The sequence below is a fragment of the Aethalodelphis obliquidens genome, unplaced genomic scaffold (assembly GCF_003676395.1).
Source record: "Aethalodelphis obliquidens isolate GAN/ISIS:26980383/991018 unplaced genomic scaffold, ASM367639v1 scaffold53, whole genome shotgun sequence".
Taxonomy (NCBI): Eukaryota; Metazoa; Chordata; class Mammalia; order Artiodactyla; family Delphinidae; genus Aethalodelphis; species Aethalodelphis obliquidens.
The window spans coordinates 8,638,085-8,707,552 of NW_020837997.1; the positions used below are offsets into that span (position 1 = coordinate 8,638,085).

Sequence of the window (69,468 nt, forward strand, 5' to 3'; positions counted from 1 at the left end):
CCCTCCGCAGCCATCGCTGGCCACCCGCGTCTCTGCCTACAGCCGATCCCTCCTCAGGCGGCGCCAGACGGAAGTCCCGCCCCCTCCATGCGCCCCGGTTCGCCGCGACAGCAACGCGGACCAATGAGGAGCGCGCCGTGGCGGACGCCGGCCAATGGGCGCGCGCGCCGGGGGGGCGTGTCCGGGCCGTGGGCCGGAGCGGGTCGTGCGCGCTGAGGAGGAGCCGCCGCTGCCGTCGCCGTCGCCGCCGCCGCCGCCGCCGCCACCGCTACCGAGGCCGAGCGGAGCCGTTAGCGCCGCGTCGCCGCCGCCCGCCCGCCCCGGAGCAGACCCGGGCCCGCCCGCCCACTTCCAGGTGAGGCGGGGGCCTTTGGCGGTGCCCGACGGGGTAGGCCGCGGCAGGCCTGATCTCGCCTGGCCGGGCCGCGGGCGCTCGCGGGCCTGCACCGGTGGAGGCCCAGGCCGCGCCGGGCCAGGAGGGGACGCGCGCGGGCCTCGGCGAGCGGGCTGGGGCCGGCCGGTGTGGGCGCCGGCGACAGACCCCGGGCCGGATTCCTCGGCCGCCGGGAGGGCCGGGATAGGGGGGCACGGCGTGGGCACGCGCCTGGCGGCCGGGTTCCGAGGCCGGGCCCGAGTAGCCTTGCAGGCCTGGTATCCGGGGGCGGGAGAGCGAAGCCAGAGGCGAGGGAGTGGGGTGGGCGTCTTCCGCGCGCAGAGGTCACGGCCCACGGGCTCGCTCCCCCGGGAAATCCTACACATTCTTTTGTGGTCGTTGTCAGAGGACCGCGGCCGATCTGAGGTCCTCCTAGAAGTGTGCAAACCCTTCAGTATGTATGAGAGTCCTAGAAAAAAATAATTTTTTTTGAACGCCATCTCTAACAAACAATTTTTGGGGCGTGGGACGTTTGGATTTGTAAAGTGTGTGTGTGTGTGTGTTGAAAACACAAACTGCACGCAATTGAACAATGGGGTATGGATGCTCTTCCTTTTCCGGCGTCCTTTGCTGCTAGGCTTATTAAAATGGGTTCTAATACCTGCCGTGTGTAGGGCAGGTGGGTAAGGACTTCTGCAGGTGCTGCCCCTGGAGGAATAGAGCACACATCCCCCCTTACTGAAAGTATTCATGGGGGATCCGGATAGCCAATGCTCCAGAAGTGGGACGATGGGGAGGAGGATTCACTAGAGAAGGGTTTCTCAGCCTTGGCACTACTGACATTTTGGGTCTGATCATTCTTGGTTTGGGGTGGGGGGAGCTGTTCTGTGTGTTGTAGGATGTTGGGTATCATCCCTGGCCTCTACTCACTAGACGCCAGCAGTGTCCTCATTCCCCAGTTGTGAAGATCAAAAATATCTGCAGACATTGCCCAGAGTATCACACACATACACACTCACACGTGTGAGAACCACCACTGGACTAAATTATCTTCCACTAAAAGGTCCCCTAGCCCCATCTCTGATGCCTTGGAATCCAGTGCTCCCGAGACGTTGAACAAACTCAACTGTGGGAGCCTTAGTTTTCTTATCTGTAAAATGGGATGGATTAGAATATTGCCCTGCAGATTTAAGGGTGTGGGAAGCGCCTTGCATCGTGCGTGACCTGTGCCTGGTAGACACTGAATTTATAATGTTATAAGTAGTCGACAGTAATATTTAGTGGGGATTTACTGTGTGCTTTCTACTCACAGATATTTATCTCTAGCCCTTGAGGTAGGTGCTGTGTGTTGTAATTTCCATTTTAGGAACAAAGAAACTGAGGTTTCGATGGGTCACTTAATGAGACCAGTCTCACACAGGAAAGTGGCTGATGGCAGGATTTGAACTCAGGCCCTCTGACTCAGAGTCCTTACTCTTAACTACTGGGGTTTACTGTTCTTATAATCCCAGGGTCTGGGGGACCCCGAGAGACATTCCATTCAATTGTCATTGAGCATTTTCAGTGTGCAAAGCTCTGTGGTGGGATCTGTTATAAAATTCTGCGACTTCATGGCCTATGGAGAAGCCAATATATAAGAACATCTCAAAATGTGGAAATAAATCACGTTTATGTTGAAGCACTTGGTTTTGAGGAGGCGGAGTTTCAGGTTGGATGTGTTCAATCTGAGGTCATGGGGCAGCAAGTGGAAAATGAGAGGAGAATTATGAAAATACCATCTTCCTAATGCCTTGCTTTTGCCTCTCTCACTCCTGCCTCCCATCTCTATAATCTTTCCACACTCCAGCAAGAGCTATCTTTTTTAAATGCAGATCTGGTTATGTTACTCGCAATTAAGAGTCTTTGGGTGGAAAAAAAATTAATTTTTTAACCTCTTTAGGTGGCTTAAAAGCTAAAGTTTGGGGTCCCAGGTCTTGCACTTTCTAACGCTCCCCTCCTTTCTGAGTTCACCTGCACATAGGCCCTAAACTCTGACACCCTCTGCCTTTTGCCCCCATTGCCTGGAATGCCGTTTTCCTCCACCTAGAGATCTCTTTCTCATGCTGTGTGGCCCAGGTCAGAGCTCACTCACCATTTGAAGCCTCCCCTGACTGCCACTCTTTCTCTACCCACGCTGGAGTCAACTGTTACCTCGCCTGTGTTCCCATCTCATTCAATGGAATCAAATTAAATGCTGAATGGTGAAAGAGGTGCAGTTACCTCCTTTCACCCCTAGGTGGCAGTAGTGAAGCAGCGAGGCCGACCTGAGATTTTGGGTCAGGGGAAGACCAGAGGAAACCAGCCTAGGGAAGGGAAGTTAGTCTTGCTTCCCGCCTTTAACCAACTCTCTCCGCTCAGCTACTGTGTCCCAGGTCCTGTGCTAGGCTCTGGGGAGGCACTGGTGATTGCGATGTGTGCATAGATCGTTTTAGCCCACTCTGTTGAGTGTGGTGATTGTTATGCGCTGGCTGATGGAAGCACAAAAACTGTTAACCTAGCCTTGGTGGGCAAAGGAGACCACAGAATGCTTCCCAGAGGAGGTGAAGCGTGAGGGGAGGGGTTAGCCAGGCCAAGACTGTGGGGGAAGGGCTTGGCAGGAGATTGGGACAGCATCCGCAAAGGCACGGAGGTGGGAACATCTAGGTTTGTTCAGGGAACCACATGGGGTCTGGTATCTCAGAGGTAAGAAAGGTGAAGTGAGGGGCGGCAAGAGGACTCGCACAGCTGGTGTGCAGAGGGCTTGGCTGTTGGCCTGTAGGCCAGGCCAAGGGTGTCTGTTGGGCAGTTTCAGTCCACAGTGAAGGGGTCAGTTCTGCACGCTGGAGGGGGATATTGCTGAAGGCTGGCAAACCATTGAGGAGGTGATTACTTTCCCATAAAGCAGAAAAGTTGCTAGTATGACCCAGGGCTGTAGTCGGGAGAGAGAGGGGGTGGGTTTGAGACACGGTTAGCGGGTAAAGGACACAGGGCTCAGTGGGTGTTTCGCTGTGGGACGTGAGCTAGAGAAAAACATGGGTGGATGATTCTGGGTCCCTGCCTGAGTGCCTGGCAGATGGATACGGTCACTAAGAGAAACAGAAGGCTGGAGAAGGAGCAGTTTAGAATGTAGACGTGGACAAAACAGCGCATCACTCGAGTAGGGTGCGCGTACGTGGATATACAGACAGGAAGTGGGAAGGTGGCAGAAGGTACTGTCTGTGTCCATATGTGTTGACAGGACTCGCTCATATGATCACTGTCCATCCTCACGTGACCCAGGGCCTCGCGTGTACTGGCCAAGTCAGTGAGCACAGTTTTATAGACTGAGCCCATGTAACCTTACCGCTTGCTCGTTGTTGTGGGGAACGGGGAGAAGTGGAAGAAATTGCCTCCTTGAGGAATTTACACCCTGAATTGGTGAGAAAAGACATAGATGTGTGAGATTAAAGTAATGAAAAGAGGAAGCCGTGAGTGGTGACAGCATCGAGACTATTGAAAGAAATGATTGTCCGTTGCTTGGGTTTTGTTCTTGATGAAAGAGCTGGTGTCCAAACTGGTCGCTGTGACCAGAGAGGCGTAGGCAACAGTTTCCAGGTGCGGCCAGCAGCCCGAGTGAGTAAGAAACGAGGCGAGTGCAAACAGGTCCGGAAGCCTGAGGGGACCAGTTTGGGCAGGCAGAGGGTCAAGAAGGTGGACTTGGAGATAAATCTAGAAAAGTATTCCATGGTCAGGTGGTAGAGGGTTTCTGGGCACAGTCAAGAGGTGAGCTCAGAAGATCGCTTTTCTGAGTGAGAGGTTAGGATGGACAGACCAGTCAAAGGCTTTTGCGGTACTGAGCTGGTCTGGTACTGGCCTGAATTTGAGGGTTGGGACTGGGATTGCTTCTTTATCTTATACCCACACTGCCTTGCTCGTGCTGGCACGTGGTCGCACTCCATGTGTGCTGGGCGAAGGAAGAGTTAGAAAGGAGCTCAGAAGTGACTGGATCCAGCTACCCATCAGACAGGCATTCATGCCAGAGGAAAGATTTACAGGAGAGGGAACAGTCCAGAGCAACCCAGTGGCAAGACTAATGTCACCACGAACAGAAATGGGGAGACAGAAGGAACAGGAGTGATCTGGAGGGAGAGGACCAAATGACTCTCGGTTCGAAATAATCGTGTGGCGGGGAGACCAGTTAGGAGTCAGTCTAGGCAAGAGGTGACAGTGACCTGAACAAGGATGATGGCAGTGAGATGGAGGGAGAGTGAGACATCTCAGATGTAAAACTGGCAGAACTTGGTGCTTACTTAGGTTTGGGGGATGGACAGAGGTGGCCTGGGGGACAAGTGCGTGCGTGTGCCACCAAATGAAGTAATTCGGGGGAGGGGGAGGTTTGAAGAGGGGGGCGAGGACAGGCGGAGAGGAGATGAAGGTGTTTGCAGCTGGAGGTGGGGAGGGCAGGGAGACACGCGCTCACCTTGATTTTGTTGATAAAGTAAGAGTAGGGGGACAAGACTTGAATAAGGTTCATATCTTTGGTGAACAGATAAGGAGGCCCGCTGATTCGTCCAAGGTTGCGTGTGCGACTGGTGAGTGATTGAGCAGGACTACCCGCGAGATCTTACACGTTCCATGGGGCACTGCGCTCGTGGGCCCAGGCTGGTAGAACCGCATGTGGCTTCCGTGGAACCCAGGCCCATTAGAAATGGCCTCAAAGGTGTGGATCGGTTCCAGGGTCCCAAGGGGAAAGGGTCAAAGTGTTCCTTAGTAAACCTGAGGTGAGTGGTGAAGTGGGCGCTCACCAAGTGTCGGGAAGTGTGTTGAGAGCTGCAGAGCAGTGGGTAACACCCCAGTTTGCAGGCAAGGAAACGGAAGCTCAGGGAAAGGAAGTGACGTCCCCACAGTGGTTCGGATGATTAGCCGTAGGGTTAGTGTTGGAACTCAGGTCTGTCAAAACCCGTGAGTTTTTCCCGCTGTGCCATGTTGCTTTGCAGTTCCCTGTGAGAGCCCTGGAGGGCCCTTGACCAGCCAGAAAGAAGCCAGGACTCCTAGCAGCGCTCTGGGTCTGATCAGGTCCCCTTGGGACCCATGGGGGCACTTTGACTGGGCCAGACACTGGGCTGCACCGATGGGCACCTGCTCTGCCCCTCCCCTGGGCTTCTCAGGCTGGCAGGCGTGGAGTTGCTGTGACTTAGATGAGCTGCCCACTGGGCATCTTTCCCCTCTGTGGGCGGTGGGAAGGGACGAGTAAGGAAACGTGGATCAAGTCGACCTAAAAGAGCCCTCACCTTGCGTAGCACTTATAATTGGGTCAGGTGGTGCCTTCAGTTTCTTTCTGGCACCACAGCGTTTCTTGGGTGACCTTGCATTCCTAAGACTTTAACCTTGAAGAACTCAGGACTACACATCTGGAAAGGACTGCAGAAACAATTGAGTCCAAGCCCTGTCGTAGGATGTGTGAAGTGTCAGGGTTGAGCCTGAGGTTATATTTGACTGTTCTAGTTTTGTTCTGGCCCAAGTAGTTTAGAAAGCCTGCTCTGTGACTATAAAATGAGACAGATTCTCAGGGGTGCCTGATGGAATCCGGTCTTGCTCCTTTACATAGGTACCATCTACGCATGTTTTTACGTCGTTTATATTTATATATATACATACACATGTACACGTACATAGATATTGTATCTGTTCCTTATATACATAGTAGGTATACTACTGATGTGAACAACATCTCTGAAGTCACACAGACAACCAGGATCGCTTAAAATAGTGCAGTAGGGCTGAAAACCCTCAGAGATCATCCTAAAAGGACTTCTGCATGGTATATCTGTTACCAGAAACATTTCCGAATCAGCAGGAATTGCTTTGCTAAACTAAGTTTCCCTTTTGCTCCCTGCAATTGACTTTGATTCTGTGGGTTGGGATGGGATGGGATGATTCTAAAAAAGTAAGATACTAAGTGTATTAATAGACTGTCAGTACAATTTCCAACCACCCTTCTTTAATGTAAAAGAATGCACCAAATACACATGATTCCCAGGTGAGTCTGAGACCCTGTATCTGTTCCCCCCTCCTGTGTGTGCCTGCATGATGCACCTACATTTTGCCAGGTACCTTGGGTTTACCTGGGGACCCTTGGCCTTGAAGCCTTGGGCCTCAAGGCTTTCACCAGTGCTGTGGGTGAAAAGCAACTAATTACGAGTTGGAGTGATTCATGCAATAATAAAGGTTCACGCCAGTGGTATACGAGCACTGAGAACTAGAGCAACCAAGCGTCCTGGGAGACTCTTTAAAGACAAGTGAGGAGGTGGTGGAGACGGCGGGCAGTCCCTGCCAAGGGAGCAGCCGTAACAAAGGCACAGGAAGATGAAGGTCTGCGGCGTGCTGGGGGAGCTCAAGTGAGGGGAGAAGGGGGACAAGCAGGGGCCATCGCAAAGGGCCTGGTGTTTCATCCTTGAAAGACTGCTCTGTAGCCATAGCTCAAGGCCTGGCCCTGCCACTGATTAACAGTGTGATGACTGCCCCTGAGCAAAGTCATGTAACCTCTGAGCCACAGCAGGTGGTGACCCCACTGACAGGGAGAGCCGGGGGAGGGGCTAGCTTGATGGGGCTGAGTGCGACAACCTGGAGGAGTCTACAGGACAGCCACGTGGAGAGAGACACGCTGAGTGAGAGGTGGCCAGAGGTGGCCATGACTGGGAGTCATTGATTGTCAGGCAGATGCCAAGGCCAGGTTGTAGTTGGTACTTGTGGGAACAGAGCTTGTTTGGCCCTGTATCAGATATGCAGGTTTGGAAAGGTCAGGGGAAGGGGCCTGGATGGCAGGGTGGCACTGAAGCACCGAGAAACTGTGCTCTTGGTGTTTGGGTTCTTCATTGTTGCCAGTTGACCAAGAATGGGGCCCGCAGGGGGCTGCTCAGCCTTGGCTGGGCCCGTCAGTCATGAGGAGTCAGCATGCCGAGGAGCAGGGCAGTCGTGCAGAAGCTTCACTTTTTAAATCTTTTAAAATTTATTTTTTAATCCAGTTTTTGGTGTAGAGTTGAGTTTTGATAAATGAGTGACCACCACCATGATCGTGATATTGGAAAATTTTATTGCCCGGGAAACAAAACTATTTCCTCATGCTCCCCGTGTCAGCCCTTCCCCTGCTCCCTGCGCCCAGCAACCACTGATCTATCCCTGTGATTTTGCCTTTTCCAGAATGGAATCATGCAGTAGCCTTGAGTCTGGTTTGTTTCATTGAGCAAAATGTATTTGAGATTCATACAAATTGCGTGAATAGTAGTACCTTTGTATTGCTGAGTAGTATTCCATTGTATGGTGTACTATAGTTTATCCACTGAAGGTTTGAGGGACATTTGGGTTGTTGCAGTTTTTGGTGATTATGAAGAAAGCTGCTCTGCGTGTAAATCAAAGAAGTTAAGACACCACCTCACACCATACACAAAAATAAATAAAGACTTAAATATTAGACATGGCACCATAAAACTCCTAGAAGAGAACATAGGCAAAACATTCTCTGACATAAATTGTACCAATGTTTTCTTAGGTCAGTCTCCCAAGGCAATAGAAATAAAAGCAAAAATAAACAAGTGGGACCTAGTCAAACTTATAAGCTTTTGCACAGCAAAGGAAACCATAAACAAAATGAAAAAGACAACCTACAGACTGGGAGAGAATGTTTATAAACAATGCTACCGACAAGGGCTTACTTTCCAAAATATACAAACAGCTCATACAACTCAATAACAAAGAAACAACTCAATCGAAACATGGGCAGAAGACCTAAGTAGACATTTCTCCAGAGAAGACATACAAGTGGGCAATAGGCATATGAAAAGGTGCTCAACATCGCTAATTATTAGAGAAATGCAAATCAAAACTACAATGAGGTACCACCTCACACTACTCAGAATGGCCATCATCAAAAACTCTATACATAGGACTTCCCTGGTGGTGCAGTGGTTAAGAATCCACCTGCCAATGCTGGGGACACAGGTTCGAGCCCTGGTCCGGGAAGATCCCACATGCCGCGGAGCAACTAAGCCCGTGCGCCACAACTACTGAGCCTGCGTGCTAGAGCCTGTGAGCCACAACTACTGAAGCCCGCGTGCCTAGAGCTGTGCTCCACAACAAGAGAAGCCACCGCAATGAGAAGCCCATGCACCGCAGCGAAGAGTAGCCTCCGCTCACTGCAACTAGAGAAAGCCTGCGTGCAGCAACAAAGACCCAATGCAGCCATAAATTAATTAACTTAAATATATATATATATATTTTAAAAACTCTACACATAATAAATGCTGGAGAGGGTGTGGTGAAAAAAGGAACCCTCCTACACTATTGGTGGGAATGTAAATGGGTACAGCCACCTTGGAGAACAGTATGGAGGTTCCTCAGAAAACCTAAAAACAGAGTTACCATATGATCCAGCAATCCCACTCCTGGTCATATATCCAGACAAAACTCTAATTCAAAAAGGGACATGCACCCCTATGTTCATAGCAGCACTATTTACAATAGACAAGACATGGAAACAACCTAAACGTCCATTGACAGATGAATGGATAAAGAAGATGTGGTACATATATACAATGGAATACTACTAAGCCATAAAAAAGAATGAAATAATGTCTTTGCAGCTACATGGATGGACCTAGAGATTATCATACTAAATGAAGTAAGTCAGAAAGAGCAAGACAAATATCATATGATATCACTTATGTGTGGAATCTAAAGTACGGCATGGGGACTTCCCTGGTGGCACAGTGGTTAAGAATCCGCCTGCCAATGCAGAGGACATGGGTTCGAGCCCTGGTACGGGAAGATCCCACATGTGGCTAAGCCTGTGCGCCACAACTACTGAGCCTGCACTGTAGAGCCCTCGAGCCACAACTATGAAGCCCACGTGCCAAACTACTGAAACCTAGAGCCCGTGCTCCGCAACAAGAGAAGCCACCGCAATGAGAAGACCGCGCGCTGTGATGAAGAGTAGCCCCCGCTTGCCACAACTAGAGAAAGACCGTGCGCAGCAGTGAAGACCCAGTGCAGCCAAAAACAAATAAGTAAATAAAAATTTTAAAATGATAAAATATGGCACAAATGAACCTATCTACAAAACAGAAACAGACGTACAGACATAGAGAACAGACTGTGGTTGCCAAGCAGGAGGGGAGGGATGGAGTGGGAGTTTGGAACTAGCAGATGCAAACTATTATTAGAGAATGGATAAACAAGGTCCTACTGTATAGCACAGGGAACTATATTCAATATCCCGTAATAAACCATAATGGAAAAGACTATGAAAAAGAATAAATAAATAATAAAAACCGAGTGTTAAAAAAATGCATAGTGCTTCCCTGGTGGCGCAGTGGTTGAGAGTCCGCCTGCCGATGCAGGGGACACCGGTTCGTGCCCCGGTCCGGGAGGATCCCGCATGCCGCGGAGCGGCTGGGCCCGTGAGCCATGGCCGCTGAGCCTGCGCGTACAGAACCTGTGCTCCGCAACGGGAGAGGCCACAACAGTGAGAGGCCGGCGTACCGCAAAAAACAAAAAACGAAACGTTACAGCCACTGTGGGAAACAGACTGGCACTTTCTTATGCCTAAATATACTCTTACCATGTGACCCAGCAACCTTTGCCTAGTCCTCACGTGCAAGAAATAGTTTTGTTCATATAAAAACCTATGCGATACCGTTTATAGCAGCTTTATGCATTTTTTTTCCTTTTTTTTTTTCTTTTTTTTGCGGTACGCGGGCCTCTCACTGTTGTGGCCACTCCCGTTGCGGAGCACAGGCTCCGGACGCGCAGGCTCAGCGGCCATGGCTCACGGGCCCAGCCACTCCGCGGCATGTGGGATCCTCCTGGCCCGGGGCACAAACCTGTGTCCCCTGCATCGGCAGGCGGACTCTCAACCACCGCGCCACCAGGGAAGCCCTGCTGTAACGTTTTTACAATTTCCACCAGCAGTACATGAAAGTTCTAGTTTCTCCACATCCTCACCAGAACTTGATATTGTCTGTTTTGTCGTCATTGTTTGGTTGCTTGCTTGTTTTGTTTGGTTTTAGGCCTCCTAGACGGGTAGTGGTATTTCGATGTGGTTCGTTTGTTTGTTTGTTGGCAACACTGCACGGCTTGCAGAATCTTAGTTCGCTGACCAGGGATTGAACCCGTCCCTCGGCAATGAAAGTGTGGAGTCCTAACCACTAGAGCACCAGGGAATTCCCTTGATGTGGTTTTACTTTGCTTTTTGCTAATAACTGATAATGTTGAGAAACTTTTCATGTGTTTATTTGCCATCCGTATATCTTCTTTGGCTCAGTATCTGTTTACATCTTTTGCCATTTTAAAATCGGGTTGTTTTTTTCTTATTGTTAAGTTTCAAAGGTTTTTTAAAAAAATATGTTCTGGATACAAGTCCTTTTTCAGATATGTGATTTGAATATTTTCTTCCAGTCTGTGGGTTATAGTTTTCCTAGCAGTGTCATTTGCAAGAGCAGAAGTTTTAAATTTTGATGGTATCCAGTTTGTCAATTTATTTTAAATGAATTTGGCTTCTGGCATGGTATCTAAGAACTCTTTGCCTCACCTGGTGTCGCAAAGATTTTCTCCAAGAAATTTTTCTGTTGTTTACATTTTAGAACAAAGGTCGGCACACTTTTTCTGTAAAGAGCCAGATGGTAAGTATTTTCAGCTTTGTGAACCATATGGTCTCTGTCACAACTACTCAGCTCTGTCACTGGAGTGCAAAAGCTGCCATAGACAATTCATAAACAAATGGGAGTAGCTGTGTGCTAATAAAACTTTATTTATGAAAACAGGAGGTGGACTGAACAAATTTGGCCTGCAGGCCATGGTTTGCCAACCACTGTTTTAGGAAGCTAACTTTTTACCAGGCATAGAGGACACCCCACTCTGGATAACGAGAATGGGGTAATTACTGCCCAGTTTATCTTCCATGAAAGCAGGGTGAGGGAAAAGGCAGAAGAGTGGATGCCTAACTCAGAACAAGAGTGAAGAGAGAGGGGGATAAAGGAAAAAAAGAGGAAGGAGGAAGAAAAACATTTGAGTCACATTTTGAGCAAACTTCAGTGTGCATTAGAATTCTTCAGAGTTAACCCTTGTACTTTGGTTCAGGCTTCAACAGATGTTTTTGTTTGTTTGTTTTTGAGCTAATGATCTATCTTAGTCTCATGGCCACAGAAGGTTTAATAGATTTGTGGAGTTTTTCCTTATTAAACCCGTTAATGCCATGCTTTCTACTGAAAATTGTTATTTATTGAACCATCCCCCACTAATAACATACTTAGATTGTGTCCAGCACTTTACCAGCCATGGGGTCGGTGTGTTCCTCGCACATGTTTTCCTGCATATGTATGATTATTTCTGTAGAGCAGTTTCCTACAGCTCTGAGTCAGAGGGTAGCATTCACATTAAACATTTTGATAGGACCGGCCATGTTATCCTTCCAAAAGGTTGTACCATTGTCACACTCATATCGATGGTGTATAAGGGTGTTTTTTCCTCCTTATCCTTACTTACACTGGGTTTTATCCATCCTGGATTGTATTCCATCTGACTGACGCAAAGTAGCATCTCTTTTTATTTTGCATTTTCCTCATTGTTTGTGAACTTGAGCTTCTTTTCATGGCTTATTAGCTCTATGAATTGCCAGCATCTATTAGTTGCAGCTCATGTATTTTGTCCACTTCTCTGCTAGTGATACGTGGGTTTTTTCTTTTTAATTTGCAGATGCCCCAAATCAACTTTTCTCAACCTCAGCAGTACTGACACTTTGGATTAGATCATTCTTGGTTGGGGCTGTCCTGTCCTGTCCTGTGCTTTATGGAGTATTTAACAGCATCTCTGGCCTCTACCCACTAGATGCTAGTGGCCCAGCACCACCCCCCAGTCCTGATAGCCAGCAGTGTCTCCAGACACTGCCCCCTGTCCCAGGGGCTGGGGGGTGGGGAGGCGGGCAGAATCACCCAGTGTGAGACCCGCAGCTCTGAATAAGATGATAGGCAGCAGGCATTTTCTCCCAGTCTGCTGCTTGTCTGTGTGTGATGCGTTTGCCCTCCAAAAGTTTTTAACCTTATGAAGTCTAAGTTTCCAATCTTTCCTTTTATGGCTCTTGATGCTGAAATATTTTATAAAGAGCAGGAAGCATAGAACATTTTCAAATAAATAAAAGAAATTCTGGGAGACTGGACTAATTTTGCATGTTGTGTATGGTCTGAAGCAAGTGAGAGGGTGGGAAGGTAGAGAAGACCTGAATGTCTCCACCAGGAAACAGGGAACCAGACCCGATTCCTCTCTGCTTCTTGATTCGGGGCAGGTGGGAAATCCTGTGCAGGAGATGTGTTCAGGTTTCTATATAACCGCTGGCAAGGTTATTTTTAGAGGAGGCTAAATGCTCCTGACACTGGGCACTGGGTTGTTGTTTTCTGGGGTTTTTTGGCTGCTCTAGGTCTTCGTTGCTGTGCATGGGCTTTCTCTAGTTGCGGCGAGCGGGGGGCTACTCTGTTGCAGTGCACAGGCTTCTCATTGCGGTAGCTTCTCTTGTTGTGGAGCATGGGCTCTAGGCGTCCGGGCTTCAGTAGTTGTGGCTCACGGACTCTAGAGCGCCGGCTCCGTAGTTGTGGCGCACTGGGCTTCATTGCTCTGCGGCATGTGGAATCTTCCCGGACCAGGGCTTGAACCTGTGTCGCCTGCATTGACAGGCGGATTCTCAACCACTGCGCCACCCGGGAAGCCCTGGGCACTGGGTTTTGAAGCATAAAATCAGAACTAGGCAGTAGGAATCTGGAGAAAGGAGTGGGCTGCTCCCCTGTAACCTACCCCGACTGATGGGCAGCAGGGCCTTTTTCTCAGTGATGACATTTCAGCCCCACGGGGTGCCTATTTCTTTAGAGGCAGAGACACAGGACATCTTGGATGAGGCAGCCGCAAAGCAATGCCTGTGAGCAAAACCCAGAGTGAGTGGTGCTTCCAGAAGAGTGGTCTTGAGCTGACTCTAGTCCGAAGCCATCACTGTGCTCTGGTATTTGTCACTGAAAGTAAAGATTTGTGCAGGTGGCTAAAGGTATTCCAGAGCCTGCCAGCTTTGGAGACCAAGCTCCTATAACAGGAAGAGACATCTTAACCTCTTTCTTGGCTCAGTTGCTCTGTCTTGGGAATAAAGGGGCACAGAGGACCATTGCCTGCCTGCTAGAGTACAGACAGCGTGTCTGGGTGGGGTGCTCAGGTGCACCTCGCAGGCTCCTCCATGTACAGCTGCATCAGTAGTGCATGTGGAGATGAGAGAAAGCAATCAGAGATCTTTGGAACATTCTCAAGACAACCCACTTTTCCCAGAGGCTTGAATTGTGGTGCTGGAATTGTTTGTAGGTTTGTTTCTTTAAAGCCCTCTTGGTAAGTGGAAATGGTTGGACTTGGGCTTGTTTTGTTTTTGTTTCGGTAGACATTATTTTTAGAGCAGTTTTAGGTTTACAGAAAGATTGCGAAGGAAGTCCAGAGTGAGTTTCCATAAACCCCTCCTCCAACACAAAGTTTCCCCTATTATTAAATCTTGCCTTCGTGTGGTATTTTGTTGTAATTGATGAGCCGTTGTTATTACATGCTAGCTAAAGCCCAGGGTTTGCCTTAGAGTCTCCTCTTCATGTTATGTTCTGTGGGGTTGGACAAATGTATAATGACGTGTATCCACCATTACACCCTCATACAGAATAGTGTCACTGCCCTGTAAAACCCCCTGTGCTCTGCCTATTCACCCTCCCTCCCCGCAACTCCTGGCAACTACTAATCTTTTTGCTGTCTTTCTAGTTTTGCCTTTTCCACAATGTCGTATAACTGAGACCCTCTAGTGTGTAGCCTTTCAAGCTCTTCTTTCACTCAGCAGTGTGCATGTAAGGTTCCCCCATGCCTTTGTGGCTTCCTAGCTCCTTTCTTTTTGGCACTGAATAACACTCCATTGTGTGCATGTACCAGACAACTGGCCTGTGTTTCTCCATTCACCTACTGAAGGGCATCTTGGCTGCTTCCAGTTTGGGGGCAGTTATCAATAAAGCTGCTATAAACATCCACATGCAGGTTTTTGTGTGGACATAAGTTGAACTTCTAGTGTTGAAAAGAAAAATGTCTAAATGCAACACAGTCGCGAGCGTTGCCTTAATATCCTGCATTATGAACATTTGGAATTTACTTCCCTTTTTTTTTGCCCCCTGCAGATTTAAAAAAAAAATACAATGTCTAATGGTTATGAAGACCACATGGCTGAAGACTGCAGGGATGATATTGGGAGAACAAATTTGATTGTCAACTACCTCCCTCAGAACATGACCCAGGATGAGTTACGAAGTTTGTTCAGCAGTATTGGTGAAGTTGAATCTGCAAAACTTATTCGGGATAAAGTAGCAGGTAAAAGAAACAAGAGCCGTTTTTTGTAAAGGGGGTACGTGTGGCCGTCCTGCTAAGCACTGTCTTCTTTGCCCTGCAGTGCTCCTCAGCCAGGAAGAGCCATAGCCTTGAAATGATAGCTGTGAAGTTTCATTTTTATCTCAACTCTGTTTTGCCCCCACCCAAGTGTAAGATTGGACGTAGGTTCCCCAAAGAGAAAAATCCATCATAAGATGGAGAGTATATACAAAACACGACGGTGGGAGGGGAGGGAAAATGAGAAGACAGGAGAACAGGGACAGTCTGAGAGCTGGAAGGGGCATGGTGCCACGTGTGGAAGGGACTCTGGCCAGCGCCCTGCCCGGGGCAGGCCCAGGCAGGTCCACCCTCTCTTCCCAGGCTCACATACAAGGTCAGGCCCGCAGCAGAACACTGAGTCCCCTGTGGGCTGTCCTTCGTTAGGTTTGGGCCACCCTGACTGTCTGCTGTTGTGCTATCAACTTAACGTCTGAAACTGAGGTTGCACTCTCAGGGCGGCTGGAGCAGGGCAGCGGGTCATGGGCAGGCTGTGGGGTTGGCAGGCTGGCTCAGAGCCCCACCCTCCCACCCTGTCTCAGTGTCCTCATCCATGAAGTGGGGATGGTGGCGCCTACATCCTGATGCTGCCAGCTGCCTAAGAGATTGCACAAGGCCCGGTGCCTGGTAAGGCCCTCCCTACAGAGAGGCCTCTGTTCTGAGAGCGTGGTTTCAGGGGCTCTGGAGAAAAACATGGGGAGACCAGGTGCTCCGAAGCACTTCTTCCTTTCTTTCCTCCCCAGGGAGGAACGTTTTAGGGAGCCTCCTCCTCTCTCTCTTCCCCTCTTCCCCCCTCCTCCTCTTCTTCCTCCTCTCTGCATAACTGGGCTGAGGAATGGCCGGTCCTCTCAGGAGGGCTCTGGCTGCCACTCTGGCTTGTGGGACCAGGATTCCCTACACTGAAAAATAATTTCAAAGTCAAAAGCCGTATTTATTATAGAAACCTAATATTTTATTGTATTTCAATTTACATTAAAGTAGAGTAATATTATTGAACCCCATGTACTCATCATCCTGCTTCATCGACTTTCAGCCTTTGCCAGTAACGTGAAGATGCCTGTACCCGAGATGACTCCTGTAGAGGCTGGCTGACTACTGTACAGGGAGTTGGTTCATCAGAACGGGACTTTGAACGCAAAAGTCCTTTAAGGACCCTTCCAATTCTGAGAGTCTGCAATGTAATAAATGTCTTCAAAATAGGATCTTTAGATAATATACAAAATTGAAGTGTTGGAATGTTCTAGAAGCCACACTCTCTCTCCAGTTCCAGGAGACCATCCTGAATAAGAGAGTCCTTGTTCAGAGGGGTTTGAAATTCTCCTGCGCTGCTACTGAGTCTTTCCTTTTTCCTTTTATGTTCTGGTGGAAGGGAATTTTCAGTCCTGTTGATATTCCTGACTTCTTTGTCTCTTGGCTTGTTGTGGTTTTCAAAGGAACGTGAGCTATGTTAATAGGAACACCTAGATTTGGCAAGATCAGTCCGGAGAGAACTGGTTTTGAGAACCAGCGAAAGCAGCAAAAGTGTAATTTGGAAATTATTTCAGTACAGAAATAGTCCTTTTCTGCTCTCTGGGCAAAGTTGAGTGTAATGCACCGGGAGTTGTGGAGTGGGTGGGCCTGGGTTGGCATTTCAGCTCTGCATCTTGCTAGCAGTTCTTTAAACTGAATGAACTTGACTTTATGGAAAACTTACTGCATTCACTTTTCTCCTCCTGCCACCGGTGTGTGAAAACTAATTAGAGGCTGTTCCCGGGGCCGTGGCCTCACATCTCATTCCCTTTTGTCCTTTATTACACCGCTCTGGTGAAACCCCGGACTTGGTTATGTCTGACTGCTTTCTCCTGGCCTGTCTCAGGTGCCCACCCCAGAGAGAGTCTCGCACCCCAGCAGACAGGCACCCCGTCTGATGAAACCCCCAACCGAGTTCACAACATGGGCATCCCTGTGCCACAGCAGCCACTTCAGCGCATTTTCTCCCCTGAGGCCCCTTTCCTCTCACATGATGGCCGCTTCCTACTTCACAATGAAAATAACAGCTGGCTCACTTCTGCGCTAGATCCCTTCCCTTCTCGGCATCCCAGGAACCTCAAGTTATGCAAGTACCCACTTTGCTGGTGGGTCTTTCCAGGATCACCTGCCAGCATTCAAACACGCTCCAGCCTCTGCGCTGTTTAAGAGATGCCTGGACTCCCTCTAGCTCACGGTTTCTCCGCTTGAGCACTGTTGACGTTTGGAACTAGATAACTCTTGTGGGAGGGCCGTCCTGTACATTGCAGGCTGTTCAGCGGCATCCCTGGCCTCCACCCAGTAGATATGCCAGGGGCACCTTCTGAGTTGTGAAAACCAAAAAATGTTCCCAGATGTTGCCATGTCCCTGGGGAGCAAATCGCCCCCGACTGAGGAGCTGCTCCAGCTGATGTCCTCCCTCTCCTCCCAATCACAGAGCCGTCTCCTCTGTCTCTTCCTTTTGGAAGCTTCCTCTTCCCTCGGGTCCGTGAACCTGGCTTTCTCCTACCTCTGAGGCCTCCCTCCCTCTGTCTCTCTTGCGGCTCCTTCCCAGGCGCTGACCTAGGCAGTCCTCGGCTTATTCCCATGCCTCCTCTTCTTTCTAAGCCAACCCTCGGGTCAGCGGATGCACACCCACAGCTTAGCTGGACATTCAGTTTGGCCACCTCTCTTTCAACCAGAAAGTTCTCCCGAGAGAACTTTCTAGGCCCTTCAGCCTCTCAGTGTTTCCCAAACTGACCTTGACTCTCCCACAAGCCGACTGCTTATTTCCCAGGGTCCCCATCTTAGCAGATGGCTCCACTGTCCACTCAGTGGCTCCAGTCAGAAGTCTAAGCATGACCTTTGACGTGTGTCCCTGACACTGGTCCTTCTGGATGCTTCCATCCTTTTTCCTCCATCACCCCTGCCACCATCTTAGACCAGGCCATGTCGTCTTCTGCCTGCCCTGTTGCTTTAGGCTCTTAACTGGCCAGCCATGCTCCCTCCAGCCCATTCTCCCAACTGCGGCAAAGGAATCTCTCTTTAACATACCAGATGTACCCTGTCACTCAGCTGCTTTTAAAGCCTTCACTTCCTGGGCCCCGTTTGCTTTAGGATGTCTTTCCTGGCCTGATCTACTCGGCGTGAGATGCTCTTTGGGTGCCCATAGCAATCAGGCAGACCTGCAACGTGGGTTTCCACACTGCACTGGGGTTGGAACTTTCTGGTCCAGTAGGTCCTTATGGTTCTCGGAGGCAAGGACCCTATTGTATTCCCAGATGTAGCCAGAGTCAGTGTTTGTTGAGTGAATGAATGAGTAGATCTAGGGATTGGGGGAGAATGCAGATCAACATAGACATTCATTCATTCAGCAAATATTTATTGAGTGCCTACCATGGGCCAAGCACCAGTGATAGGAGGAAGCAGGGACATGGTGGTGGCTGGGATGCTGAGAATGTTTGACATGCTGGCCTCGAGGTTCAGAGTGTTTCTGGCCAGCCAGGCCCCCCTGTGGGAGACGTGCATTTGTTGATGCCTGTTGCATCCACAGTCACTACCTGGCCTTACTGTGCAGCCCTGCCCTGCTCTCTGTCCTGGTGTCTAGCCCCTCCTCAGATGACATATGGCCCACGTGGGACCATGAGCCAGGCTCTACCTTGCTGCATTACGTCATGCTGGCCACTTGGTCCCCAGACTCCAGCCTACATGCTCAGCTTCTGTCTCATTGCTTTGCACCTCTGGTCAGGATAAAGCCCGTACCCTGGCCTGCAACTCCCAAGTCTCCTTGAGACCCTGTCCCCCTCTTCCCCAGCCACTGCACCCCCCCCCATTCACCCTCCTGTTGGGCTAGACTGAGCTGCTTGTCATTTTCCAGACACACCCTGCTGTCACACTCTTGTGATTTCTCCAGTACTCTTCCCGCTGCAGGGATGCCCTTCCACACCTACCCAGCTGACCACTTTTTTTCTTAATGTAAATCACCTCTGTTCCTTTTAGAAAAAAATTTAACATGAGACAAACAGGAAGAAAAGTTTAAGTTACCCATAATCCCACAACTGTTAGCTTTTTGGTTCATGTCCATCCAGACTGTTTTCTTTACATATTTATGGTTGTGAGCAGTCATGTGCTTTTACAGAAATGGGCTCGCACCTCCCAAGCTGTGTGGGGAACTTTTCTTCCTGTACCTGTGAACATTTTTCCCTGTCACTGAACATAGCTGTCTCATGGTCACAGGGGTTGCGTGGTATTCTGTTGCATGCAGGTTCTGAGTTCACAACAGGTTGTAACTGTTTTTCCATAGTTACAAGCCCGGCTGAGATAAATATCCTGGCACAAATCTTTGCTGACTGGTTATTTCTGTAGGAAGTCTTCCTAGAAATGAACCGCAGAGGGGAGAGAGTGTAGTTTCTAAAAGCTCTTGACCCTTATTGCCAGCTGGCCCTCCAGGGGTCTGCGGTTCACCCTCTGCTCGGCCCTGCCATCCCCTGGGCCAGGCAGGGTTTCTCACCTCTTAAGTGAAAAATGACATCTGATCGTGGTGGCAGTTTGCATTTCTAGTAAAGTTCATCTCTTCTGGCTGTTTGTACTCCTCTTTTGTAAAAGGACTCTTGTCCTTTGCCCATCTTCTTTCCTTTGGGGACATTTGCTACTTCTTATTTATTGCCTAATTAATTCACTCATCCCCCCCCCCCAAGACCCAGTCTCCCTCCATCAGTGATGTCTTCCCTTGAGCCCCGTGGACCTTTAGAGAAAGGACTCACGTTGCAGAGGAGGGCCTCGTCCACGGGGCACTCACCTTCCTCAGCTGTGCACCCCAGGTCAGGTCAGGGATTTTAAACTAAGGGATTAAAACATTACGTCTGGCTGCTCTGGTCCACGAAAGCAAGGCGAAATGCCATGGAATCGTCTCTTAGTCTTAACCCTTGTCTAAAGAGAGAGAAAGATGTTTGGCAATGCAAGAGCACTGGCCCAGGGGTCACCCAGCAGAGCGCCCCTTGTGGAGACAGCCTTGCTTTCTCCAGGGCAGCGGCTCCCGGGTGCCAGCCCTTGACTAGCCGCAGCACCTGGGGACTGGGAGAAATGCCTCTCAGGCTCCAGTCAGACCCACTGAGTCGGCCAGTCTGGGGTGTTTGAACCTTTCTGGAGGGAGGGCAACGCCGGTGCCGGGCATAGTCAGAACCAGAGCTGAGAAGCAGTGCCCTTCCTACGGTGCAGGGAAGTGAGAGCTGGGGGACGCTGGCCTCATACATCTCTAGATCAGGCCCAGGGTTTATTCATCCTCCGTCCCCGTCCTTCTTTCCCTCATCTCCCGCCCCTCCGCCCTCCACCATATCTCCCATCCTGGGCTCTGGTTGCCCCCACTCCTGACCCTGGCAGGCCTCGCCCTCCTCAAGCCCCAGCAGCCTGTACAGGATCCACGCACTGACCGGGCTTGTGCCTGAGCACCACCCCCCTGCTCCCCCACCAGACCTCAGACCCCCCTCATTCAGGGCTGGTCTTCCATCGCCCCTAAAGTGGGAGGGGGCAGCAGCTGACCTGCTTTCAAGGCACTGACTGCAGCAGGCCCGCTGCCTCTAGGGGGCAGGATCATCTATAAGGAGCTTGGAAGTGTGGATCCCGACGCCTGTCCGACGTCCTGGGTCCTGGGCTGAGGAGGGCCCTGGGGGGGCTGCATCGTTACCCTGCGTAGCTTGTGGCCCCTATTAGAGAAACAGTAACTTGGGAAGTGAGGGCCTTCCCCCAGGCACCTGCTCTGATCACAGCCCGTTAAGTGGGGGCTCTTCTGCATAACCACGGGGATGACAGTTCTCAACCTGGGCTCTGAGTTGGAATCGTTGGGGAGCTTTACAAACAACCGAAACTGTCCCCACTCCTGCCTCGCTCACCCCCATTCTGATGTCATTGGTCAGGACTTGGCCTGGGCAGTGATAGTTTTTAGCAGCCGCCCTGGTGATTCTAACAAGCGGCTAGAATTGAGAGCAGTTGGTTTATAGTGAAGGAAAGGGGGGAGGTGGGCACTCAGCACTGTGTGTTAACGCTTTAGTCACCGGCCTCATCCAGTGGACGAAACCAGGGCCTCCCCTTCATTCCTCACCCGCCTTCCCTCTTGGCGCACACAGCTGCCCACCACAGAGAGTAGAACACTCCAACCCTCCCGGGGACCCACAGCCCCTCTCCTGTGCCGTGTCCCTCCTGTGTATCCAGTTGGTGGTCACTCCTGCCACTTCTGAACAGTTCCCCAAGAGGGAGTGGGGACACCCTGCTTGTAACCCTGGACTTCTTTGGGAAGAACTCAGGTTTGCACCTGCCTTACAACTCCCCCAGGCTTCGGCTAATGAGGCTGTTGCCGAGGGAGCTGCTTCCAGGGGGGCTCTGGATACCTGGCCAGGGCTGTGGAGGTGGGGCCCCCGGCTTCTCCTGGTGCTTCCTTCCTCCTCCCCGAGCTGGGCGGCAGGTTTGGGAAAGTGAGGGCAACCGACACTGGGTGGCGCCAGAGCCCAGCAGGCCTTCCCACTCTGGGCGTGGAAGTCGCGGAAAACAGCCTGGACGCTGACAGCTGATCTTAGTCAGGTTCTCCCCACCAGCCTGTCCTGTGTGCTGCTGTGACTGTCCTCCTCCTCACCCCCCCAACAGTCCCCCGCGGAGCCACACAGAGCGGCCGGCACCAGTGGGACGGCTCCTTGTCACTGCTTTGGTGATGGGTTCCCTAGGATGCTCTTAGTAACACAGTGTTTCTCTTTAAATAAACTTTTTTTTAAAAAGTAACATTTTGTAAATTTGTTCCTTGCAGAAAATGTACAGGTTGGCCAAGGGAGTGTAACAAATAAACCATCAATATAGATTGTAACCATTGATCTCTAACTCCCACCTTCCCAGAGGCCTTGGCTCTTAGCGTTCTCTCTCGGTCTTCTCTCTGCTCTTGTCCTTTTGAGCCCAGCCGGACATAGTCCTGTTCATCCTCCCCATCTCTCTGTCTTGCTCACCCACTGGCTCTCAGTGACTCACCCATGTCCCTGTGTTCTCCCACACAGGACACAGCTTGGGCTACGGCTTTGTGAACTACGTGACTGCAAAGGATGCAGAGAGAGCGATAAACACGCTGAACGGCCTGCGGCTCCAGTCAAAAACCATTAAGGTAAGGAGCTGCAATCACCATCTCGTTCATTCCTGGCTGCACAGAGGTCTGTGCTGAGCCCTGGCCTGGGTGAGAGACCCCCCCCAACCCTTACTTCACATCGCCGTCACCGCACCATTAGCACAGTTGCGCCTTAGAGGCCTGCCGCTTTTCCAGGGCATCTGGGGGGCCTCCTGTCTGCTCAGAAGAGAGGCGTTGCATGTCAGATGTGTCGGGTGGTGACCATCCCAGGCCTTGTGCCTCTGGCTCATGTCCTCCTCAGCCCCCCCAGCAACGGGAGGGTCTCCGTGAAGGACTTAGGCTGGGACATCCCTCTCCCTGGCCCCCGGTGTCCCTCGTATGTTGGCTCACAGCAGCCTCCTCCGAAGGCCTCCCCACCGGTCTCTTCTACTGGCCAAGGTGCTCCCGTCCTCTTGCAGCTCCCGACCTCATGCTGAGCGGGTGTTGGGCCTGCCCTGCCGTCCTGCTCGCGCCCGGTTGTTGCTGTGGTGGTGGCAGCGGCAGCAGCAGCATCGTCCCTCCCGCCTCCTGCCCAGGCTTCCATTCCTGCTCCATCACTGGTGTAATCCTTCTCCCACCAGTCATTCAGCATTCATTTGGCAAATGTTTATGAGTGCCTACTATATGCCACGCAGTGAACAAAACAAATTCCATACCCTTGTGGGGCTGGGCCTGTGTGTGTGTGCGCGCGTGCGTGCGCACAAACGATAAACAAAACAATGAAAGCCAAGTGTGGCAGAGGTAGGCATCCCAGGGGTGCCGTGTCCTGGGGGGGTGGTTCATGATGACTTGAGGAGAGTGAGGGAGCCATGCAGCACCAGCTGGGAGGGCCTTGGGCAGACTGTCATCAGCGTCATTCCCAGTTCAAGGGCTGTGTGGCGGCTTCCTGGGACAAGTCAGCGAGTCCTCCAGGCCTCAGGGTGGCTTCTCCAACCTTCACGCTCCTCTCAACCTGCCACTGCTAACCACGCCCTCCTTCTCTCAGCCCAGAGCCCCACCTCCTCCCCACCCCAAGTGTCTGTCTTCAGGCTCTGCCTACCCCTGGACCAACCTTGGGTTTTCCCGACCATCGGTCCCTGCCGAGCCCTCCTGTAGAATATGCCTCCTACCCCCGCCCCACGCAGGACCCTGACCCGGCTTCCTGCAGCAGCCTCTCAGCACTGTGCCCACTGCCCCTCACCTGCAGACTGGCGAGTCAGCCCTCATTCCTGAGACACATGCCTGCCAGAGTCACCAGAGTTGTGTCCCTCGACCTGAAGCCACTGGAATGAGATCATCCTGTTGAGCCTTTGCATCTTCCAGTTCCTCACACCGAGTTCTGAGGGCTGGAAGTCCAAGATCCAGGTGTTGGCAGGTTGCGTGCCTTCGGAGGGCTGTGGGCTGTGAAGGGGGATCTGTTTCGTGCCCCTCTTCTGGCACCTGGTGGTCACTGAATCTTGGGCAATCCTCGGCTTATAGAAGCATCACCCCAGTCTCTGCCTTCATCTTCACACGGGGTTCTCCCTGAGTGCATGTCTGTGTCCAAACTTCTCCTTTTTATAAGGACCTCAGTCATTGATTTGGGGCCATCTTATTCCGCTTTGGCCTCATCTTCACTAATTGCATCTATAATGATCCTGTTTCAAATGAGGTCACATTTTGAGGTTCTGAGGGTTAGGACTCCAACATGTGAATTTGTGGGGGAACGTAATTCAAAAATTCCTTGTTCTTCAAAAACCTCTCACAGGAATGTTTCCTAAGAATAGGACAGTAGGGCTTCCCTGGTGGCGCAGTGGTTGAGAGTCCGCCTGCCGACGCAGGGGACACGAGTTCTTGCCCCGGTCCGGGAGGATCTCACATGCCGCGGAGCGGCTAGGCCCATGGGCCATGGTGGCTGAGCCTGCGCGTCCGGAGCCTGTGCTCCGCAATGGGAGAGGCCACAGCAGTGAAAGGCCCACGTACTGAAAAAAAAAAAAGAATAGGGCAGTAGACCAGATTGAGGCAGAGGAGCAGGTGGTGCCAGGAACTTAGAAAAGAGGGTTCTGGGCCTAGTGTCTCAGAGCGGGGCCAGGCACACCTGCTGCGTCATCACACACCTGCCACGAGAGGGTTCTCTAGTGCAGTCTTCTTGGATTCTGATTTGACTCTGAGCTTGACAGTGGCTGAAGAGCAAAGGAAAGCTGCAGTGGCCATCAACGTCCTTGGAGACACCTGTGCTGAAAAGAATTGAAGCGCAGTTGGCTTTGAAAGTATTGCCTCTCTGGGGCTTTATCAGGGGACAGTTGTAACTACAGTCAGTGCCAGCCTCTACACCACTCCCACGGTGCTAATCTGGGAATGTTCTTTCCCACGGTGACCTTCACCAAAAGCCAAGGGCAGACCCCAAATGCAACCTGTTCTGGACAGATCTGCAAGGGACGAGACAGGATGGTCGTGGGAGGCAGCTCCCTACTGGCCCAGCCTGATCCTGGGAAAGCACAGACTAGCCTGAGTCCCGGCAGGCCTGCCTCCCTCCTTCAGCTGTCCTGCCTGAAATCGGACGCCCCTCGTTGGGGCATTTGATAAAATTGGACAGCAGACGGTTGGAGTGACCCCCTCTGGCAGGAGTCTGAGTGGGGTGTTCTGTGGGGCTGGTTGACGTAGATCCGGAAAGTGGAGGCCCAGAAGTGGGGCAAACGTCCTTCCTGGTAGTCAAGGAGCGTGACCACGCCCACCTGGGAGGCCCTGGGGAGGCCCCAGGGGCCAAGGTGGCCTCTTGGGGACAGTGCTGCCTCTGCCCCAGGTCGTGAACAAACCATCGGGTGGCCCCAGAGTGTCCCCAGAGTGCCTTAGGCCTGGCTGCAGTGCAGGGAAGCTTTCAGGGAATGTCAGCTTGTACAGTACTGCTCTGTGGAGGCCACCAGGCCCTGACGGGACCCGGTGCCCTGGGGCATCCTTCCGATCAGCATCACTTCTATTCCGCTCTCCTCTGACACTCACCTCCATGAGCCCAGCTCCTCTTCGGGTGGAGCTGGGCTCTGACCACGCTACGCTGTTTCTCCTTCCATCTGCCGTCTCTCCCGCTAGACTGCATTCTGCTTTGCAGGCAAAGGTGGCGTCTGTCTTCTCCTTTTCTGGAATGTCCCAGGTGCACCTCAAATGTTTGCGAGTCAACGAGCACATGAATGAAGGGGTGGGTGTGTGTATGTGAGTGTGTGGTCTTAGCATGTAGAGTTACACCCTTGCCCTTCCTGGCAGGCCTGAGTGTTGTGGTGAGAACACACCTGTCGTCTTGCCCTTGTGCTGCCCCCTTGGCTGGCAGGGTCCACCCAGCTGTCGCCCCAACCTGGGAGAGCGCCAGAGACCCTCTCCTTGCTACCAGCCCCACACGCACGCACCCTTTTATGTAAACCACTGCACAAGCTCCTTTTAGCCTTTCTTCAGCTTTGCAGAACATAAGCCTAAAAAGCATGGGGTCATTTAATATGTGTGTACCCCCCAGCACTCGGGCCCCACTGGGCTCCCATGGCGAGCTTGCCTGTTGTCAGGTGGGTGTCACAGTCCCAGAGCACCCAGCCCGCTGTCCCCTGGGCTCCTCACAGGCAGGACCAGGTCCCCTTTCCAGCCCTGCTCATTGTCCAGAGAGGCCTGAGGCCACGGTAGGAGCACAGGCAGCCGGGGTTGGCTCCCTGCCCTGCCCCCGAACAGCCATGGACCCTCAGACTCTCGACTGTGAAACAAGGATAATGTCTTGTCATCAGGGTGTGTGAGGGCCCTTGCCTGGCCCATGGGGAGCTGCCAGCACGGGCTGCTGCAGCTGACCGCCTTCCATAGGGTTGGCTTTTTCTCACCTGAAAATTTAACACCCTCCCTCGATGCTTTGGCCACACATCTGCCCTAATGCCAGTGAGTGGTTTTGTTTTCAAGGTGTCGTACGCTCGCCCGAGCTCAGAGGTCATCAAAGATGCCAACTTGTACATCAGCGGACTTCCGAGGAACATGACCCAGAAGGATGTGGAGGACATGTTCTCTCGGTTCGGGCGGATCATCAACTCCCGGGTCCTCGTGGATCAGACCACAGGTACGGCGGGTGGCCCAGGATACGGCGAGGTTTTCCTCCAGGCAGGGGCTGGGTCTCCTAGGGAAGACAGATCGCTGTCATTAGTTATTCCACCAATGAGGACAGAATCAAAATGAGAAGACGTTGGCTTTTATTTAATGAGGCTGGGGAGGTTAAGTGGCATAAAAGCAGCCCTGACATAAAAGCCTGTTATGGTGAAAACACCAAGAGATTCTGGCACTTTCTACAAGCACCCACACGTCCTAGCCTGGACTACAAATGTTGCCGTTCTTCCTGCAGGCAGTGGTGTGCTGCGTGAGACAGTCTTTAGCTGAGGTCCAGAGTCCCCACCTTTCATTACCCCAGAGCTCCAAGGGTGACTGTTTCTGAGGAGCTCTTCTTCAGTCTTCATGACTTGGATGCCGCTCCCACCTTGGGTAGCACATTCAAAGCTCAGAGCTCAAAGGCAGTGACTTCCTCTCTCAGGCAGTCCTGGCCACTTTGCCAGCCACTCTCGGGTCGTCTCAGTTCAGGACACGAGCAGCTTGGGCGATGGGCTTTGCATAAAGCAGTAAGGCACCGCCAAGCTGAGCCCTGCGTACCCTGGAAGCAGCCCCTCACTGCGGCCACCTGCCGCACTGGGGTCGGGCCGGCCCCGGCCAGCCCTGTGTGTGGCTCCGTCTGGGGAGCAGCGAACTCAGGCCGCCCTGCTTTAGGTCCTTTCATCTCTGTTCTCAGCAGGAGTGGGAATTTACTGACCAACTAGCAAAAAAGCTTACTGCTCAGGGAGCTCAGCGAAGCCAGTGGAATTGTCTGCGGTTGGTTTTTATGTTCTTCCAGCACAGAGCGTGTTCACCACCCCCTTGGCTGAGGTAGTCAGACACACACTGGGTGGTCGGGCCAGAGCAGTCGTGGCTCTGAGGTGACCTCCCCCGGGAGGCTGCAGGGCCACACAGAGAGCAGGTGGGCAGGGTATCCTGGCCCATGACAGATGGGGGTGGAGGTGCATGCGTGTTTTCCCACATCCCCCCTAAGCTGTGTGCTCTGGGGCCCACAGTCTTGTCACCTGCACTCCCTTGTCCTGTCCCAGCTGTGGAAGCTCGTTTTGGCATGGGCTGGCCCTACCTGCTGCCCAGGCTGCAGTCCTGGGCTGGGGCCCGGCCTGGAGACGAGTGGACAGCTCGAGTCTCCCAGGGGCCTGAGGAGGAGAAGGGGCTTCTGGACCGCAGGCTCTGCTGGAGGGACATAGACTCCACCCACCCGGCCTCCTTCTTTCTGCCCCTCGGCTCTAGGCCGGGGGATGGGCATGAGGTAAAGATGCCGTGTACTTGGTGTAAACCCCTGTTCTGTGCCAGAAGAGCTTCCCGTGGTCCCTAAAGTTCCCCTTACTTATCTTCAAATGCCAGTTGAGAGAGTGATCCCGTCGGCTGGTCAGCACATGTATTTATCCCCAGCCCCACCTGCACAGAAGTGCCTGAGTGGGCCACCTGGAGACCTGGCAGGGATGACGGTGCTGGCCCGTATTCTGCCTCCGTGGCCCTGCTTTTCCTGATCCTGTACGGACTGCTGTGCCTCTGCTCGTCTCTGTCCAGCCAAGCACCGCTGAGCAGGGCCCAGCTCTCAAGTTGGAGTCCACCCACCTCGAGAACGCACCCCCTGCCACGTAGCTTTTGTCTGCATCATCCTGAGGGAGGTCTCTCCTGCAGACAGTTCCCTCACCACTTTGCTGGGACTTTGCCTCCTTTCCCTCTGCAAAGCTGGTGTCTCCTAGAGTTTGGGGGCACCTCAGGGTTGTGCCCTCAGGCCTCCCCACCAGCTTCTGCCCCTTAGGCGAGAGGACAGGGTCCCTACCCCACACCTCTGTCTGTGTTCAGGAGCTTTGCGAGAGGGCGGGGGGATGGAAGCCGCGAGGGAGCCCCCGGGGCTCCTCCCTCTCCACAGCCCTCCCCTAGGCTGCGTGTCGAATTGGAGAGTAGAAAGGTGAGCCCCCGGGACTGTGGGCTCCCCTTCCTTCCCTCTGCTCCGGAGGAGGCCACCATGCAGGGCTCCTCTGCTGGGACCCCATGGAGCCCCGGCGGCTGGGGCAGAGAATAGCGGGGCAAGCAAGTTTGTGTGTCAAGTCTCCTTCGTATGACGTGCTTTTTAAAGAAACAGAAGCTCTCTTAAAAAACCTTAATCTCCTGAGCTGACAGAACTTTTTCAGAGAATGTCTTTGCTTCTTTATACATTTTAATTGTGAACTTCATAGTTGACTCATCTGGAGATCGTACCATTTATTGGTCTCTGCTCTTAATCCTAAAAACGCTATAGGAAAAAAAAATCCAGTCATCTTCAAAAAGTGTACATTCATCCAATCATTGAGTGAGTTTATATTCCCTCAGTTTAAGTAACATTCTCTCTCTTTCTCAGGTTTTCTTCATTTTACTCGGGCAGTTTTCATTTGATAGTCATTTTGCAAAACCAAACAGGGAAACCACACTTGCGCGTACACACTCTGTCTGCTTGATTGCAAGGTCTTTATAAATAGAGTGGAACCGTATCCTGCAGACAGCTTTCTGTAGCAGCCAGCCAACCACAGCTTCCAGTGGGATTTGCCTGCAGTTAGATTTCGTTCGGGTTCCCATCTGTCTAAGCTGTCGTTCGTGCCGTTTAAGAGTAAATAAAAACAGTGTATGCCAAGTACATGTTTTCAGGTGTTCCTTCTGAACCGAAATTTTAAAGTGGGCTCAGGCTCTAGAATTTTCCTGGCACACGTATGAATTGCTGGGTCTGATCTCACTAATTCAGTGAGCATCTCTGGCTGTGTCAATTTTAAATTTATACTTAAATAGTGATGGAACCAATGCAGGGGCAGCCCTGAGGCCATGAGGAGCCGCTGTGCTGGGGGCGCCCAAGAAGGGAGAGTTTCCCAGTTGGAGAGTTGGGGTGTGTGCTTTAGGGCTTGGCGGAGGGCATCCACAGGACGCTCCTGTTGTAAAGAAAGAGCCCCTGCCCGAGGGCCCCTGACTACTGTCTGCTTGTTCACAGGGGGCCCACGGTGTTGCATCCAAGTCAGGACAGAGCTTGGGATTCTAGGCCCCAAGGGGACGACCGCGCCTTGCAGTGACACCTGTCATCTCCGCACCAGCCTGGTGTGCCCGAAGCTCCCAGGCCCCTCCGCGGCGTTGGGGCCAGCTGGGGATACCCACACCTTGTTGCCCATCGTGGGGACGATGGGTGGGACCCTGCGGGAGATGGCGAGGAAAGGTGCCGGGATGTGGGAGCTGACTGGGGGACGTTCCTCACGCTCACTTAGCCGGTGGCCCGAGGCCCTGGGCTCTTCTGCTCTGATGGTCGTCACTCACCACATGCTAAAGGCCTTTGTCTAGAGGAGAAATTGTGTCTTACGGCTGTCTGCCTCAGCCTCCCCGACCAGGGCACACGGTGCCTCCAGCCCAGGCCCGTCACCCCCAGGCTGGCCCTGGCCGTCACCAGTACACTTCGACCTTCACTCTTGACCCCTGTTTCTTCTCCCCAGGAGAAGGAGCCAGTTCTCTTCCGCGGCTCCACGTTCCCTCACCTCAGCCCCACTCCATTCCTCGAGTTCTTCAAGGGGCTAGAGGGTGACTGAGCCCCTCCCATCTGGTTTGTTCAGGTCCCACACTTGTGCCAGACTACGCTGACCCTGCCTTCAGCAGTTGGGCCTGGGACTCGGGTAGCCTGGCCCCGGGCCATGTCCTTGCTCTGTTGAGGGTGGGGTTACAGCAGGCCCAGGACTTGCCTTTGGTGGCTCAGTCCACGTGGCAAGAGAAGGTGTTCTCCCAAGGCAGCTTGAGGCGGCGGTGAACGGGCGCAAGACGGGGACTCTTCAGCTGCTGGGGAGTCTGTGGGTGGGTGAGTCAGCACCATTGTCGGCAGTTTTCTGGGAAAAGAATGCGTGGCCTCACTTGATTCTGAGGGCAATTTGCGGCCCACAGGAGGTCCAGGGACCTTACAGTGGAATATCCAAGAGGTGAGTGAGGTGTTGGTGGCAGGAAAGAGTCATCAGGGTTCAGCTTGGTTACTAGGATTCTACGCCCTTGAGGGATGCAGGAGGCTGAGCCAGGCACCGAGCAAACAGGGATTCGGTCAGGCCGGCCCAGGAGACGACATGCTGCAAAGGCCCAGCTGGGGTATGTGGCCAGATGGCCGGGAAGGCCATGGGAGGGAGCTCCCGGAGCCCAGGGACAATTCCTTGTCACCCACCTACCCCTCAGCACACCGTGCACCCACACTGCGGTGGGCACCTGGCATCGCAATGGTGATGGAGGACATAATCTCTTCTAATGTGGCTTCTTTTAAGAAAGAGGTCTGGGGTGTCTTATTTGAGACTCCTTTCACCAAAGTATCTTTTGGCACTGAGGCTGTGGAGTCGTTGCTTCAACTCAGAAGAAAGTCTGAAACCTTAATCTTTTATTAGTTATTGTTTGTTTTTTTTAATTTGTTCATGTTTCCATATTTAGGTTTAATTTTTGTTTATCTCATTAACCAAGCATCCAGTTTTGAACCACAGTAGCCTGACTGACTTGACTTTTGCTTTTCAGTTTTAAAAATCCTTGCAGTTTTTCCCCTAACTCCATTTTTGTTGGTTTGTTAAAAAGGTTTGTCCAGAGGGGTTGCGTTTATCCGGTTTGACAAACGGTCGGAAGCAGAAGAGGCAATTACCAGTTTCAATGGTCATAAACCCCCAGGTTCCTCCGAGCCCATTACAGTGAAGTTTGCAGCCAATCCCAACCAGAACAAAAACGTGGCGCTGCTCTCCCAGCTGTACCACTCGCCAGCTAGGCGGTTCGGAGGCCCCGTTCATCACCAGGCGCAGAGATTCAGGTGGGTCAGGAGGACGCGCTCTTCCCACCACGGCCACTCGGGCCCCTTCTGGCTGCGCGGAGCCCTGCTGGTTGGGTGACTATGTGCAGTGGAAACCTCTGGGCTGATCACATCAGAAAGTCGCGCTCACGGCCATTTCATGTCTCCATGTCCCCCACCTGCATCAGAAAGGTATCTGTATGGAAGCTGTTTATTTCCATCCAAGTGTTGTCTTTAACTAGAATGAAAAAGGTAGTGCAGCTCCAACTAGCTCCCAGGAGAGTGAGTGCATAGCGCTGCAGCCCACAGTTTCTAGTGATATGTGAGTAGACCTATGAGTTTAAAAGATCATCCCGTATTTGGGAGAGAAAAGATGCAGCTTTAGGGGTGCTTAGGCAAGAGCCGTTCTTCCAGAGTTTTAAACAGGTTTTAGACATTTGATCAGCAGTCCTAAGGCAAACCTTTCTCATACATCTACCTTGTGGAGTCATTCGGTGTCGAAATATTATTATATGCCTTCTGTTTAAAAGCCGCATCCTAGAGGTGAACTGTTTTCCCACCTTCCTTAGTCTTTCCATATAAAATGATTCTAGTCGCCAGGATCTAGCAGAACAGAGACAAGCAGAGTCAGTAACTTGGACTCTGAAATCAGGTGTGTTACTGCCTCACGAACAGCTGAGATCCCACTTCTCCCAGTTTTGAGAAGTGGCATGAGGGCTAATCTCAGGTATGTTAAGGATTTCTCTCTGCGACTTTTCAGGGTTCCCGTCTTTGTTTTAAGCAGTGAGGTTGGGTAACGCCCCGCTCATTTCCACAGATGCTGTTTTTCAAGGTCTTATTTTCACAGTCCAGTAATCCAGTGTTCTCAACTCAGCTCAGGTTCCAAAGCTGGCCTTCCTTCGTTGGCTCTTCTGGTTTAAAGGCAAAGCAGGGGAAGCGTCTTTGGACAGAAGTGAGCTAAATCCAGTTTTGAACGTCAGCACGGTCGGCCTCACTGGTGATCGGGTGGGATGTATAGATAGCCAAGTTCAGTGAGTTACCCAGAAACTCTGGAAAACCAGGAAGCTTGGAGGAGAAGAGAAAGGAGAAATGGGAGGTGCAGAAGGGGCCAGGCAGGAGAGGGACCGTGACCTCCAGAGATGGACGGAAGGAAGGGGCGGGCGGGAAGGTTCGCCACCAGAAGGCCAACTAAGATAAGAAGGAGAAGAAAGAAGACCCAGAAGAGGAGAGGGTTTGCAGTCCGTTCTTATCACGTTGGGAAAAGTCCCCAAGTCAAGGAAGAGTCAGTTCTCCTCTTGTACCATCAGAGGAAAGAATGGGGGTGGGTTTCATGACAGTTGAGATGAAACAGATCAGCTCCAACTAGCAGGAGAAAACTCACAAGAATGAATGAGAATCATGTCAATAAAAGACAGTAAACTATTACCTCCAATTATTTTCAGTATAACATCTATCTCAAGATGTAGTTAACTGTGATAACGGGTCCGCCGTGTCCTACAAAACTTGGAGAAAAGGAGGTCCTTCTAAAAGTCAGAATGTCTTTCCATTTCTCACTGAGAAGCAGCTCATACAGATACTTGGGTGCCTTTTCCCACCCCCATTTCAGTGATGCTGTGGTCTCACCACTAACAAGCCTCCTGAGTCATCTAACCAATTCAGACATTTGGTACGGGCTGTTTAAAATTATTCTCGCAAATTCAAAACCATGGCCCACAGTGTGCCTTGATTCTTCTGTACCTGCATCAGCGATCACCGTTGTGTCAGTGGTCTGCACCTCGAGGGCTGGCCACTCTTCTCCCATGTGTGCTGAGTGCGTGAATCTGTTTAGTGACACTTGAAGGCACCCCCACTCACCCCTGGATCAGACCCACAACTCGAACCTGATTTTATTTTGGAGCAGGTAATACTTCGCCAGTTGCATTGTGTGGCTTCAGAGATGCTGTATCGTGCTCAAATATTCTTAAATTGATCCTCCAACAGTTACTTTTGAGCTTGTGAAACATCTCAAGGGCCACGTGGCTTCAGTAACAATCTTGTCATCTCCCTTAATCCTTATTGCCCACGACTTGTAGAAGGCTTATTTCTGATGTGACTAAAAGTGGTGCTTTAGAAAGGAGCTCCACATTTTTGGTAAAGCTTGGTGGACTTACAGTTCACAGCCCTGGCCCTTCTGGGCTGTTAAGAGCCAGCAGCAGAAGGGTGTCCGGAGTTGTGCCCTGCCGGCAGTGGCCCTTCAGGGAGTGTGCTATATGTAGGCACCGCTCGGATGTGAACCCTCGGAGAGTGAGGGTGCTGATGTGGGTGGGAATGGGGTATGAAATTCAGAGAAAGAAAAAAATTCAGCCCTCTCCCCACCCCCACCCCCACCATACCCCCGCAAACACACATACAGACACAGACACAGGATGAGGAACGGTTTCCTCCAGGGAGAGCTGGGGGTGTAACAGCACCTCGGAGGATGTGGAGAAGCTTCCATCACTTAAAATGTGGGAAGTACGGGTGTGACTAAACAGGACCACCCCACCAAGGTGGGAGGGGTGGAGGGAGCGGCTGGTCAGAGGCCACTAGAGGCCGTAGCTCTGAGGCCTGACCCCCTGCAGGCAGCAAACGTCTCTCCTCAGAGTCGACTCCCTACAGAGCAGGGAGCCCATGCCCTCCCTCTGCCCCCATATTGAGTTCCTCTCAGTTGAAAAGTCCTGATTTTGACTGAGTGGGGTGTGTCAGCCCGAGCGCCTCACGTGGGCTGCGTGCAGCTCGCTGGCCCGCACTGACCTTGACCTGAATGCTGTGCTCTCTGTTTGCTAGGTTCTCCCCTATGGGTGTAGATCACATGAGTGGGCTTTCTGGTGTCAATGTCCCAGGCAACGCTTCTTCGGGCTGGTGCATCTTCATCTACAACCTTGGTCAAGATGCCGATGAGGGAATCCTCTGGCAGATGTTTGGCCCCTTTGGTGCAGTTACCAATGTGAAAGTGATTCGCGACTTCAACACCAACAAGTGCAAAGGCTTTGGTTTTGTGACCATGACAAACTATGAAGAAGCCGCGATGGCCATAGCAAGTCTGAACGGCTACCGCCTGGGGGACAAAATCTTACAGGTTTCCTTCAAAACCAACAAGTCCCACAAATAACTCGCTCATGCTTTTTTTTTGTACGGAATAGATAATTAAGAGTGAAGAAGTTGAAACTTTTTTGTTAGTGTACAACTCATTTTGCGCCAATTTTCACAAGTGTTTGTCTTAGTCTAAATGAGAAGTGAAAAGGTTTTTATACTCTGGGATGCAACCGACATGTTCAAATGTTTGAAATCCCACAATGTTAGACCAATTTTAAGTTTCTTAAGTTATTTCCTTTAAAATATATATTAAACAGAAATCTAAGTAGACTGCATTGACTAACCAGTCCTTCGGGATGGTGGTGAAACTGAAGCATGCTTTAACTTCTGAGACTGTCTAACACGCGTTTCATTCGATGTCTCCACAAACTGGATAGAAACAAACAAACAAAAAGAAATGACCTTTTAGTTTTAGTTTTTAAACTAAAGATGTTAGACAGATGCCTTGTGTGCGTTTCTCAACCGCTTCAACATTTTAAGCGATTTCTGCTTTGGTTGACAGGAAATTGCTTTCCCAAGCAGGTCCCATTGCCACCTCCTGCTCACTCAGCCGATTGGCCCCGGCAGTGGCAGCGGGCCCGTCTGCCGTGGGCCGCAAGCGGGGAGGGGGGCCACACACCAGGCCGGGCCAGGCTCTGCCGAGGACACGAGTGGGTTTCCTAAGCCCAGGCGCCAATGGGAACGGACCAAAGAGTTTCAGGGAAACTCCAGTATATTCCAGAGTCAGATCTCAGCTCCAGGCACGCCTGAAGACGTGTTGCTCCTCTGACATCCCGATTCCTGTCCACACATTGCATGCATGGTGCCTCCACACATCAGATACTGTTGTTCACAATCATCTCTCCAGTTTTCAAGAGCATTGAACATGGCCCCAGTGCGTAAAATAGCTCTATTTTTTAATGACACAGAAACATTTGAGCATTGTATTTCTCGCATCCCTTCTCGTGAGCGCTAGGCCTTTTTCTATTTTAGTCGGATTTTGTTTTGAAACTTTGCTTTCCTATGAACACTCAGCAGAAAAGTACTTACTTCCTGCCAGTTACCTATTAACAAAAAAAAAAAAAAGAAAAAAGAAAAAAAAAGAAAAAAAACCCTTTGATTTGTAGTTTTAAAGATTAACCTTCAAAGTTCTCTTCATAACTGCCTTGACATTTTGGGTTGTTCTGTTCTGTTAATTTTCTTTTGCTTTTTTGTGTTTTTCGTTTGTTTTTACTTTTGCATTTAAGACCATTAAATTTGATTTTGTTTTGCTCGAATTTTGTTTTGTTTTTTATTTTACCTTTTCTTTCTTTTTGGCTAGGTAAGGTACAGACAGCCCAGCATTCAGGGAGGATTTATAAGATCTTAAGAAGCAAACATACTTGCCTCAAGACAAAGCATTTACTAATCTGTGACGTTAGGATTGTGCCATCACAGATGGTGGTTTTTTTAAATGGGGAGCCGGCAGGGAGAGTCTAAGAGAGGGCCTGAGAAGTAAATAGGCAGGGCCCGATCTCCGGGCAACTCCTCAGGAGCGTGATCTGATTTTTATAAATAACCAGTGTGCAAGAGAATCAAAACCACAATAACTTAGTACCAGCAGTTTTTAACCTTGACACGAGACTAAAACATGTAACAGGAAGCTGCTTTTTAGTTATTGATGTCATGAAATTGCGACATTATTTATTTATCTATCTATCTATCTATTTATTTAAGTGGAAGACATTGGGCAGTAGGCACAGCGTTCTCCAGAGCGGGTCTGTGTTCTGAGCAACCCCTGGACCGTTTGAGGCTGCCCGTCCCCCCCCCGCCCCCACTGCTTCCCTCATACTTCACTGAGGGGCTGCCAGCTGCTTGCGTGATCCTCCTGAATTTCCCATGTTGCCCTCTTCTTCTCCCACAAAGGGCCAAGTTCATACCTTGAAGCCTTGTCTTATAAAGTGGCCAAGTGCCATGGAGGGCCTCCTCTCTGCAGCAGAATTTTCCAGATTCTAAGTCAAAGCTAGCTTGTGTGCCTCTTCCTGGAACCAAGGCCCGTTTGCCCAGATTTGATGCAAAGAGGGTCCCTGCTGCGTGTGCCCCAGAGCGCTCTGCACCCCGGGACTGGGATGTTTTCCTGGAAAAATATGCCGTGTAGGTTGTGCTAGCCTCGGGCCAACATCTCAGTGAAGATGAGCTTCCCAGTCCTGAGAGTGACCCTTGAGTCTCCTCGCTGACACACCATCCTGCCAGCCTGCACTAGTGTTCCATTTCCTACGAGAATTCTGTCAGAGGCCTAAACTGCGAAGTGACGGGCTCACAGCCAGCACCGCAGCTGATTTCCTCCCCTCTATTTTATTGGAACCACACTGATTATCCTGGTGCTGGCACAGACGAACAGGAAACGTGAAGCGCATACGGACCTTTGAGAGTTGCCTGAAGTTTCTCAGTAAAATTCTCGTTTTACGTGGTCCCCACTCTTTGAACATCCTTCTGGCTGAAAACCCCAATGTGCTTCTTCGGGAGTTTTAATCTGTGAGCGTGCGGGAGGATTTTGCCTTTGACATGTTTTACTCCTGAAAAGTAATTGTCACTCCCATGGAAGTGCCAGACGCTGGCCCTGTGTCCAAAAAGTTCATTACATCTTCTCTCTAGGCCTGTTTGCAAAAGGAAGATGCCATTTTTTTTAAAGTTACAATCCAAAAGAAACTGTGTTTAAAAAAAAGTTGTGTTTTTTTTTTTTTACATAGATCTATCTTACTTGTATTTCGTAAAATGAGTGCTCTCCTTTTATTTGGGAATTTTGATGAAAAAGTTAAGAGTAGATGATGTTAATTTATTGAAACTTTGGTTTGGTACATAAATACCAAAGAATTCTCTTTTGATTGAATCGATTGAATTCTCTTTTGGCCTATGTAACTTCCCCTCAGAGTTGTTCGCTAAGCAGCTCCAGATTTGTGAACCTGGTTCCAGTTGAGTTATTCATTGTTTATTACCCCGTGGCGCTGCCTTTCTTTTTAGCTTTTCGATGTGATATGGCAAGCTGTGGTTTTCTGCACTGGCTGTGCCTCTGGTCACGCGTCCTGTGACTGTGATCCCCCGGCCACCACGGCCACCCTCTTGCCAGAATAACGGAGGAGCTGGGCTCAGCCCACGGGCAGGTGGCGCCGGGTGGGTTTCACCTTCTTTGTCCCCCGAAGAGTGAGTCTTTCCCTTGCCAAGGGCAGCTGCCTTAACCTCCGAGAGTCTGCACTTGGTGTTAGTGCTGGAAACCCAGGGTCTGAACCGCGCTGCTTAGGGAGTCGGCCCTTCGGGAGCCGGCAGCTCGAGGGGAGCCCTGCCGGGTCAGGCAGACAGATGAATCCCAAGACACTCACTGGCAATAACTTATCGCTGGTTTGCCTCCAGACTAGGGCCATGGACTGACCCCATTCGCTGTTGGCCTTGAAAATCAGAGTTCACGTCTCCCAGCTGCCCCATTTCCCATCCGATTCAGCCTGACCGGACTTCTCTGTGCTTTCCGCACCCATCCTGGGTTGGATCACAGAGAATGAGAATAAGCTGCTGGGGGCCTCTCTTCCCCATAACCCCCAAACCCTCCATCTGAAATCCTTCCCATCTTCCCAGGACCCGTGGTACCTCCTGGGCCCTGAGGCAGCTCCTCAGGAAAACACCTGCTGCTCATCAGATTCCCAGGCCCGGCCCCCACCCGAAGCCCCACGTGCTTTCCGTGGAGCGGCATCGAGAATGGACAGTCCTACGGTAGCTAGTGGTAGGACCCCCGGCAGGGTTCACATTTCCACACCTTTTGATTGGACTCTGACTTCTAATGATTGTATTTTTCCACAACCTTTTGGTGACAGAGTTCAGTTTTCCGCTTGGTAGTTTAAATAAATAAATAAATGACTCCTTGTAAGTCCCCGTGAGGACCGAAGATAGGCTGACCGGTGGTTTGCTGCGACTCGGTAGGACTGTTTCACTTCCACCAGGAGAGAAGGCTTGTCTGTTGGTTGGGGCCACCTCTTTACCATGTAACGTTCCGTTTACAGTGATTTGCTCTGGGGGGCACTTTCCCAGCTGGTTCCCATGTTGTACAGTAGATGGGTAGACCTTTTGTATATTAGTGTGTTTTAAGTTATTGATTTGTTTTATATAAAATAATTTATTTTTCAGGTACCATTTTTCATTTTAACTTTGTTTTTACATGGGTTTGTTTTCAATAAAGTATGACACTGCTGTCCAAAAGTCAACAATAAAATGAATCCCATTGTGTTCTTTGGAGGATGCTTATGTAACTAGCCTTTTTTCTTTTTTTTTTTTTGCCTTTTTTTTTTTTCTGGCTTTTTTTTTTTTTGCTTTTCAGAAGAAAAAAAAAGTCCTTCTCAGTTTTCCATCTCCCCGAGTTTGCCTTTTTATCCTTGTGAATAAATGTTCTTTAGTGTTTTAGGAGGAAAAAGCAAACCTAGATTTTGATAATCCAGAAGATTTCAGATTAATAAAGAAGCTTTGAAAGAAGACCATTTTTCAAAATTTTAGTGAAGTGTGAATATTTTTTGTCAATGGCTTTCTCAAAGAGAATGAAACTTTTGCACCATTTTCAGAGTTTTTATAGAGATGCCAAATTGATATATTTACATGTAATGGAAACATGAAAAAGTTTTATTAAACAATTGTTCATAGCTGTGTAGACATTTTAATTCAGTTTCCAAAGCTCTCAAAAGTGTATTTTTGGAGTACGGAGTGATAACGGTTTGGGGCGTTACGGTTCCAAACGACTCGATTGTCCGAATACTTAGTTCCTTTCACAGGTATCAGGTTTGTGTTAAACGCTGTATGTTAACTATGACTGGACCTCTGTGATATTTTGGTAATAAATGAAGTGGGATCGTTGAGACACGGTGGTGTAGGGGTGATGGTGTGTGACTCGTAAGCAGCCATCGCCGAGTGACGCGCCAGCCAGGGCCACAGGTGACTTGCTCCTCCCTAGGTGAGCGTGGGCTGCCCCTCGCCAGGCTCTGTGCCAGGCCGTGGCCTTGACCCGTGTGGGGAAGGAGGGAGCCCTCAGACAGCCCAGCCTGGAGGACGGAGAGGAAGGCACCAGGACACGCCCTGTGACTGGCTCCCCCACCTCCCTCTGCCCCTGCCCAGATGCTGGCCTCCCCCACTGGACGCACTCACAAATCAGCCCCCTCCCCCTGGAGACCCAGGGACCCCTCTTCTCCAGACTCAAAGGTTCCTGGGCCTCCTGTCTTGTCCCTGAGTGTTGCCTGTCTGTCTGCTCCCCACACCTGAGCCCCTGGCCATTCCAAATGTCTTCTGACACTAATCTCCTCGGGTGACGGAAGGTGAGTTCGAACTCACCAAGAGGCAGGACGGAGCATAAGAGTCTTAGGGTCGGAGTTTTAGGTTCGAATCCTGACTCTGCCGCCTCCCCAGTGTGCACCGCAGGCAAGCCCCTGACTCTCTCCGAGCCTCAGCCTCCCCGGCTGTGAAATGGGGTCCATAACGCCCAGCCCATAGGATTCTTGTGGAAAGGAAAGCAGATCAAGTAGGTACCACACCACAGCCACTCTGAATCCAAGACGCATCCAAGGAGAGAGGCTAGGGTTGGCAGAGAGAGCAGGAACCCCCCCCCCCGGCTCCCCCGCACCCAGCGGGCTCAGCTAAACCCGCGGACGTGCTTCCCCAGCGGCACTGCAGGGCCTCTCCTGAAGTCACTGGATTTTCTTTCTCCTCTGTGTGTGTGTCTTGTGATTCTGCGTTGAGGTCCCTCAGAATACCCAGCCCGAGTCCCTGGCAGAGGGGCAGGCGGGCACCACCTGGGGAAGGCGGCTGGGCTCCAGCTGGAGGTGGCTCCAGGGATGTCCTGGGACCTCCAGGCAGCTCCGCAGGCGCCGTCTACACCTACTGCACTGAGGAGAAGGGGTCTGGGCGTCGGCCCTTGCCTGCGCATCACAGACCAGAGTGTGCGTCCCCCTCCCCCAGGGGCCTTGTTCAAAAGCAGATCCGGATTCAGCAGTTCTGGGCTGAGCCTGAGACTCTGCACTGCTAACCTAACCAACTCCCAAGTGATGCTGACACTCCAGGGACCCCCTCTAAGAAGCCAGTGGTGTAAGTGGGGGTGTGCTGTCACAAAGCCTTGCTGCCCCCAGCTCCACGTCTGGTGCGCAGGCCATCTTCCGACTCCCCCCACCCCAGGATTCAGAGCTGAGAGGCTGAGTCCACGTGCGAGGTGGGGGGCTCTTGCCGCCAGCCTGCCCGGGGTGGGGGGGTGCCGTCTTCATGGTTCCGTGCAAGGTTAAGACTCTGAGGGCTTAATGCCTGCATCCCTTTGCTTTGGGTCTTTTTTTTTTGAAGATATATATATTTTTTAATATTTATTTATTTATTTGGTTGTGTTGGGTCTTAGTTGTGGCACTCATGTGGGATCTAGTTCCCTGACCAGGGATCAAACCCGGGCCCCCTGCATTGGGAACGCAGAGTCTTAGCCACTGCGCCACCAGGGAAGTCCCTGTCTTTTGGGTCTTTTTGTTTGTTTCACCTCAGTACTTTCCTAGCACAATTGCAAAGGATTTCCTAAAGAGAAGGGAGAAAATCATAGACACTGGTGTTGTCCCTGAGAACCATGGTTTCTGTTTAGTGACAGGAAGGACCGTTCTGCTGTGAGAGTGTTTTTTACCATGGAGTCGGGGGCGCTAGGGACAGCACAGTGGATCTTACCCTCTGCCCCTGGCCTGGATCCCACTCAGAGCAGGACAGATGGTGGTGACGTGGGCCTGCAAGCCTGGACAAGTGGCAGCCCCGGGCTCTGGGAAGCCGCCCGGAAGTCCCGCAGCAAACTTCAAGCTGGCCAGGGAGCATTTCTCCCCAGTTCACGCCTTGCTTTGCCCACCCAGGGGTCCAAAAGAACAGACCGAAGACCCCCATCCTACGTGTGGGTGTGCCGAGTGCCGGGGCATGTGAGGCCCTCCGGGGCGTGGCGTCTGAGCAAGTTCCGAGGAGCCAGGAGGTGGTGGTGAGAGGTGATCGCTATTAGCTACTAGCGTGCTGTGCACCTTACAGAGTACTTCACTGAACTGTGAGCAAGGTCTTAGTATTGCCCACGTACTCATTTAAAGGTGATGCCCTGAAGCTTAGCCAGTTGGAAAAACAGACACCGTTTGGCACTGGTGATTTTTGTCTTTTTCACTGGTTTGATACAGAGCATCCTGGGTTTGGACCTGCCCCTTAGCTCTGTGCCTCTGAATGTGTCCATTTTGGGGTTCAGTCAGGGATGGGAAGTTGGGGGTTTGGACGGGGCAGGGCTCCTCCCACAGGTGAGACATTATGCCTGTGTAACTGCACAGGGGTGGGGAGAGGCTCAGGTGCCCGTGGGCACGTGCCAGGGGCCTGAACCCAACCCCCAGCTCTCCCGGGGGTCTTTCAGTCACCCCAGAGCAAGCGAGGGACAGAATTTCTCTTGAGCCCCTGCATCGTGAGCGCACAGCCAGCTCCCCCCCACCCTGGACCTCCAGGGACAGTGTCCTCTGAGAGCCCGAGGGCTTCTCCTAAACTCCACCAAACCGGGACAGAATTTGCAGGGACCTCTGGTTCAGAAAGTACGAAGAATTTCAAGTCAGTGACCACAGAGCATTAAACCAAGCGTGGGGCATGGCGCCCTCTGAGCTTGGGGTCTTGTGGAAGCACGGGTCCCACTCCCACGGCCTGCCACCCTCTCTGTTCAGGAGGTTTCTGGTTTTCTTTGGGCTTCCTGGAGACTGTGGAGTCTCAAAACCCACCTTCCCGGGACTTCCCTGGTGGTCCAGTGGGTAAGACTCCGTGCTCTCAGTGCACGGGGCCTGGGTTTGATCCCTGGTTGGGGAACTAGATCCCACATGCATGCCTGCAACTAAGAGTCCGCATGCCGGGCTTCCCTGGTGGCTCAGTGGTTAAGAATCTGCCTGCCAACGCAGGGGACCGGGTTTGAGCCCTGGTCCGGGAAGATCCCTCATGCCACGGAGCAACTAAGCCCTTGTGCCGCAACTACCGAGCCTGCGCTCTAGAGCCCACGAGCCACAACTACGGACGCCCGCGCGCCTAGAACCCGCGCTCTGCAACAAGAGAAGACACCGCAATGAGAAGCCCGCGCACCGCAACAAAGAGTAGTTCCCACTCGCCGCAACTAGAGCAAGCCCGTGCGCGGCAACAAAGACCCAACGCAGCCAAAGATAAATTAATTAAATTAATTTTAAACAAAAGAGTCCGTATGCCGCAACTAAGACCCGGAGCGGCCAAAATAAGTAAATTAATTAAAAAAAACAAAAAAACTCCACCTTCCTCTTCATTCCAAGGACCACCTTCCGTCTGATTGGTTTTCTCAGAGTTGAAGGATTTGGTGCAGGGCCTGAAGAGTCAGAGCACAGCGGCATCTGGGCCCTGCGGTGTGAGGGCCTGGGTCCCAGAAGAAACTGCAGCTCAGAGAGCCGCTGGGTGGGTGTCGGGGAGAGGGACCAGGGCTCGGGGCAGGCCCCGCTGAAGGGACATTCCCGGTTGGAGGGATCCCAGGACAAGAGGTGGGGCTGGGCAGGCACAGGCACGAATGCCCTCTTCTCTCTGTCAAGTGAAGCCTCCTGGAGACGCTTGGTGGGTCAACTGTGTAAACCACCCACCTGCCCGCCCCACGCCATGCAGCCAGCCCCCGGGGCAGCACCGAGGAACGGGGCAGAGCGAGTCCTCAGACATCGTCTGTGCAGGGGCTGGAGCTCCAGGACCACCAGGGCCCCGCGGGAGAGACCCTGGGATCCAGAGGCTCTGAAACTAAAGCCAGCTGTGACCGACAAATGCACATCCACATCAATAAAATCGCCGCATGCCTGGAAAACAGGGAAGTGGCCTGATGGGGATGTCTCACCTGACATACATGACGCACGGCAACCAAAAGCCCAGGGCCCCTCAGAGAGCCATGCACGTGTGCTTGCACAGAAATCTCAAGGCAGACCCTGCAAGACGGCGTAGATGGGCACGCAGGCCTTTCCCGGGGACGGGGCACTAGGTGTGTCTATCTCAAGGTTCACAAGTCAAGGCGGTGGAGGCCTCGAATGCTGAGGTCACACCCGCAGTGAAGGGGTCCGTGTTCCTCGGATGCCAGGCCTGGCCCTTGCTGTTCCCCTTGCTGGGAGTGGCCCTGCCCTTCTCATGTCGTCTCTTCAGCATAAACTCCACCTCCCGGGCTGCGTGGACTGGGCCGGGGCGCGAGGGGGCAACGCCACTAAAGGGTTTTCACGGGGCATCTGGCGGTGGTGCCTGTGCTCTGACTGAGGAGGCCTGGGGCTAAGGAACAAATGGACCACAGGGCAGCGTTTCAAGGTGACAATAAAATGTGAATGAATAAAGGGAAACTTACAAAGAGATGTGACCCAGATGGAGGTATCAACGTGCTTCTTAGAGCGCGAAGGAGGACGATCATTGATTGTGGATGCATCGGGGCCCCGGACCCACAGAAAACCAAAAGCATAAACCTTAAATATGCTTTTTCAAAAGGCTTGGTCTCTTGTGGGGTTTTTTGGTAATTTTTAAAAATCTTAAAGCATTTCACTCATCTGCTTTCGTGACTGAAGAAGAACATTAAAAGGTATCAAGTTCGGGGCTTCCCTGGTGGCGCAATGGTTAAGAATCCGCCTGCCAATGCAGGGGACACGGGTTCAATCCCTGGTCCGGGAAGATCCCACATGACGCGGAGCAACTAAGCCTGTGTGCCACAACTACTGAGCCTACGTGCCGCAACTACTGAGCCCACATGCCACAGGTACTGAAGCCCGCACGCCTAGAGCCCGTGCTCCGCAACAAGAGAAGCCACCGCAATGAGAAGCCCGCGCACCGCAACGAAGAGTAGCCCCTGCTCGCCGCAACTAGAGGAAGCCCGTGCACAGCAACGACTGGCAACGCAGCCAAAAAAATAAATTAAAATAAATATCAAGTTCTTTTTAAACCCTTTTGGCCACACGAAGATGCAACCTGTAAACGTTTTCAATTTAAAGACGCGATGTGTGTATAGCACCCCTTTCCTCACCTTCCCCCTTTACAGGCCCTTTGAATCCTCCCTTGCCCAGTGCAGATTAGATCCTGCATCAGACGGGAAGGTGTGGGCACCATGTCAGGGAGTCGGGACAGAGGGAAGGGAGAGGCTGAGAGCATCCCAGCCACCCCTGGGCATCCACAGGCAGGTGGGTTCACACAGGCCTGGGTTCTCCCCGTGCCTGCCCCGTGCGAGTCTCAGCGGAAGGGGTGGCGCCGTTCCTTGGCTTGTAGATGTCTGTCTCCTCCCTGTGTCCTCATGTTGTCTTCCCTCTGTGCATGTCTGTCTCTGTATCCAAATTTCCCCTTGTTATAAGGACACCAGTCCTATTGGATTGGGGCCCACAATGATTTTCACTTGATTACTTCTCGAAAGACTGTATCTCCAAATACGGTCGCATTCTGGGGTCCTGGAGGTTAGGATTTCAACATACGTTTTGTGGGGGACACAATTCAACCCATAAAAGGCCCTTCAAAATTTGTCACTGGGTCTTCTCCGAGTTCTTCCCCAAAGCAGCGTATGGGGGGGAGTTAGTCATTTGACCCCCTCTGGGTTCCCTTCAGGGAGTTTCAGGGAGGAGGGGACTGAGTAAGCTGTCGGCTGGGCCTGGAAGGATTTCTCCTACTGGATCTAGTGTGACAGGGGCCAGCTGGACAGGCTATGTAATTTGGGGGGCCCAGTGCAGCATGAAAATGCAGGGCCCCTTGTTCAAAAATTATTCAGAATTTCAGATAAACAAAATGTTAGTATATACATAAAATGGACTATTATTCATCTTTTAAAAGGAAGGATATTCTGACAAACGTTACAACACGGCTGAACCATGAGGACATGATGGTAAGTGAAATAAACCAGTCACAGAAAGATAAATACTGTCTGATTCCACTTATGCGAGGTCCCCAGAGGAGTCAGATCCACAGAGACAGGAAGTAGATGGTGGGAGCCAGGGGCTGGGGAAGGGGGATGGGGAGTCAGTGTTTCATGGGGACAGTTTCAGTTTGGGAAGATGAGAAAGTTCTGGAGACGGATGGTGGGGATGGTTGCACGACAGTGTGAATGTGCTCGATGCTGCTGAGCTGAACACGTTTACAAATGATGCATTTTATGTTATTTGTATTTTACCACACTTTAAAATAAAGTTTTTTAAGATGTATTAAGAATTTCAGGGTGGCAACAGCAGAGCATGAAACTGAGCACGGACCAGCCCGGGGACCAGACGTTGCCCCAGTTGGCTGCGTCTTGCATCCCCCTCTGGTGCAGCCAGCAGACCTCTCAGTGCTGCCAAGACGATGTCGCCCTCGGTGCCCAGGTGGGGAGACACCTGCTCCCCACAGCTGGTGTTTTCAGCACCTGGACAGATGCAGCCCAGGTCTCTCTGTATGAAAATCCACAGTGCGTTTGCTGGCAGAGAAGCAAGCTGGGTGGTGATCGGGTCCCAAGGGCAGAATTTTGGCTTCCCTCCTGACAAGGTCTGGGTGTTGCAGGTGGAGGACTGCCCCTGCTGGGGTCCCAACCGAAGGACCCCAAGGGGGGGCCTCGGCCACAGTCACCTAGAGAGGGGAGCAGGTCAGGCGCGGCTCTGAGCGAGGACGAAGTTTGCTCCCCTCCCCCCATCACCTACCCCACATCCCCCCTCTCCCATGCTCCCCTGGCTGACCTAGGAGTCCCCACTGGACTCCTGGCCCTGAGGGAGGGCGGCAGGGCCTGGGCCACCTGTGCCTCTGTCCCCACAGCTCACCTGTCCTCAACCTCTATCCTTCCAGTCATTCTTTTTTTCAGTCCTCACATATTCACTGGGTAGAACATTTTAAGGCAGGTGGGCCATCAACACACGAACATAAACACAGTGTGGTCCATCCATACAGTGGAGTATCATTCAGCCGTAAAAAGGAATGAAACACGGACAGACACACTACAACATGGATGAAGTCAGAGAACGTGATGCTCAGTGAAAGAAGCCAGACACAAAAGGCCACACATTATATGATTCTCTTGATGTGAAATGTCCGGAACAGGCAGATCCACAGAAAGTAGATCAGTTATTTCCAGAGGCTGGGGGAGGAGGGAACGAGAGCTGCTGCTTAATGGACACAGGGTTTCCTTCTGGGGTGAAGCAAATGTTTTGGAACAAGATGGAGGTGGTGGTTGCACAACCTTGTGAGTGTAGGGAAGTCCACTGAACTGTTTAGTTTAAAATGGTGAATTTTCTGGGAATTCCCTAGCAGTCCAGTGGTTAGGACTCTGTGCTTTCACTGCTGAGGGCATGGGTTCAATCCCTAGTCGGGGAGCTAAGATCCTGCAAGCCGCACAGCACAGCAAATAAAATAAGACAAAATAGAATAAAATAGAAATTTCTGATACCGGAATTTTATCTCAATTAAAAAAACAAAAATCACCTTAGGGCTTTCCACTGCCAAGAGTTTGACATTCGTGGTGGATCAGCTGACCCAATCATGCGTGCTCAGCCCATGTGGGGACCCCATTTGGCACTCCAAATCGGTCAGCTCACATAGGGAATATTAAGTCTATTCATGCACAGATATTAGCGTGCAACAGGCATTAACTAAAGACGTGTCTTAGTTTGCTAGGGTGGCTTAAACAACAGAAAAACTTCTCACAGTCCTAGAAACTAGAAGTCCAAGATCAAGGTGTCAGCAGAGTTGGCTCCTTCTGAGGGCTGTGAGGGGGAATCTCTCTCTCCTAGCTTCCATGGTTTCTGGCAATCTTTGGCATTCCTTGGCTTCTGGTAGCCTGACTCCAATTTATGCCTTCACCTTCACATGGAATTCTCCCTGTGTGCACGTCTGTGTCCAAATAAGGCCACCAGTCCTATCGGATTTGGGGTCCAGTATGACCTCATCTTTATGAATTACGTCTGCAATGAACCTATTTCCCAATACGGTCACATTCTGAGAGCCTGGGGGTTATGACTCCAACACATGAATTTGGGGAGACATAATCCAACCCATAACAACCTACAACGCACTGGTTCTGAGAGTACAGAGATGAGCCCAAAAGGACAGTCCCTGTCCGCACTGAGCATGTGCTACGCTGGTCAAGGCTGAGCACAGCAAACAAGTACAGGACCGGAGCAGGGGTGTCTAGAAATGCGGGAAGCCGTTTGATATTGTTGCGACCTCCAAGCGCATCCTCAGCTAACCTTTCTCCTTGCCCAGGGTCGAAGCCAATCTTAGAAGTCGCTTGGCACTTTCCCAGCTGTGTGTTGGCCACATACAGCAGAACCACACATTGCTTCACAAGAGGTGGGCAATTTAAAAAGAAGCACAACCACAACCTGATGCTTCACTATACATTGTTAGAGAAGAACAGTGAGCCTCAAGAAGGAACAGCAGAGGGGCCCAATCTAGAGGGGGCTCAAGCAACTGGCGGGGATTTCATCCAATCAGGAGGGGTCAGAGTAGGGAGGAGGACGGAGAAGCCATTGGCGGAGCCAGGCAGGAGGAATCCAAGGGCAGTGGGGCAGGGCTCCTGGGACGACTCCGTCCATAGACACAGCTGCACCTGCCAGAAGCCGTAAGCAAAGCCAGAAGAAGACAGACCCCTGGTGGTGCCGGCATTGTCAGCCTGGACCCCAAGCTTGGTCCCGGCAATCCCCTCAGCTCCTCTGTTCCACAGAAGGCTCAAAGGCAGAGGGCCTGGGAGGGATGGGGGAAGTCTCAGCTTTGATGATCCCAGCCTCCCACATCACCCATGTCATAGAACCTGCCCTCAGTCCTGCTCCAGCCTTCCTGTCTTTGTCCTTTGGCAACGCTACTCCTGTTCCTTGCATATTAACTGTGTCCTTTATTTTCTGTATTCTGATGATTTGACATCTTGGGGCCTTGGTGATCTGGGAGAGACTCCCAGGGCTAGCTAATTCCTAGAGAGAGTAAGCAACTTACCAACAAGTGCACCTTTTGTGTTGGTGGACAAATCCACCAGTCCAGAGACGATAGCGGCAACCACCTCCTTTATCAGGCTTTCACACTCCAGGAGGTAATATTCCTCTGCCCTGATCACCCCAGCACCAGGTGCCAGACAACTAGGGCCAGCCCCTACACCCAGAGCCTGCTGAAGTTATTCAAATTAGCCAAGCGTAAGCCTGCCTACGCTTCCTTGCCCATTTCTCCCCATGGAAACCACAATAAAGGCTGCTGCACACGCTCCCCGCCAGCCCCACCTTCCACCCCCCACCTCCTGACCAACCCTGGCCACCAACTCCTAATTTATCCCTCCCCACCTTTACCCTTTGGTAACCATAAGTTTTCTATGTCTGTGAGTCTATTTCTGTTCTGTAACTATGTGTCACTTTTTAGATTCCATTTAAACTATTTTTAAGTGTCCAGTTCAGTGGCATTCAGTACATTCACTTTATTGGGCAACCATCCCCACCCTCCATCTCCAGAATTTCCTCATCACCCCAAACTGAAACTCTGTCCCCATTAATCACTAACTCGCCATTTCCTGTGTATATTCTTTTTTTCTAAATTTACTGAAGTATAGTTGACTTACAACGTTGTGTTAATATCTGCTGTACGGCAAAGAGATTCAGGTATTCATACATATATTCTGTTTCATATTCTTTTCCATTATGGTTTATCACAGGATATTGAATATAGTTTCCTAGGCTGTACAGTAGGACCTTGTTGTTTATGTATCCTACACATAATAGTTTGTATCTGCTAATCCCAAACTCCCAATACTTCCCTCCCCCACTCCCCCTCCCCCTTTGCAACCACAAGTCTGTTCTCTATATCTGTGAGTCTGTTTCTGTTTTGTAAATATGTTCACTTGTGTCATATTTTTGATTCCACATATAAATTACATCATATGGTATTTGTCTTTCTCTTTCTGACTTACTTCGCTTAGTATGATAATCTCTAGGTCCAGCCATGTTGCTGCAAATGGCATTATTTCATTCTTCTTACTGGCTGAGTAATATTCCATTGTATAAGCGCCACATCTTCTTTATCCATTCATCTGTCGATGGACATTTAGATTGTTTCCATATCTTGGCTATTGTAAATAGTGCTGCCAGGAACATTGGGGTGCATGTATCTTTTCAAATTATAGTTTTGTCTGGGTATATGCCCAGGAGTGGGATTGCTGGGTCATATGGCAACTCTATTTTTAGTTTTTTGAGGAACCTCCACACTGTTTTCCACAGTGGCTGCACCAGTTTACTACATTCCCACCAGCAGCATAGGAAGGAGGGTTCCCTTTTCTCCACACCCTCTCCAGCATCTGTTATTTGTAGACTTTTTAATGATGGCCACTCTGACAGGTGTGAGCTGGTACCTCATTGTAGTTTTGATTTGCATTTCTCTAATAATTAATGATGATGAGCAGCTTTTCATGTGCCTATTGGCCACCTGTATGTCTTCTTTGGAACCCTGTGTTTATTCTTAATAAGTAATGTCCACTGTGCAAAGCATACAAGGTCCAAAGATGAGTGAAGGAAAGCTCCCCCTCCCTCTGGTTTCCCAGCCACCTGGCTTTCCTCTCTCGAGCTGCCTGTGTGTTTCCCTCCTGAAAAACTCTGCACATTCAAGCCAACTGTAGGTCTATGCTGTATTTTAAGTGGGGAAGGGGAGGCGAGGCCACCAGATCTGTGTTTTAAGCCCACCCAAATGCTGAGAGGAGAATGGCTCTTTACGTGTAGAGTTTCGTGCATTTCAGAAACCGTAGGCTTATTTAACAAATGTTTTCAGATTCATCCATGCTGTAGCATGTATCAGAACTTCATTCCTGGGACTTCCCTGGCGGTCCAGTGGTTAGGGCTCAGTGCTTTCACTGCCAGGGCCCGGGTTCATCCCTGGTCAGGGAACTAAGATCCTGCAATCCACATGGCCAGAAAAAAAAAAAAAGAAAGAAAGAAAGAAAGAAAAGGAAAGAGAAAAGAACTTCATTCCTTTTTAAGGCTGAATAACATTCCATCGTATGGATGGACCACATTTCGTTTTTCCATTCATTCATCAGTGGACACCTACATTGCTTCCACCTTTGGGTTATGATGAATAATGCTGCTATGAACATGGGTGTGCCAATACCCCTTTGGTCCCACTGTTTATTTTTTTTCTCTCTTCCCTCCCCACCTCCCCTTCCTGGGTCATGGTAACAAAGGAGTTGATAATGGCACCCAAGACTGAAGAGACAGACCTTAGCATGATAAGGCCAAAGAAGTAAGCTAAAATCATACCCCACTGTGACTTTCATGGGTCCCAGGCACTTTTGCCTTCATGGGTCCCATCCTTCACGAAAAAAAGAAAAAAAATTTTAAATTATATTTTACAACTAAGTTGGCATAAAGATGACTATAATTCCAGCCAGATTATATATATTTCCCTTCTTATTAAAAAAAAAAAAAGTGAAACATTTGCAAGGGCCCCCAAAGTGTCGTGGGCCCTAGGCAACTAATAGGTAGGTCAGCCCTGCTAAGAGGTCAGGCCTGGTTCTTTGAAAGGCCTGATCGCCTTAGAAGCCCTGCATCTGCTGCCTGACTGTTCCACCCACACCCTCCATAGACTCTAATAAGCGCAAATAATTGTGAGAAGAGAGATGAGGTTCCAGAGAGAGAGAGTGTCCTCAAGGGCCACTGGAGATGCTAGAAGCCCCTCCCGATCGCCCGCCTGCGATGGCCAAGGGCACTGCACCACGGCCGCGCCTGGAGGTTGACAACCAGGTGTGCCACCGACCTGCACCATAAAAGGTTTCCTTGTCCCTGAGTCCTGAGCGCCCTGACTCCTGGCTGCTCAGCAGGCCCACCTGCCACGTCCCCTTCGTTTGGGACACTGTGATCTCCTAGCGACCACAGTGGCCTCCTCACTGGAGCCAGAGGGGGAATCTTTCCACAAAACAGAACCGACCGTATGGCTCACACAACACCCCGCCACGCCCCATTTAAAACTCCCCGGAGCTCCTGGCTTAGGCGACCCTCGTGATCTTGTCCCTGCCTAGTCTCTCCGGCCAAGCTCTTTTGCTCCCCCTGATATTTCCCCAATCTGTCCTCATCCCCTGCTGGTGCCGTCCCCACAGCAAGCCTTCTAGTCTAGCTGCCCTTTATGGCTTCTTTCAAACGCCTTCGATTTCCCCGTCCTAGCACTTGAGTGGCTTAACTTCTGGAGGCCTTTGCTTCCTTGCCAGGAAAGGGAATGATGCCACCAGCTTCACAGATATGAAGGAGGATTCAAAGCCTGTCTTACAGACGGCCCTTGCTTTCACATCACCTGGTCTGGGCACAGCCGACGGGGCCAGGGGTCTATGCTGTGACCTGGGTCCGAGGCTCTGCCCTAACCGGGCCAGCTAGATTCTCTTTGTTGACGTGGTCAGTACGGGCAGCTTCCTTTCCCTCTGCAAGCTTTGGGTGCCGGTCTGTACGAGAGCGCTAATGATAGCATCCGCCTTGAAGGCTGGTGGGCTGGTGCTAAATGAGACACCGCTTCCTGGGGCCTAGCGCGCCGTCTGGAACAGGGAAGGCACACAGCCAGTGCCAGCAGCTATTATTATTCCTGAGGAAGGGGAACAGGAGAAGGAGGAGAGAGTCAGCTGGGTAGAGGGGGCAGCAGAAGTGGGAAGGAGGCCAGACAGAAGTGAGACAGATGGCGGAGGCCCGTGGGCAGCAGAAGCTGGATGTGCGCAGGGGCTCTGAGCCTGAGGGGAGAGGTAGAGGATCTGTTGTCTGAGTTTGCATGGGCTGCCCTAACAGAGGACCACAGTCTGGGCAGCTTACACAACAGAAATTAATCTTCTCGCCGTTTTGGAAGCTGCAAGTCCACAGTCAAGGTGTCTGTAGGGTTGGTTTCTCCTGAGGCATCTCTGCTAGCCTTGCAGACAGCTGTCCTCTCCCTGTGTCTTTACGTGGTCGTCCCTCTGTGTGTGTCTGAGTCCTAATCTCCTCTTCTTATACGGACACCAGTCATACTGGCTTAGGTCCCACCCCAGTGACCTCATTTTACCGTAATTACCACCTCAAAGGCCCTCCCTCCAAACACACATCCTGAGGTCCTGGGGTTAGGACTTCAATACATGACTTTGGAGGGACACCACTCAGCCTATAACAGCTGGTGAGGGGGTCGTTGGGAGAAGGGGAGCAGGAAGGTTGGAGACAACAGATTCCTCTTAATAACGGAGTGCCTGCATCCCAGTCTGAGGCTGGAGGGACGGTTCAGTTCTGCCCATGAGGCCCAGCTGCAGGGTTAGATGCCCGTCCCCCCCCCCACACTCAGGCTCCTTCCAGCCACAGAGGGCCTCCCTATGTGTGAAGCACTTGGCACCCTGCCTAGCCCAGGAAGAGCTCTACAAATCGTAGCTATTATTGTTCTAAGGGTTATTTGATCAGTGATATTAATTTCAGAAAAAAATATCAATGAGGTCAAAAATATTAAGAACCTGATTACATAATGATTACCGTTACCGTAAAATTGGAGCTGTGGCATTATTAAACCTAGAGCCTTCGTAACATACAATAATAAAATGGAAAAAAAATGTTAGGACTAGAAGACATTGACAGAGGCATTCATTGCGGCGAGAACTGAATTTCATCCTACTGAGTGCATAAAAAACAAGTAATTGATCCAGCAGTTGCCCCTGTTGGGATTTTTCCAAACGAGGTTAAAACTTACCAGCGCGCAAAAACCTGCACGTGGATGTTTACGGCAGCTTTATTCAAAATTACCAACCAAGACGTCCTTCAGCAGGTGAGTGGCTAAATAAACTGTGGTATATCTGGACAGCACTCAAAAGAAATGACCTACCCAGCCATGAAAACATGGAGGAAACTTAAAATGCACGTGACTAAGTGAAAGAAGCCCATCAGGAAAGGCTACATGATGTATGATTCCAACTCTATGACATTCTGGAAGAGGCAAACCTATGGAGACAGTAAAAAGATCAGTGGTTTCCAGGGGTTATGGGGCAGGGAGGGATGAATAGGCAGAGCCCAGAGGAGTTTTAGGACAATGAAATTATTGTCTGATACCGTGATGGTGGATACAGGTCATTGTTCATTTGTCCAAACCCATAGAATGTTCAACACCAAGAGTGAACCCTAGTGTAAACCATGGACTCTGGGTGGCGATGATATGTCAGTGCAGGTTCATTGATTGTTACAAAGGCACCACTCTGGTGCCAATGTTGACAGCGGCGGGGAGGCTGTGTGGGGCGGCTGGGGGGCAGGGATTATATGGGAACTCCCTGGACTTTCTGCCCAATTTTGCTATGAGCCTAAAACTCTAAAAAACAAAGTTTTATGTTCCAAAAAAAAAACCCAACAGAAAACGAAGAATGGTCCCTAATTATTTTTTTTACGTTAATGCCTATATTGAGACTAGTAAGCAAATACATTAAAATTATGCATCTATTCATTAAAAATAATGACACAGACACCATTTCCCCTATTAGCAATATCTTAGACTGGTAGGAGACATTTGTTACAATTAAGGAACTGATACCGATACATTATAATGAACGGAAGTCCATACTTTATTCAGATTTTCTCAGATTTCCCCTAATGTCCTTTTTCTGCCCCAGGTTCTGTTTGGTACAACTGTAACAAATAACGTTTGAGTCAGCCCTCAATCTTGGCCTCCCCAGGCCATAGAATCAAATTGCTCTAACACTTACAAAGAGCGTAGGTGGGGGGCAGCCTCTAACATAGCCTCCAGGACCCCCTACCTCCTATATTCACGCTCTGGTCTGATCCTGTCCCCTTGAGGGTGGGCAGGACCTAGTGAGTCCCTTTTAACTAACAGAATATGACAAATGTGGTGGGATGTCACAGCCAAGATTTGGTTACAAAAGACTGTCTTGCTGGCCCTCTCTTGCACCCTCGGATGGGAGCCAACCGCCATAATGGAAGCAGAAACAGAAGAGGGTCACCAGGCAACAGTCAGTGGGAAGCGGAGGCCCTTCATCCATCAGCCAGCAAGGGACTGAATCCTGCCAACAGCCACGTGAGTGACCTTGGAGCAGAACCTTCCCCCAGTTGGGCCTAGCGGGGCAAACTTCCGGATGCTTCTCATCAAAGTGCCCCAGTACCTTTATAAAAGAGGCCCCAGAGAGATCCCTTGCCCCTTCCACCATGTGAGGACACACAGCGTTATTGAGGTACCATTGATATACACAAGCTGCACACATTCAGTGTATACAATTTGATGAGTTGGGGCATCTGCACACAGACCCCGTCGCCACCATCGAGGTGATGAGCACGTCCATCATTTCCAAAGTTTTCTATGTATCCCTTTGTTTTGTGTTTTGTGTGTGGCTTTTTGTTTGTTTGTTTGTTTTGAGGGGCGTGGGGAGGATGAGATCTACCCTCTTTTTTTTCACTTTCTTTTTGATTGATGTATAGTTGACGTACAATATCATATAAGTTACAGGTGTACAATATAGTGATTTACAATTTTTTTGTGTGTCAATCCCAAACTCGCTATCTATCCCTGCCCCCCACCCTTCCCCGCTAGTAACCACAAGTTCGTTCTCTAAGTCTGTGAGTCTGTTTCTGTTTTGTAAATAAGTTCATTTGTATCACTTTTTTTTAGATTCTGCATATAAGTGATATCATAGGATATCTCTCTTTCTCTGTCTTACTGAGATCTACCCTCTTAAGAAATGTTTTAAGTGCACAGTACAAGACTATTAACTGTAGGCACCAAGCTGGCTGTATGAGAGAGCTCTAGAATTCACGCATCTTGTGTATCTACCCCCAATCCCTGGCAACCACCATCCTACTCTCTGTTAAGCCGTTACATTTTGGGTAATTTGTTGCAGAGCAGTAGATGAATAATACAAAGAGTCTTTCTGTGATCATCTTAGCCCCAGATCTTGCCCTTCCGGGGACACCATGCACACACTGCCATGCACACACTCCCCATTGCCTTGGTCCATGTCCCACTCCTGGCCTTGCTGTTGACTGTGCCCAGCCCACTGTAACACACACTCACTGGACGGCATTGGGAAGGTTTCCAGGCAGCCTGGGGTTAGTCTACTGATCCGGGAGAACAGACTTGTCTTAGTCAGCTAGGGCAGCTATAACAAAACACCACACCCACTGGTGGCTTCAACAACAGACCATGATTTACTAGTATGCTTTGCAGGAACATGTAGATCGATCACAATCACCAATGACACACCAAGTCACAAGACGAAGCTGGTACGTCTGCAACTGAGGTCTTATCAGGGAGCTGAAATCACAAAGACCCCTTCCCTTTTACCTTTTTTTTGCCTTTAAGAAGACCTAAACAGACATTTCTCCAAAGAAGACAAATAGATGGCCAACAGGCACATGAAAAGATGCTCAACATCGCTAATTATTAGAGAAGTGGAAATCAAAACTACAATGAGGTACCACCTCACACTGGTCAGAATGACCATCGTTAGAAAGTCTACAAATAACAAATGCTGGAGAGGGTGTGGAGAAAAAGGAACCCTCCTACACTTTGGTGGGAATGTAAATTGGTGCAGCCACTATGGAGAACAGTATAGAGGTTCCTTAAAAAACTAAAAATAGAGTTGCCATATGATCCAGCAATCCCACTCCTGGGCATACATCCAGGAAAGACAAAAGCTCTAATTTGAAAAGATACATGCACCTCAATGTTCAGAGCAGTACTATTTACAATAGCCAAGACACGGAGGCCACCTAAGTGCCCACCAACAGACGAATGGATAAAGAAGATGTGGTATACGTAATGGTATATATAATAAGTAATGGAATATTACTCAGTCATAAAAAAGAATGAAATAATGCCATTTGCAGCAACATGGAAGGGCCTAGAGAAAAGTTTACTAAGTGAAGCAAGTCAGAAAGAGAAAGGCAAATACCATATGATGTCACTTATATGTGGAATCTAAAAAATAGTACAAATGAACTTATTTACAAAACAGAAACAGACTCACACACATAGAAAACAAACTTATGTTTACTAAAGGGGAAGGGGGGGAGGGATAAATTGGGAGTATGGGATTAACAGATACACACCACTATATATAAAATAGATAAACAGCAAGGACCTACTGTATAGCACAGGGAACTATTTCCAATGTCTTGTAACAAACTATAATGGAAAAAAATTTTTTAAATCATTACACATATACATACATGTATATAATTGAATCACTTAGCTGTACACCTGAAAGTACCACAATACTGTAAATTAACTATACTTCAGTAAAAACAAAAACCTTGTGCCCACAGCCAGCCAGCAAGATGGATTTGAGATGAGTCTACGTCTCCCATCTTCCAGGTTGGTGCCTCTTCAACTAATTAACCTTTCTCTGCTCCAAAGTCCAGTGTTTCGGTTTGTTTGCCTCGCTGTTCCTTGGGCACACAACCTTGAGTTTGACAACACATATATATTTGTTTGCATACATATGTTTGTTTGCATATACATAGAGAAAGAATGCTGAAGCAAGTGTAGCAAAATGAATCTAGGTGAAGGGTACGTGAGTGTTCATTATAGTATTCTCGCAACTTTTTTGTAGCTTTGAAAATTTTCAAAATAAAAAGGTGGGAATAACACAAACCACCCTCACTCTACCCCATATGTCCCTCCAGCTGTCATCATTTCACCTTCTAAGCACGGCAAAGATTCCTTGGAGGCGTCTCTGTTCTCCCTCTCTATGTGGTGGTTAAACATTTAATAACTGGCCCTCCAAACAAACCAGAAAGCGACCGATCTGTAGTGTTTGTCAATTCCTAAATACTCCCACCATGGGAGTAAATACTCCCACCACGGCCAATTTCAGGCTATTAATGTGGTGTCATTAAAGACAAAATGCATAAGAGATGCACCGCATATAATATGGTATTTCCAGCCTACAGATGTGATATATGCAAATAACCTCAGTAGCATAGATAGTAACATAATTAAGAAGTGCTGAGTTTTGAGTAGTTATTACCTTTGTTTTAATAAAATCCAGTTGATCGTAAGTTTATACAATCAATTTTTAAATAATGGCTGTGTTTAACAACTGGCCCCAAAATTCCTGAAAATTTGATAGTTGGCTCTTGCCAGGCAGTACAAGCTGGCTCCAGCACACCTCTGTAAAAAAAAAAGAAAAAATCTCAGCCCACTGAAACCTGGCTTCCACAGCCACCATTCAACCAAAACCCTCCAGCCTGTCTCCCCAGGGACCTCCTCCATATTACAAAATGAAAAGAACGATAGATAGAGCTCTGGCCTGGTCTGCCTTGCTTGAGTTCTCTGCAACATTTAGCACTGTTTACTCTACCTGCCTTTTCCAAGGCCCTCTAGGTCCTCTTCTGACCTGCTGACCAGTCCTTCCCAGTCTCCTTTAAGGGCTCTTCTTCCTCCATTTGACTATGGGGCTTTGATGTGCCCCTCTGACATACTTCCCCTGGGTGCCCTTGTCCAACTCCACGGTTTCAACTACAACTAAGAAGCCCAGACCTTTTTCTCAACAACAAACCTGTATATCCCAACCTCTTAACTAGTTTGCTCCTCTTGCAGTAAAGACATTTCAAACAAAGCCGAGTGGAAGCCCTCATCCCTTCTGTCACCTCGAGGTGGAGGTCCTGAGTTACAGGAAACGCAGATCTGTCCAATCCTGAAGCCAGGGAATGTATGTTGCCTCCCTTTCAAGTCCCATAGACCTTATCACAGTTTAGTAATGCAAAAGGTTTCAATAGGGCAAAGGCAACATACATTAACTCTCCCCGCGGTACCAGCCCACCACCCCTCCCCAGCCTCAGATTGCATGGCCATGTCAAGGTACCGTCACTTGGTGGCGGCATTCTCCAAATGGAAAATAGTATCTGGGTGCTGACATGACAGAGGCTTGAGCTTTTTCAGGGCCAGATGTATCAATTCACAATGAATCGATGGAGGGAGGAGTAGTCCACCCCCACCCAGGTCTCAGCTTCCCGTTCCTTTTCTGGACCAAAACCAACAGGCGCCTTCCCAAAGTGCTGTACAAAAGTGGGCTCATTCGCCCTTGCTCGTGAAGCAACTCACTTGCCCGTCTGTTGGTCACTGTCCATCATTGTCAGTGAGAGCCAGAGTCAGTGGCTTTCGGGCTGGTGCGTCGGTGTGGGTCGTTCTGTTTACCCGTTCTTCCGGCCACGCGAAACCCGAGTTGCCAATCGGAGAATCACAGCTCGCGACAGAATCCACACCCTCAGGCTCCGCCCCCCCGCTGTTTTATCCAACCATACGTCTCTGCCTCACAGGAGTACCCGCCCCCCAGGTCACATCCAGTCACAGTCCCCGCTCTTCCGAAATTCTGCCCTATCAGAGGCCTAGCTCTCTCGGAATCCCCGCCCACCATTAGGCCACGCCCCCATAGTGGATTTCCCTCCACGGCGCCGCCCTCCTTGGGAGCCGTGTCCAGTGATAGGCCTTTCCCTCCCACAAACCCCACCCACAGGTCTCGCTTTTCCCAGGCCCAGGCCGCACTAGGCCGACGCGGCGGATGACGCCATCGGATGACGCCGCGAGAAGGTCACACGGGATCTTCCAGCATGGCGGCGGCGGCGGCGCTGCGGGGATGCTGGTGCCGCTGCCCGCGGGTGAGCAGAGTGCGGGGCCGTGGGGGCGGGCTTAGGGAGCTCCGGACCCGTGACCTCCAGGGCCTCGTTCTCCCCAGGCTTTTGACCCCTTCGGCTCTTCCCTGAGCTTGGCGAGAGGCTAGGAGTTTGGTCGCTGGGTCAGCCGAGGCCGGGGCGGGGGCCCCGGAGCGAGGCCTCGGAACGTGGGTCCCGAAGCAAGGCCGGAGGGCGGGGGCCGGGCGTGCCGGGCCGGGAGCGGATCGCCCCTCACTTCCTGGCTGACCCCATGTGTACCGAGGAGTGAATGGTGTCCGTGGTGCTCAGTGGAGAAAAAGTAGCGAGGAAAAGGCAAAAAACCGTGACAGTCACAGCTCACCTTTATATGCCACGTCCCCCTGCTAGGAGCATTTCCTGCGTCGCCCCTCTTAATCCTCTGAAAGTGTGGGAGGTAGTTGTCGCCCTGGCTAAGAGCCTGGGCTCATAGATGCCCTGGGGGTCAAGGCGTGTAAATCGGCTTCAGAAAATAGTACTCACGTTGCAGCTGTTTGTCGCTGTTTCACAGGGTAGGAAGCTGGGAACTCAGAATTGTTAAGCAAGCCGCGCACGGTCTCAAGAGTTTAGTGGGGTGGCTGACCTGGTCCAAAGCTCAGGTCAGTCTGACGCCAGAGCCAGACTCTGGAGGAAGGAAAAGATCTCCCAGGAATCTGAGTGTCAGGACAAAGAAGGTGTTTTTGACTCAGGACTGAGCTTTTTTTCCTGGGCTTGCTTGTCTTTTGAGGCAGGTTTTAAAGGTTGAATGTACACGTGTTTGGATTTGGGCACGTCCTAAGGAGAACCACCCTCAGGTTTGGTCCTGCTGGGGGATTTTTCTCCTCAGTGAGACAACCATCCGCTTCTGTTTCAGGCTGTTGCTGAAGTCAGTGGCTCCAGGATCAATGGGTGTAGGCATTCAGAGGAGTAAAACAAGTTAGTTAAACTCCCAAGAGTTACTCTTGAGTAGCTGTAGGAGAGTGTGGCATCTGTGTAAGTTCGGGGTGTTGCTTAGAGTGACTGGAGACAGGAAGCATGGAATGGGGAGAGGAAGGGCCCAGGGGATGTGGAAATGGAAGAGTGGTTCTATCAGGTCATTGACATCAGTGTACCTCGCTCCGTGCTGGGTGCTAGGGTGTAGCGTTGAACAGTACCTGCACGGAGCTTCCCTCATGGAGCTTTAAGTTCATCATTTGGTAGGAGAAGAAATGCTTACCAAAGAGGTGCTGCACGTGAGGCTGGCAGCATCTTTGCTCAGGTGACGCCCCTAAGTTGCCCTGCTCACATCTCAACCCTGGACCAGGACATGGTAGCTTTATTCCAGGGTTGTGCCTGGGACAAGTTAGCAGTGTTTACCCCTTGAAGCCCGGGCCTCTGGTCCTCCAAGGCTGGCAGAAGTAGGGTGGGCTGGTGAGAGAAGACTGCTTGCCACCAGCATCGAGCCTTAGCCTGCCCATTTTCAGACTAAGGTGTTCAGCTAGACTGGCATATTTAGTCTTCTTCCACCATAGGTTGGCATTTCCTAGGACCCATCGGTTTCCCCCACGTTCAGAGGCAGGAGGGTAGATATGGGCCCCGGAGGTGCAAATCGAGCGTTTTCTCTTTCCACCAGATTCCGCTGGCTTCTCAGAATTTGGGAAGATGGTCAAGCATCTAGCATGGAGCAGACATGTGATAAAAATCGTCAAATGAGTCTCAGACAACCCTTGCTCTTTGAGCGTGGCCTGCTTCCTCATCACCCTCTAGTCTAAATGCATCTTTCTCTTTTCTCCCTCAATTAGAGATGCCTTGGAGGTGGAGTCCGTTTTCTCTCCGGCCACAACCTAGTGCCACTACCCCATGGTACCTATCAGATGCCCCGGCCGAGTGGAGAGCTGACCCTGGTGAGTGACTCAGGATACAAGCAAGCCGGCAGGAGGGGAAGGTGTGAAAATCAGACCTAGTTGACAGGAGAGAGGGCTGCAGGATGCTGTCCACACTGCTGGGGGTGTCTGATTGGCAGGCATTCCACATCCAAGGTCTTCCGGAGTTACAGAGCCCAGTGGGCCTGGTCCTCTTGGTATCCCGGGAAGTGCTCGACACTGTTAGGGGTAGGGCTCCTGCCTCACACAAAGTAGCGTGTCTCAGTTCTGATGGCCAGAAGGGCATTCCTCTAACCGAGCTGAAATCCACCTCCCGGTGGCTCCCACGTGTGGGTCCTTCACTAAGCAAGGCTGTGCCCTCTGCTGGGTGACAGCCCTCTGGGCATTTGAGCAGAGTCACCCATCCATCTCCTGGAGCTGGGTTTCCCCAGGCCATATCTCCCTTCCTCTTTATGTTGTTCGTCACAGAGAGCATTTTCTAGAGCTTTTCTGCCCTCCCTGTCATGTCTCTTCAACCACGTTTCTGTTGGTTCCTTACCACCATGGAGAAGAAAGCCTGAAATCTCACAGTCTCCAAATCCGCATGCTCAGGCAGCCCACACCCTCCCTTCCCTTCTGAGTCTCATCTCATCCTCTACCCTCAGCATGCTTTATCTCCCAGATCCTGTCCTGGGGCTGTTGTGGGCTTGGGACATGCCCTTTGGCGCTTCCCCTTAGTTGTCCAGCCCCGCCCTCACCCCCAGTTTGCAGCCCTGGAGTGAGCCGTGGGGCTGCCGCGAGCTGGTGCAGTCCCTGACAGTCTTAGAACTTGGACTTCCCCTGGAGCAAGGCTCGTCAGGGCACATCTGGACCAGACAGCAGCCTGCTGTTGCCAGGCCAGGCCACCACACCTGTGGGGCAGCAGCCAGACTTGCTGCTGCTCTCCCTGGGGCTGGACAGGGACCGGGTAAGCAGTCGCCCCTGAAACTGGTAGGGTGAACCCCCAGCCGCTGCAGCGGACCCCGCACACCGGCAGGAGTGGTGGGAGCAGCTGAGCACGTGCGGCTATTTCCCTGTGACTTACTGGCTCACAGTCAGTCTCTAAGCTTTCTCTTTCCCGAGCCTGCACGTAGTTACACGGGGAGGGGGCGAAGCAGGCATCTACAGCCAGCTGTGTCTGACCCAGAAGCCTGCGTCTCGGGTAGGGCGGTGCCTGGAGCAGGGCCTCAGGCTGTCTTCTGGCCTCTGGGTGTGTGCGGTTGGGTTTTCCTGTGGGGATTGGAGGGGGGACGCTGAGCTCGGGCTCTCAGAGACTGTGATCCTGTGGGCCAAGAGACAGAGGTTTGTGCCAGTCCCCAGGCCTTTGGGTGACATGTAAGGCCCGGCTGGGGACTCGGGAGTGGCCCCAAAGGAAGAAGTTACCCTGGGCCCAGAAGCCCCTGGAGTAGCGCCTGGGCCGGCTCTTTTGGGATAAGGGGCCACAGAGTCCTTTCAACTCTAAGTCCTGGGACGAGGGTCCCTTTGGGTGTTGGCCTTTTCCTTGGGTGGGCGTGTGTGAGGCCCCATGAGGATTCCAAGCTGTGCCTGTCTCTCACCCCAGAGAGAGAAGGGCCTGGCATTTTCTTTTGTTTTTTAATAGACTTTATTTTTTTGAGCAGTTTTAGTTTTACAGGGATATTGAGTGGAAAGTACAGGGCCTGCCCATCAACCTCCTGTCCCCCTCTCCTCCCACCCGGCACGCAGTTTTCCTCCGGTTGTACATCTTGCAGTTAGGGCGGTACATTTGTTAAAACTGATGAGCCAATATTGACACATTATTGTTGACTTTAGTCTGTGGTTGACATTGGGTTCACTCTCTGTGTTGTACATTTTATGGGTTTGAACAAATGTATAACGTATCTACCGTTAACAGTATGGTTACAGAGTAGTTTCATTGTGGTGAAAATCCTCTGTGCTCTGTCTGTCCACCCTCCCTCCCCTCCTCCAGCCCCTGGCAACCACCGGCCTTTTCCTTGTCTTCATAGTTTCACCTTTTCCAGGATCTTAGAGTTGGAATCCTACAGCCTGTGGCCTTTGCAGATTGGCCTCTCTCCTTTAGTGATATGCCCTTGAGGTTCCTCCGCATCTTGTTTTATTGCGATGTAATTGACATAACATGTCATGTGACTCCTGTATTTTTTTCATGGCTTGATAACTCATTTCTTTTTCTTTCTTTCTTTTTTTTTTTTTTTTTTTTTTTTTGCGGTACGCGGGCCTCTCACCGCTGTGGCCTCTCCCGTTGCTGAGCACAGGCTCCGGACGCGCAGGCTCAGCGGCCATGGCTCACGGGCCCAGCCGCTCCGCGGCATGTGGGATCTTCCCGGACCAGGGCACGAACCCGTGTCCCCTGCATCGGCAGGCAGACTCCCAACCACTGCACCACCAGGAAGCCCAACTCATTTCTTTTTCTTGCTGAATATCTTGTCCCACGGTTTACCGCCTGGTGGCTTTTTACTTTGTCTGTTATCTCTTCTAAAAGAGATAACTATTCATTGTGGGGTTTTTTGCCTTTTGTTTTGCTTTGTTTCATTTTCGTGGTTGTTTTTGTCCACACCAGCAGCCTGCAGGATCCTAGTGCCCCAACCAGGGATTGAACCCGGGCCCTCGGCAGTGAAAGCGCAGAGTCCTAACCACTGGACTGCCAGGGAATTCCCAAATATTGTTTTTATTTATTTTTAATTTTTTATTTATTTATGTATTTTTGGCCACGCCGTGCAGCTTGTATTCATTGTTAAACCTATATCAACAGAAAGGAGAAAATGAAAAAATTCTTCGTTCCTTTTACATTCTTTCTAGTCCAGATCCTATTCTTCCGGAAACAGGAAAGGCTTTCTCTCCGGCTTGCTAGATAATATCAAACAAGAATTAGCCAAAAACAAAGAAATGAAAGAAAGTATAAAAAAGTTCCGAGACGAGGCCCGGAAGCTGGAAGAGTCCGATGCGCTCCAGGAAGCCAGGAGGAAATACGTGAGTCCCCTTTGCTCTGAGTCCCCCTGGGCAGTCACACTGCTCTCAGAGCCAGGAGTTCCCTCCCAGTGCAGTGCTGGGGCGGCCGGGGAGTGAGGGGACAGGAGCAGGCCCCCAGCCTTCCAGTTCAGCCGTGAGACTGCAGCCTTCTCTACACACGGCCCAGCAGCACTGACGGGGTTTCAGACCCTCTCGACCTGCTGCATCAGAATCTGCATCTCCACGGGTCCCTCGGGCACTAGGTTTGAGATACGCTGCTCCTGAGGGCCTCTGACTGAAATGGGTAGAAAGTGAGTTGCGGGGCTGGTGTAATCATTATATTAATCACTGCCGCCGTCTCTCACGGAGCAGCTGCCAGGCGCCCGCCAGCGGATGGGCTTGGCTCCTTTTATTTGTCTGCCCTTGAGGGCTCTGCCCGGCGGCACCCCCATCTCACCTGTGGGCAGCTGAGCCTGGGGTTGTGGGCATTTGCCCCAGGCCCCTCGGGGGTTTTGTTCTGTTGGCGCCCCTCCCAGGCCATGGGCGACGTCTGTACCCCTGAGTCTCCCCAAGTCACTCACTTGTATGTAACTACCTGTGAGGGATCCGACCCTGCGGGAGATCGCCCTTCCTTTTCATTAAGGAAGAGGAGTGAGCCGAGGTGTCTGTCTGGGGGCAGCGCAGGCCGAGCTTGGGGCCGGGTGATGGGGAGGGGGCAGAGCCAGGCAGGATGACGCTGAGAATGCCCCGCCCTGCCCCCAATATATCACTGGTGAGCATATGGGCAAGATCACCCCCTGCCGCCCAGAGACAGATGCGGGGCCTGGGGCCCTGTGCTCAGGAGGTCCCTGTCCCAGCCTACAGCCAGGGACCCTGGGGGGCCGGGAGGGGCCGGGTGGACAGGCTGAGGGGGTGGAAGAACGGGGTGTGTCTGGGGAGGAAGGAAGGGACTTCTGAGAAAACGCTTCTTTAGACTGTGTGTCGCAACACAAAGATCCAACATCCTTTACCCTAGAGAACCATTGAATCAGAAACCATGCGGACGGGCGAGGTGATCAGGAAGAAGCTGGGGGAGATCACCGGCACCGTGAAGGAGGTAATGGCCTCCGGACCCCCAAGGCCCCTGACGGCCCCCGGAGCCCATCTGTTCCTCACCTCTGGAGGAGGAGCCGGGGAGCAATGCTGGGGGCAGCCGGGGGTGAGCAGGCGGGGGAGGCTGCCCGGTCGGGAGGCTTCCGGAATCAAAGTGCAGGATGCCTTTGGGAAGGAGGGAGAGCTCAGACTAAGCCACTGGCCTGCGAGTCACCACTTAGGTTAGAAGCCTCTGGACTACAAGCAAGAACAGGAGGGTGAAAGGAGGATGCTTTTCTCCCTGCCTTAGGCTAGAAGGAAGCTGGGACCCTGCACGCCCCGCCCCCCACCCCAGGAGGGTGGAGGTCGGGGTGAGACTCCTAGAGGGCCTGGGAGACTTTCTTTTTGTTGCTTCTCCTGGGCTGGAGAGAGGGGCAGGGCTTTACCTCGAGGCCAGCCCAGCGCGCTGGACACGCCTACCTCCCCTTCGTGTCCTGACCCCGGGGCTGCTGCTCCTGTGCTGTCCTTCCTGCGTGTTCCAGGCCGGAGCCCTAGGGTCCAGCGCCCCAGAAATCGTAGGCATCCTTCTGGGGCATGTGCACCCCAGTCTCGGCTCCATGAGCCAGAATGGGCTCAGGACACCTGCTCCCGCCCTCTGGAGGCCGGGTCTGCTGTTAGCTCGGGGGGAGCTCCTGCAGGCCCCCACCGGGTGCCACGCCAACACCTCCCTCTTCTCTGTCTCAGTAGAGTCTTGACGAAGTCAGTAAAAGTGACCTTGGCCGGAAAATCAAGGAGGGTGTGGAAGAAGCAGCCAAGACCGCCAAGCAGTCGGCTGAGTCTGTGTCCAAAGGTGGGGAGAAGCTTGGCAGGACCGCCGCCTTCAAAGCCCTCTCCCAGGTGAGCTGGGCTGGGGCTTGTGCCCGCGGGCGCTCTGGGCTCAGCCCCGAGAGACCTCACCGAGGGCTGCAGGGACACCAGGCCTCAGCCCCTCCTGGCTGAGCAGCCTCGGGCAAGTCAGAGCCCCTAGGGAGCTACACATAACCCGATGTCAGCTGCTGACACCCTTAGCTCACATCCAGAGACTGTCGGGCTCTGGGTCACTTGAGGTCCTGAATTCATTCCGTAAATATCACTTACCACACGCTGGGCCCTCTACTGGCCATGGGGCCTCAGGAGAGAAGGTCCGAGTTCTTGCTCTCAAAGGATCCTGGGACAGGAATAGGGACAGGGAAGGGGCAGGCAGTTCCAAGTAACACATGACAGGAACGCTCGGGGAAGGCGCCGGGCCAGGGGAGCGGGCATCACCGGCTCGGGGCGCCCCACGCAGCTAGGTGTGGCCAGAGTGGCTGCAGGGACATCAGAGGGTCCTGGAGGCTGTGCGGGGGAGTTTAGGTTCATCCTGAAAGCACAGCCTCCCAGTGAGGATTCCGGCAGCAACTCAGAGGAGGCTGGAGAGTGTCTTGGGTGATGGAGCCAGGAGGGAAATGGGCTCCAGAGGTTTGCGGAGGTGGGATCCAGAGGCTGGGTCAGCTCGGATGGAGGTGGTGGGGCAGAGGCAGCCTCTCAGGACGCCTGTCCGGTTTCTGGTCCATGTGAAGGAAGTTTCCAGCGAGAGTGTGGAATCGGCCTCAGAATGTGAGGGTCATCTGGGGGCAGCTCTTGGCGGGGGGCAGGTGGGGGCAGAAGTCAGAGCTGGGGTCTCCCCTCTGCCTCCCCCCGAGGCTTGGGCGTGTCCTTGCCCTGCACCTGCGAGTCACGTGACCTTGAGACCTGGGAGGCATGGCCCCGGGGTGGGTCCACAGCTGCTGGTCTGGGGTGTTGGGGAGCCCCAGCTCCCACATGGCCGGCTGTGCTCTGCAGGGTGTGGAGTCCGTCAAGAAGGAGATCGACGAGAGTGTCCTGGGGCAGACCGGGCCCTACAGGCGGCCCGAGCGGCTCAGGAAAAGGAAAGAGTTCTCGGGAGAGAAATTCAAGGAAGAGAAAGTGTTTGAGGCCAATGAGTAGGTACCAGACCTGCCAAGGGGCCCACCTCTCACCACCTCCCTTTGCAGCACCTGCACTGCTGTCCATTTCCCAGGACCCACAGAGGGTTCCTACCCAAGTCAGTTTGTGGGGTTTCTTTCTGCTCGAGGTTCCCAGGCACCCTGAGAGAACCGGGAGGGGAAGGGTAGGGTGGCAGGAAGGGGGAAAGAGAAGGCAAGAGGCCGGGGTCATCACACCGTCCTGCTGCCCCCTCTTGCCATGAGCGGAGCGGCTCCCGGGCTGCGCTCACTGGCTTCCCTGATCTTCCCCAGGGAGGCCCTGGGAGTCGTGCTGCACAAGGACTCCAAGTGGTATCAGCAGTGGAAGGACTTCAGGGACAACAACGTGGTGTTTAATCGTGAGTGTTCCCATCTCAGAGAATTGCCTGACAGCAGGCCGGTGACGGACACTTACCAAGTGCTCCCCGAGGGCCGGGCACAAGACAGGAGGAGGCCGGGGTCAGAGAGGATCAGTCACTCCCACAGGGTTGCCCAGCGAGTGAGCAGCGGAGCGCAGGCCTCAGGCGGCCTGAGGGGGAGCACCCAGTACCTCTCGGGCGGCGGGCTACCGCCGTCAGGGCTGAGCCACCACCTTGGCTGGAGCCAGTGTCGTTGTGAGGCAGCCAGGTGCACGCGCCAGCCACCCCCCATGTGAACTTGGCCTCGACACACCCCCTCACGGGCCAGGAGCCAGCTCAAGGCCCAGAGCTCTCTGCTCAGTCTGGGGCACGTGGCTTCCCAGGCGCTGACAGGGAGCCCTGGCCCTCCTCAAATGAGGATGTCCAGAGGCCTGTGTTCCCTCAGTAGCGAAAGCCGCAGCCAGCAGGGGTGGCGCCCGGCGTTCACTCGCCTCCCCTCAGCCCCTGGCGGAGGGGTCTCTGCAGCCTCCCAGGGTCGGCCAGCAGGCTCGGAGGGGGCTGCGATGGAGTGGGTGTGTCTCTCCGGAAGGGGCCCATGACCCCATCCGCCACCCCCGACAGGGTTCTTCGAGATGAAGATGAAGTATGACGAAAGCGACAACGCTTTCATCCGGGCGTCCCGCCTGCTGACAGACAAGGTCACAGACTTGCTGGGTGAGTGGGCTGCCCCGGGACCGTCCCCCCACAGCCCGAGCCGGCGGTGGGAGGGGGTCCCGGGCCCTCACCCCACTCCTGGCTCGGCTGCCCCAGGGGGCCTGTTCTCGAAGACGGAGATGTCGGAGGTGCTCACGGAGATCCTGCGGGTGGACCCCGCCTTCGACAAGGACCGCTTTCTGCAGCAGTGTGAGAACGACATCATCCCCAACGTCCTGGAGGTGGGTGTGCGGCTGGCAGGGCCGCGGCCCTGTGGAGAGTTCTGGCAGGGCCTCTTGGCTGTGGACAGGGCTTCTGAGCGGAGAGGTGGCTCCAGTGTTGACAGAGGCCTGAGCACCCCACACGCCCAGCCCTTGTTAGTCGAGCAGCTCGAGAAAGCCAGGCTGCTGTGGTCTCCTGCAGCCCCCGCTGGTCCCTGGGCCGGTGCCCTGACCATTCTTGCCTCGCCCACAGGGTGTGTCTGCCCCAGGGACTGAGTTTCTCACCCACTGGAGCCTGGAGCCCCGTGGCTTGTTTCCCTCGAGCTCTCTTCCTGAAGTTGTTCCCTTGAAGCTGCCAGGGGCCAGGTGTTTGTCTCCCAGAGGCCAGGGGCCTTTCAGGAGTTGGGAGAAGCCGGCTGCTGCTTCAAGGGTGCGGGGGCAGCGCATGACTCAGGGCAGGGAGGCGGGACCAGCACAGCAGCCCAGGGGCCTTTCCTCTCTGGGAACCCTGAAGCTCATCTTCTGGTCTTCTCGCCTCTCCTTTTGGCACATAAACAAGGAGGAGGCAACCTGCTTAAGGTCACCCTCCTCGAGGCCCCCCCGCCCCAAGCTGGGGCTGGAGCCTCGGCATCCTGCAGCCCAGCCAAGCCAGGGGCTGTTGGCGCGGCCTTAGTGGGGCCGCAGGCAGTCCGTCCAGCCCCGTGAGGATGTCCGTCCCTTCCTCCCGCACCGCGTCTGCCTGGCCCCCTCTCCCGCCTCCGAGTTCCCAGATCCCTCACGACACTCGGCAGGGTTGGGAGGAGGTGAAACTGTAGCATTTCCCCAAAGCAGCAGCCCAAGCACGGGCAGAATCTTCTGGGCTGAGATTATCTCAGCCCCCAGATCCCCTGTGGTTTCCCACCAGCATCTCACCACCCCACTCCCCCCAAAACCCACCCTCTCCCTCACCAGATCCAGCCCTGTCTCTGGGTTCCTGTGGAAGCTTCTCTCATTGCACCCTGGGAACCCTCCCCTGCACTCCCCCTCTGCCCCGTCCCGCGTGGACCTGGCTGCCTAAGGCTTCTTCGTCCCCAGGGGAGGTAGAATGCCCTGCCTGGCCTCCTTGGGTTGGTTTCCCGGCCAGGGCGAGAGCCCGAAACGCTGCCACCTTCCTTTTCCTTCCAGCAGGCCGCTGGGACCCAGCCTGGGCTGCCCCGTTGTCACTTGCGGGGGCTCTGCTCCCACTGCTGCAGCCTGGCCCAGTCTCCCTTCCCCAGACTAGGACCCGGAGGCTGGGGCCGGGGGTCTGCAGAGGAAAGGTTCTAACTGGAGAGTATTCTCCAGAGTTTACCTGCCTCAAAAGCCCACTCTCATTCTCACACTTTTTTTTTTTTGTCTTTCCCTTTTTAGGCCATGATTTCTGGAGAGCTCGACATTCTCAAAGACTGGTGCTATGAAGCTGTAAGTGCTCGCTTGCTTCCCCCCCCTATTCAGGCCTCAGAAGAAATCACAGTTCAGAGGAGATCTGCTTGGGTGGCTCAGTCTGAGAAGGGCTGAGATGTCAGGGGCGGGGGTGGCTACAGGCTGGGGGCCCAGGGGTCAGGGGGTGGGCAGAAAGGGATGGCGGATAACTCGGAGGGTGCATTCGATGTTCCCTCAGTGCACGGGGGTGGTGGGTGCTGGCGGGCAAGTGGGGTTTGAGGCCCCACAGCCTCCCTTCCCTGGGCCGGAGTTACATCATCGGGCTCATCTCATGGGGGTCGTGAGGACGCTTTGGGGACACAAGGGCAGCGCTCCAGCACATGCAGCGCTGGATGTATTCATTAGCTGTT

At 51.9% G+C, this 69,468-nt stretch overlaps 2 protein-coding genes across 4 annotated transcripts in view; both read left to right on the forward strand.

Moving 5' to 3' along the window:
• Nucleotides 1-200: 200 nt before the first annotated feature.
• Nucleotides 201-38,155, forward strand: ELAVL1 (ELAV like RNA binding protein 1). Its single transcript, XM_027085808.1, has 6 exons — nt 201-355; nt 14,596-14,785; nt 21,859-21,962; nt 25,848-26,001; nt 30,600-30,825; nt 33,610-38,155. The coding sequence occupies exons 2-6, from the start codon at nt 14,614-14,616 to the stop codon at nt 33,932-33,934; spliced, it is 981 nt and encodes a 326-aa protein (XP_026941609.1). The 5' UTR covers nt 201-355; nt 14,596-14,613; the 3' UTR covers nt 33,935-38,155.
• An 11,796-nt stretch (nt 38,156-49,951) lies between these two features.
• TIMM44 (translocase of inner mitochondrial membrane 44) overlaps nt 49,952-69,468 on the forward strand; it is a 22,554-nt gene continuing 3,037 nt past the window's right edge. The window contains exons 1-13 of one of the 3 annotated variants that reach the window (XM_027085795.1): nt 49,952-52,626; nt 53,790-53,880; nt 56,124-56,172; nt 58,332-58,457; nt 60,248-60,349; nt 63,143-63,313; nt 64,308-64,388; nt 65,111-65,260; nt 66,224-66,363; nt 66,658-66,743; nt 67,365-67,457; nt 67,554-67,678; nt 69,047-69,097. In XM_027085795.1, coding sequence (XP_026941596.1) covers nt 58,374-58,457; nt 60,248-60,349; nt 63,143-63,313; nt 64,308-64,388; nt 65,111-65,260; nt 66,224-66,363; nt 66,658-66,743; nt 67,365-67,457; nt 67,554-67,678; nt 69,047-69,097 — 1,083 coding nt within the window. In that variant the 5' untranslated portion in view covers nt 49,952-52,626; nt 53,790-53,880; nt 56,124-56,172; nt 58,332-58,373. Of the gene's footprint in view, nt 52,627-52,859; nt 53,881-56,123; nt 56,173-58,331; nt 58,458-60,247; nt 60,350-63,142; nt 63,314-64,307; nt 64,389-65,110; nt 65,261-66,223; nt 66,364-66,657; nt 66,744-67,364; nt 67,458-67,553; nt 67,679-69,046; nt 69,098-69,468 lie in introns of those variants that run through there. The other 2 variants (XM_027085797.1, XM_027085796.1) reach the window with 2 other exon arrangements.

Bases quoted from the DNA above. Each gene is read 5' to 3' on its own strand.
- ELAVL1 (XM_027085808.1), top strand. From the start codon at position 14,614: ATGTCTAATGGTTATGAAGACCACATGGCTGAAGACTGCAGGGATGAT. The intron at 21,963-25,847 runs GTAAGGAGCTGC...TTTGTTTTCAAG, and splicing joins TCCAGTCAAAAACCATTAAG to GTGTCGTACGCTCGCCCGAG. The intron at 30,826-33,609 runs GTGGGTCAGGAG...TCTGTTTGCTAG, and splicing joins CACCAGGCGCAGAGATTCAG to GTTCTCCCCTATGGGTGTAG.